Below are 72,089 nucleotides of genomic sequence, written 5' to 3'. Positions count from 1 at the left end.
CCAGATCTGGGAGGAAATACCCCAGGACACCATCCGTCGTCTCAGTAGGAGCATGTCCCGACGTTGTCAGGCATGCATACAAGCACGTGGGGGCCATACAAACTACTGAGAACCATTTTGAGTTGCTGCAATGAAATTTCAGCAAAATTGACAAGCCTGCTGCATCATTTTTTCACTTAGATTTCCGGGGTGTTTTTGAATTTAATCCTCTGTAGGTTGATCATTTTCATTTCCATCAAACGATGTGGCATCCTTTTGTTCATAACACATTACCCAGTCCATATTAGTATAGATATCCAGCATGATATTTTTCCCCATTGAGATCTGATGTGTTTTCAAAGTGTTCCTTTAATTTTTTGGAGCAGTGTATATATATTTTTTTTTATTCATGCAGCAGTGCATTCTGGGAGTTTTATATTATCCAGGAACTCAGTGTAAAGTTTTGAATGTTTGGTTCAGGAAATGTGCTACCAGGATGGTGTGTCCATTAAAACACAGGGATCCAGTACTCAGTCCATACTCATTTTATTGCAACAGATCATAGAGTTGTATGGTTTCTATAAACAAATAAACAACAAGCAGAATCTTAAATACAATAGAACTTCAACTAATAAATCAGACATCACAATCCAATCATAAACAATTCAAATTCAGAATAGTAAGAACACTGAAATATAAGAATCATAATCACATACAACATTTCAGAACTAGACAAACAAACTCAAGAATTAACATCATAAAACAAATCAAAGATCACAAACTTACATTTTCAGGAACACATCAACTCTACAAAAGCTCTCATGGTGAGAGAAAGAAAGGACAGTCTGCTTCCATTGAATGTTGCACACACCAAACTCTAGTAATCAATCATTAAGTGCACCTGAGGAGAATTAGCTCCTCCCATGACCGGCTACGTCATGTGATCCCTAGAATTCTCAACAGCCGCCCCCAAATGTGTAAACATTTGACCCTAGAGAATTCTGTACAATTATTAATTAAAGTCGTCTGCAAACTTAGTAAGGACCACCAGACAGCTGACTGGACGTATATAGCGTTTCCCTTCAATGAGAACCTCCACAACCCTTATCCTGCCGTCAGGACTTGGTAAGATTTTCGTAACAGTTCCTATAGGCCAGAATCCCCGTGGAAGCTGTGGGTCAACGACCATAACTACAGCACCACATGAAATTGAATTTCCCTCCTGTCTCCACTTCTGACGACTTTGAAGAGAAGGAAGATAATCTCTGATAAAACTTGACCAAAATCTATCAGACAGAACTTGACTATGCCTCCACTTCCTATGTGAAAGTATTTCAGAATCAGCATACATTACTTGAGGCAGGGAAGCATCTTGCCGCCCCATCAGCAATATATTAGGAGTTATGGGATCAGGATCCGATAGATTAGATGTCACATATCCAAGGGGTTTGGAGTTCAACATCTCTTCCACTTCGACCAGCACTGTATACAAGACTTCTGCTGAAAGCACCTGTGTACCCAATGTCACCCGTAAAGCCTCCTTAATGGATCTGACCTCTCTCTCCCAACATCCTCCAAAATGTGGAGAATATGGTGGGTTAAAGTTGAATTTAATCTGTTGCCGAAAAAGCAGCTCTTGAAGGGCAGGGCTGAGTTGATTGAATGCTTCTCTGAGCTCTCGTTCTCCTCCCCGGAAATTAGTTCCTTGGTCTGATATAAGTTCATAAGGCCGACCTCTGCGAGCTATGAAACGCCGGAGGGCCAATAGAAAGCAATCGGTATCCAAACCCGACAACAGCTCAAGATGAACACATCGGGTTGTCTGACATTTGAAAAGAAGACCCCATCGTTTCTCATGTCTACGGCCTACACTGACATTAAAGGGACCAAAGCAGTCCATTCCAGTCGACCAAAATGGGGGCTTGTAAAGGCGGAGTCTAGAGGGAGGAAGATCAGCCATCCTGGGAACTGACGGAGACCCCTTCCATCTTTTACATTCACGACATAATCGTTGGACTGATTTTACAGCTTGTCGTCCCCGTAGAACCCAAAACTTTCTACGAAGTTGGGCAAAAACTCTTTGTGGTCCTGGCTGACACAAAGTTGAATCAAGATCTGCAATCAGAAGTTTAGTTATAGGATTCTTAGGGTCCAGAACGATGGGATGAATAGCCTCTAACTCTAAGTCCTCGCTCTGCCGAAGGCGACCTCCCACTCTTATTAGACGGGTCACGGTGTCCCACTCCGGTGCCAATTCAACAAGTCTACTGTGTGCAGAAACACCTTGTTCTAATTGGAGTAACTTGCTTGTAACGAATACGACTTTGGGTTAATTTGAATTAGCTCAAGAATATAGGGAATTTTGGAAATATTAATAATTATGACTCATGGTCATAATTCATAAGTCGCATGTACATTTATTTTATCAATTATCGAGATTACCTTGTTCTGTAACTGGTCTGATCATCATTTATTCGTCCATCGAATAAATGTAAGATTATTACAGTTAAGAAGGGGTATTTACAAACTCCAAGAAAGTTTATGTTCTGGCCACGGACATCAAACTTTCTGAGTTTATTAATTAAAACTACTCAAGTAGTCTATATATCGAGCTTGTAGCTTATGATTGGATCTTTTAAGTTTCACTGACTTATAAGGTGGATTTTCAACACAGAGACAGTGAAAAGTATTTATGAATTTTAATAAATGCAAAACTAGAGATTATATGAGCTACGAATATAAACGTACGTAAAAATGCAAACAATAAAACAAACACACATATAACCAAACAATAACATAAGTGATCAGAATGAAATGAAATGAAAGAAAGAAAGAGAAGAGAAGAGAAGAGAAGAGAAGAGAAGAGAAGAGAAGATTAGTAATTATTACATACAGAAACCTAAGTTCACGAGACTCCTGGAAAGCAGCTTTCAGAGAGGGTTTTAAAGTTACTTGCACGTTCGTTCTCTGTTCGGGCGAGGCTGAGGCTCTTGCTTTTTAAAAACATCTGTTTACGCCCTGTTTTCGGTGACAACAGCCAATCAGATCTTCTGATCTGTAGCGGGAAGAAGTCTTCTTTGTGTAAAGAAAAACACGCCCCCTTGTACCATATGTCTTATGAGGGAAAGGATTCATACTTAGAAATATGATATTTCCTGGAACAAATGCATATTATTGTACTTTGCAGTCAAGATTCGTCTCCGTGAGATGGAGAGGATTACAGAGATATCAAAAAATAGAATATAGACATTGTAGCAATGCACAGATACATTATTATGCATTAGTATAGGCATTTTAGTTCTATTAATGTTGCAATAGGACATATATGCTTTCCTATGGTTTACACACTTCTTAACACAAAAAGGGATATATTTTAGTACATTTAAAAGCGACTTTATTGGTGAAAAGTCTTTTTCCTGTGGTGGGTTTCTGTTTGAAAGTCCACGAGTGTGTGTGTGTGTGTGTGTGCGTGGAATGTCATGAGGTTGTAAAGTCACAGGGAGTCCATGCTGAAATGGGGGTTTTAGAGGGGATTGTCCAGAACAGGGTTCCTTTTGTGACTAAAACGTCCCTCTGGGGAGCAACAGATTGCAATTTTGACTGTTCATAGTAGACTTAGCGGCACCATGCACAGACTGTTGTTTAAGGAGACAACGAAGGATGTGTTTGGAGACAAGGATTTACTAATTGGAACAGCATGTGACCGCATGTCAGGCATTGTCACTACATTCCCCCTTTGTGTTGGATGAAGACTTGGGGATGGACTTCATCGAACAACAAATAGGCACAATGGATGGCAGGTGGATCATGATGGTCAAATAGCAGGTGGTTGCTAGGCTGATGACTCAGCTCAAGTGAGGTTGAGGTGGTTGATGGTGTGGGACCCCCCCCTTTTTCAAGGTTCGTAGGAAATCGCCAGACACGGCTTTGTGAGCTTGGCTGTGGATGCTCACGTATCGTTGAGTCTGGTACAGGATGAAGGCCCAGACGAGTGTCAGGGTGTGGTCGGTGACCGTGGAGATGCACATCCCAGTGTTAGACTTTCTGAGTGTGAGTCCTGCCTTGGTGATCAGGAGTCGGGGGTGTTTTCTCTTAATGCGATGCCGGATGCCGGACCTGGTGATGTCCGATGGTGGCTGCTTTCTCGCGAACCACCGCAGCATCCTGTTAGAGGCAAAAGGGGAGAGAGAGAGAGAAAGGGAGGAAAGATTTCAGCGATGGATGTCCTTGGCTGACTTGGACAGTCTTGTTGCCTCGCTGAGGTTGGTATGCCACATGCTTTGATGTCCCATGCGTGGCTTTGGTGCTGCGGTGTTCAGCACATGGGGCGTCATTGTTGGCATAGGAAAGGTCTGTTCATCAGAGGCCCGCATGACCTTTTCTTTGTATACAGCGGAGGTGGCGTAAGCGGCTCTGAGGCGTGCAGTGTAGTTGGTAAAGTTTGTTTGTGCTGTGTAGTCACTGCAATCGTGATGGTGGTATGTATGTGGCGCAGACATTGGTCTGGTTACACAGCTGCAGGTCAGAGATGACCTTGAAGCAGTAGGTATCAGTGTTCGTTTTCTGTGTCGGTGTCAGACGTGGCTGCACTGTCTTCATCTGTTGTGTAAGAAGACTCGGGCTCACCAGGGTTCTGGAGAGAGTGGTTGCAGGTTCGACGGTCTGGGCTTGGAGTTCTGGACGGCGGATGATGCTGGTTCCAGAATCTTTCTGAGCGCTCGGTCCGACGCTTTGGATGAGCACCGTCACAGTCGTGCTGCCACCTGCTGTCTGGCTCTGAGCAGTGCTCAGAGACGGAGTAAATGGTGTGTGTTTCGACAGTCTTTTCATCCATAGCCCTTTGCTTGGTGTAAGCCTTGTGGGCTAAGTCTCTGAGTTCTCGAGTAGACATGGTTCGTGGGCAGACAAGCACACCGAGATGTTTACTCACGGTGCTATGTAGATTTCGCAGAAACAAAGTTCTAAAGGTTACATCTTCTTCCATATGTGGAGTGTTGGCTGCTCCGAAGAACGTATGTCGGAGTCGGCCATAGTAGGAGTGTGGGTGTTCAAGTCGGGCCTGTTTGACGTCAAAGGCCTTGATAAACCCTTGGTCTGATTCTGGATCAGAGAATTCACGGATCAAAGCTTGTCGCAGTTGCTTGTAATCTGCTTTGACAGCCACTGGTTGGCGATCCAGAAAACTACGCACTTCTCTATTTGCGGTGATTCGTAACAAGTACAACTTGTCCCAAGCTGTCATGTTAGCGACAGTTTGCAGGTGAAAATCAATGTCTTGAAGGTACGCATGAACACTGCAGTCTCCGGCAAACGTAGGAATGTTTCTGGCCAGCTTGTCAAGGCTTTTGGGAGGAGAGCTGTTGCTGGGGGCCCAATCCGTCTGGAGAGGATTCTGACCCTTTACAGCTCCGCCCCCTTCAGCTTTTGGATTTTGGCTGACAGGGTTGGGGTGGCTGGCCGGGAGAAACTCTGTGAGGTGTGTTTCTCTGTTCCAGCCACTCTGCAATCTGTAAGAATGTTTTAGTTCTGCATGAACAGTGTCAAGTTAATCTTGGAGCTCGTGTCTCTGCTGAGCAAGCTGATGGATTTTAGTCTCTGCTCTCTCAAGGAGAGCTTCAGCCTGTTGGAGCCTTTCGTTGAGTTCCTTCCGGGTGAGTTCCTCCGACTGCTGTATTTGGTCTGTGTGCCGATGAAGATCGTCTAGGGCATTTTGAAGCCTTTCAACTTCCTGTTGTAGCGTTGTGTCCGTCTCGTCCTCTTCCTCGGTCAGGAAGAGTAGCTGGTCTAGACGGCTCTGTGTGCGTGCTCGGTCCTCCAGGGCCTCTGTGGCCTGGAGCTGTAGTGCGGCTGCCTTCTGTTCCAGATCGAGGTTGGTCCTTTCGCTGGCCCGGGCCTTGGTGACGAGGTTGAGTGCGAGTTTTCCGAAGATTTTGGCCAGCTGCTCGTGGTCGTACTTCTGGGTTGGATCGCAGGTCTCAAACTGGTCCAGGTCTTGGGGGTCAGCGGCGTCCTGGGGTAGGATGGTTGCCGTCATTTCTCTCAGCCATGTTTCGAGAGCGTGCCAGCGGACTGCGGGACCGGGTGAGCTCGACATCTCTGATTACTGTGGTGAGAGAGGCACAGCACACACAAAAAGAGACAAAATGCAAGTTTGTTTAGGGTCAAATGAGCTATACTCATACAGGCTATGCCGTTTATGAGAATTTCGGGGCTAACTGATGCCGACAGTTAGCGGAGCCAATTTCGTGGGTATGGATAAAACCCACAATAGAGATTTTGACAGGCGGTAGCCTGGGGGTCGTCTAATGACGCCGGCTTTGATCGTTACTCTATAATTCAGCTTTCCTGGGGTCTCTCTTAGGTTCTGTCTCTAAGTGAAATGAGAGAAACAAATCACAACAGAATGGAGAAAGACAAAGTTAGAGGTAGGGAAGAAAAGGGAAACACAACACAAGGAAGTGAATTGGTCTGCAATGAAATGTCACAAACAATAACACGGGGAGTGTTATTAAAAATAATATATAAAAAAAAAATGAATCAAGAGGCCTAAGCCTATTAAGACTGCTAGAGTTATCGGGACAGGACCTCGAAAGAAGGTGTGTCTTAGAGAGAAAAAGGTGGGCCAAACACCTAAAATATACCAGGAGGAATATCTAGTATTCTGTGGTCCATAATAAGTGGATGGGTTCTATCAAATTTTAGTTACCTGGGGTGAATAGAGGTCATCCAGGTGGAAACCAGCGGGCGCGGTCAGACCCTCCGACGGTCCCAACACCGGACGGAGCGCAGTGTCAGTAACGTCGGACAGATGATCCCCGCCCACCGGAAACCAACCAGTGATGACGTCTCAATCACCACAGTGCACTGACTGAGTCCTGCCAATAGATACACAATAAGGGATTAAGAGGTTAGACTTAATGTAAATTAAGGCTTTCTGGTTTCATCAAATTGAGTAAATATGTATGCAGGAGTCAGAGGCAAAGGCTTTACTAAAATAGTGATACAACAAAAAGGAAATTATGATAACTGATGGTGATTTATCAGAATAACCTAAATAAATATAAATAAATATATACCTAAAAATAGTTAACACTGAAATTCAGAATGACTTCCTATAATCCTTACAATAACACTGAAGTTATTAGTGTTGATTATAAAAATAATCAAACGAAAAGGGTAGCAATGAGGCACTTCAATGCAGACTGGGACTGGGTGGACTATCAATGAACTGAGTGAATCAAGTCTAAGCTTTAATTCGAAAAAGTTTTTTTTCGAACTTCACTTAAAGTGTGACAGTCAAAAACAGAAAAAAAAAAAAATTGTCTAACTCCAAATAATATCAGCATAAGCTAAGCTTTGAATGCAGTTAAGTATTTGAGAGAGAAAATGAATGCAGAGAGAAAAAGGAATTGAAAGCAGGTATTATCTGAGAACGCCACCAGATGGCGTAATTGCGCTCGCGCAGGCTGACGTCAGTGGGAGGCGACGCTCACGCAGGATGACGTCGGTGGGGGCGCGTAATTTGAGAACTGCCACACACCTAAAGGCTGCCCTCTAGTGTCGGTCAGTGGCGTGATTCAGCAGATTTTTCTTCTGTGGGATCACGAGTATTTTGCGCTCTGTTGCATGCGGAAAATTACACGAGTTTCATAACATGTGACTACCAGGAATTACACATCTGTTAAATTACACATTATATATGAAACGGTTTTACAATAAAAACAGGAATTAGCATCTGTTTACTTATTACATTATACACAAAAATGGTTTACATAAAAACAGGTATTAAAACTTCTTGTTTTAATTAATAGAGCTGTGAACAGGAATTATCTTCTGTTTTATTACTACAGCTATGAACAGGTATTATCTTCTGTTCATTACAGGAACAGGAATTATTCTTCTGTTCACCTCCCATAAACATTAATCAAAATAGCACTTTATGATAATGCGTAGGTTTGCAAAATTGGTTCGCGAGGCCAATTTCTGACCAGGAGTTTTTATCGTTAACGTATTGTATATAATAAGGCCTATTACGACTGAAAACTATCAGATTTACGTCTTCGCACTAAAAAGACTTCTTCGTCTTTATTTAGTCGGTTTAAATCATATTACATGTACCAACTGCAAAGAGTTTTGCTTCGTCTTTACAGGCCACTGTAATATTATGAGCTGCAGTTTTAGCACTTAACAGTGATTAAAAATGCTTAGACATTTTTGAAACTGTTAATTTGAAGAGCTGAGCTGGCTTTGTGCCTAACGTCAGCTGAGTGAGTTCGCCTTAGCGACTTACCTCACAATTCAAAACGCGCGTATAGCCTACAATTATTAAACCAATGATACACATTCAACTGAAACTGAATTTGTTCCACCAGATAAAGTTTGAAACTGCCAAGCGTTCTTCCACCAAACATGTAACGAATACGACTTTGGGTTAATTTGAATTAGCTCAAGAATATAGGGAATTTTGGAAATATTAATAATTATGACTCATGGTCATAATTCATAAGTCGCATGTACATTTATTTTATCAATTATCGAGATTACCTTGTTCTGTAACTGGTCTGATCATCATTTATTCGTCCATCGAATAAATGTAAGATTATTACAGTTAAGAAGGGGTATTTACAAACTCCAAGAAAGTTTATGTTCTGGCCACGGACATCAAACTTTCTGAGTTTATTAATTAAAACTACTCAAGTAGTCTATATATCGAGCTTGTAGCTTATGATTGGATCTTTTAAGTTTCATTGACTTATAAGGTGGATTTTCAACACAGAGACAGTGAAAAGTATTTATGAATTTTAATAAATGCAAAACTAGAGATTATATGAGCTACGAATATAAACGTACGTAAAAATGCAAACAATAAAACAAACACACATATAACCAAACAATAACATAAGTGATCAAAATGAAATGAAAGAAAGAAAGAGAAGAGAAGAGAAGAGAAGATTAGTAATTATTACATACAGAAACCTAAGTTCACGAGACTCCTGGAAAGCAGCTTTCAGAGAGGGTTTTAAAGTTACTTGCACGTTCGTTCTCTGTTCGGGCGAGGCTGAGGCAGGAAGCGAGGGTGGTGTCCTGTTTTCCGCTGCGTCTTCCAGTGCCGCGGAAGTTTAAAAAGGCTCACTGAAATGTAACGTTACCGAGAAAGTTCGTCTCCCGGGATGGGAGAGGCCGGAAATCTTGGCTTCTAAGAGGGAAATCTATGACTCGAACATGCGTTCGTTCGATAGAGAAGGCCAGGGCCTTCTTCAGATGTTCCTGGGAGAAGCGCTGCGCCGGGGCGGCAGCAGGAGATGAGAGAGGAAGCGCCGGAGAAGAGCAGGGATCAGAGAGAAGAGCAGGGATCAGAGAGAAGAGAGAGAGGAAACAGGGTCTCTTGCTTTTTAAAGACATCTGTTTACGCCCTGTTTTCGGTGACAACAGCCAATCAGATCTTCTGATCTGTAGCGGGAAGAAGTCTTCTTTGTGTAAAGAAAAACACGCCCCCTTGTACCATATGTCTTATGAGGAAAAGGATTCATACTTAGAAATATGATATTTCCTGGAACAAATGCATATTATTGTACTTTGCAGTCAAGATTCGTCTCCGTGAGATGGAGAGGATTACAGAGATATCAAAAAATAGAATATAGACATTGTAGCAATGCACAGATACATTATTATGCATTAGTATAGGCATTTTAGTTCTATTAATGTTACAATAGGACATATATGCTTTCCTATGGTTTACACACTTTATTGGTGAAAAGTCTTTCTCCTGTGGTGGGTTTCTGTTTGAAAGTCCACGAGTGTGTGTGTGTGTGTGTGTGCGTGGAATGTCATGAGGTTGTAAAGTCACAGGGAGTCCATGCTGAAATGGGGGTTTTAGAGGGGATTGTCCAGAACAGGGTTCCTTTTGTGACTAAAACGTCCCTCTGGGGAGCAACAGATTGCAATTTTGACTGTTCATAGTAGACTTAGCGGCACCATGCACAGACTGTTGTTTAAGGAGACAACGAAGGATGTGTTTGGAGACAAGGATTTACTAATTGGAACAGCATGTGACCGCATGTCAGGCATTGTCGCTACATGCTTTCCTCAGGAAAATCCTCTTCCTGTGCCTGACGAAGTAACAACTCTGCTTGATTCTGACTGAGCTTATTCTCTGGCAGCTGATCAGGAGAAAAGTTCTCAATAGTATCTGCAATCAGCTCTGACCACGTTTTAAATTGGAGAGGGTCCACTTTGGGAAGACTTGGTAAAACTTGTGTCTGGCCACAAAACAAAGGTTTTCTCAATTCTAGTGATACTTCATTAGCAGAAGTGATTGGAAACTTTGGCCATTGATGAGATGGTAAAGCAAGGAAAGACGGTCCTCGAAACCATTGACTATTAGGAGATAGCTCTGTCAACTTCTTTCCTCTAGTAATTTCATCTGCTGGATTGTTTCCAGTGTCTACATATCTCCATTGTTCTGGTGTAGTGTAATCTAAGATCTCAGTTATCCGATTAGCGACAAATATCTTATACCGACAGGATTCAGAGCAGATCCATGTCAAAACTGTGGTTGAATCAGTCCAGAGTGTCACTTTATGGAGGGGCACGGAAAGTTCCTTTACTAAGAGATTCGCTAGTTGAGATCCGGCTAGAGCCGCACATAGTTCCAGGCGGGGAATAGAAGTGGTCTTCTTTGGGGCTACCCTAGATCGAGCCATAACAAATGAGGTGACAACTTCATTCCCATTTGAAAGATGAAGATAGGCTAAGGCTCCATAAGCCTGCTCAGATGCGTCACAAAATACATGCAATTCTCTCCTCTCATCACCTGATCCTACTGATCCATACCACCGAGGAACTTGGATCTTACTCAAGCCAGAAAGCTCCTCTTCCCAAGCCATCCAACTTCTCTTAATACCTTCAGGAAGGTCTGGATCATCCCATCCACGCCCAGGTTTGATCCACAACTGCTGGAGCATGATCTTAGCACGTGTAGTGAAGGGAATAATGAACCCCAACGGGTCATATTGCCGAGCAAGGATGCGATACAGAATTCGCAAAGTCAGGGTCTGATATTCCACGGGTCGATGCTTGAACCCCAAAGTATCCTGTAAACAGTGCCAGCTCATCCCGAGTGTGCACTCACATGGATCGTTACAATCATGGCTCAGCCATAAGTCAGTCTGCTGGTAACGTGCTTCTTCTGGTAAGTGGTCAATCACGGAGGCATAATTACTACTCCATTGTCTGATCTCAAAGCCTCCCTCACTTAGTGCAGAACGTAGTTTCATGATCATTTCCTTAGCATCGTCAACAGTAGGCAAACTTTGCAAGCAATTATCGACATAGAATGAATGAAGGACTGAATCTTGAACTTCTGGATAAGTAGATGATATTCTTTTTGCATGTCTTTGAAGAGCATAAATGGCACAACAGGGACTTGATGTAGTACCAAATGGCAAAACTTGCCATTCATACACTTCAACTGGGGCATCTCTGGTCATATTTCTCCAAAGAAAACGTAACAATGGCCTATCTGAAGATAGTAAGCGAACTTGATGGAACATGGCCCGGATGTCGCCACTGATTGCAACTTGATGTTCTCTGAAACGGAGAAGAACTCCGAGAAGGGAAGAACCCAGGGTAGGGCCAGATATCAAATAGGAATTCAGGCTTTCACCGTTAAATTGATAGGAACAATTAAATACTAAACGGTGTTTCCCATTATGTTCAACTAGATGATGGGGTACATACCAAGATTCATCAGTGAAAGTCATTGCCTTTGGGTCCAGTTTCTTTACATAGCCAGATTCCACTCGCTTTTGAATCTCCTCCTCATATATTGCTGCCCGCACTGGATTCTTTGCCATCTGGCGTTCTGTGCGACGCAATGCTGGCATGACTGATTGCTGCAGAGCATTCAATTTGGGTGCATTTTTAGCTCGAAGTAAAGGAGTAGCGTATCTTACAACACCATTCATTTCTAGGCATTCTGTTCTCTGCTCCAGACACTCAAGAGCATATTGGTCTTGCTTTGACCGACACTCTGCCTTTGATGTCTGAGAATAGGGAAGGACATCGACTTGCCACAATCTTTCTACATCCCTCTGTAACTGATCTTTGATGGAAGTAGCCAAGAAGTGGCACTGAGAGATAGGATCAGTTGTGGGTATCAAGGAAGTGGGACCCTGCAAAACCCATCCTAGACGAGTATGCAGTGCAACAGGACTTCCAGGGGGACCAAATATTACTCGTTCCATAGAACATAGCAAATGAGGATGATCTGCTCCCACTAACAACAAAGGTTTAACCTGATGGAACTCTTCAAGAGGAATATTTCTAAGATGCTGATAGCATCTTCGAAGAGTACGGACAGGGTAAGTCTGTTCAGGTAAGTCCAACATCTTAGATGTGAATGCTGCACTGATCTCATATTTCCTTTGGCTGAACGATGCTGGAGAGATGGAAAATGTAACGTTAGTGCTATTAATCTCCTCAGAACCCTGTCGGATAGTTCTCAACCTTAGCGACTCAGCCGCCCCAGTTAGGCCCAGCATCTCTGCAGCTGAAGAAAGGAGCATAGTTCTTTCTGAACCATCATCAAGAATGGCATAGGTCTCCACAGTCCTTCCTTCATAACTCAGAATAACCTTTACCACTTTCAACAGCACAGAATTTAGGCCACTTGGTCTACTCAAGTAGAATGTACCAGAGTCAGGTTTACGAATATTGACTTCATGCAAAACTCCCAAATGGCGCTCTTTGCAATATGGACAAGGCTTCTTCAAGTCACAATTAGCTGAACGATGTGTTCGACCACATCTCCAACAACGACCATTTTCCAAGATCCATTTTCTTTTAGCCTCCACATCAAACTGTTGGAAATGTATACACTGGCTCAAATGATGGGCTTGATAACCACAAAAGGCACAGAAAGGTCCTGGATCTGATTGGTTGCTATTATCATGCTGAGACATTCTACCTTTTGGGTTACAATGTTCCTCTTGATTTGCACCCTGCAAAAAGGTGGCCGTAGAATGCAGAGATTTAGGAGGTCTCTCTTCTCTCACTTGATACTTTGTTGCCCCCTTTGATTGTTCGGATACTTGGACTACTAGACTTTGACATTCTGCTTCCTCCTCCAGCCACTTTGCAAAATCCACCAAATTATATGGAATATTTGGATTGACAGTTCGAATATGTCTAGCAAAACTGGAGACATGATGGGCTGAAAGCTTACTTAGAAGCTGGTGAACATGAGAAGAACAAGCCAACTCCTTTGCCCCTTGATCTTGACCCCACGATTGAAGCATGCCTACGAGAGCCTGGACTCGTAGTGCAAACTGACTAAACCCAAGGGAATCCCCAGAGCGTAAGGCTGGAAGGTTCTGAATGGAAGCCAACTCCCGCAACACTAAGTGATGAGGTTGGCCATATTTCCGTTGGAGGGCATGTAATGCTGTAGTATAAGGCTGGGGGTCATGAGCATATGCCAGGGCCAAATGCCGTGCATCATCAAGCTTCAGATGATCCAAAAGGATATGAGATTTGTATTGTTCTGTTTCCTCTGAAGGTAATAGATTTTTTAGTGCCATATTCAGCATTGCAAATTCTTGAGGATCGTTTCTTTTGAAACATGGAAAGGAAGGCCTCTCAATTGCAGCTAGTCTTGAATTCCCAGTTACTGAGGAAGGCTGAACATAGGCTGCCATTACTGGTTGACTCACCATTGAATCTCCAGACTGGATCATACCCGGAGGTCCAAACGATGTCTGAGGTCTAAACACAGGAACACTACTAGTAGCAGTCACGTCTGGAGGGCCCCTGGATTGTCCTAATGGTCCAAACTGTGCTATAGGTATTGAAGGAACCCGACCACTTGACGATGGTATGGCCGTCGGAAAGACATGACCCGGATAAACAAAAGGACCATAAGGAGGACACAGTAGAGGAGGAGGAAATGGCACTGGATAACCTGGAAACATCCATGGGGAAAATCCATTCCCTTGACCAGGAACAGGCCCACCGCCTATCGCCACCTGTGGATCATTGGCTGGACAAACTGGATACAATGGCTGTTGAATTAAGGACCAAGGCGGAACATTACCAAACTGAGTTGGATTCATACTCATTCCAGGAGGATTCTCGGAGGACTGGGACTGAGAGTAAACGTGCTGTGTAGCAACAGGTTCAGTTAACAATTGGGCTTGAGAACAGGGCACTAATGATCCTCCCCCTTTTTGTGGCAATGGCGTAGGGAGCATAGATCTTGGTGGAGGAGGAAGAGGACTTTGTCTACTGAGTTGAGGAGGTGATGTAGGTGGATCAATATCATGTCGGCTTGCTTCATGTTGTCTTAGACATTCACCCAATTCATGATCAAGAGATGTTCCAGCATTGTCATCCTCTTGATCCCGTCTCACCTCAGGAGATGTTGTCTTAGAACTTTGTTTGGAACTGATTGTGAAGGAAGAGTTTCGACTCATCTGGATAGTTCTCATACTCTGGCTCAGTTCTGACACCATTTCTTTTATTTGCTGTACCTCGCTAGCGAGATTCCTCACTTCAGCCCGAGTTTCAGATATATCAGCTCCCTGTGATACTTCCTGAAACACATGATCAGAAACATTTTGTCCTTGTGTGCAAGCTGGTTTTCTTGACTGAGTCAGTAAGTAATCCTGATGCCATCTGGGGGGGTTTGATATCCGTTTAGGTCTTTTAGAATCATCTTGATCCATCCTAGCAGCCTCTCCGGCTCGAAGGACCATGTAAAGTTTTGAATGTTTGGTTCAGGAAATGTGCTACCAGGATGGTGTGTCCATTAAAACACAGGGATCCAGTACTCAGTCCATACTCATTTTATTGCAACAGATCATAGAGTTGTATGGTTTCTATAAACAAATAAACAACAAGCAGAATCTTAAATACAATAGAACTTCAACTAATAAATCAGACATCACAATCCAATCATAAACAATTCAAATTCAGAATAGTAAGAACACTGAAATATAAGAATCATAATCACATACAACATTTCAGAACTAGACAAACAAACTCAAGAATTAACATCATAAAACAAATCAAAGATCACAAACTTACATTTTCAGGAACACATCAACTCTACAAAAGCTCTCATGGTGAGAGAAAGAAAGGACAGTCTGCTTCCATTGAATGTTGCACACACCAAACTCTAGTAATCAATCATTAAGTGCACCTGAGGAGAATTAGCTCCTCCCATGACCGGTTACGTCATGTGATCCCTAGAATTCTCAACACCCAGCATGCACTGCGACATGAAACTTTTGATTGTCACCATTGTTGAGATTCATGTGCTGATTGTTGATGTCTGTGTGTGTCTGAGTCAAGCAGGAGTTCAAAATGTTTTAAAGCACTATATGATTTTGATATTCTTCAGAAGACCTGATTACAGAAATATTGATTTAATGTTGTAGATTCACAGATATATGCTAAATATGAAATACCCATGAATTCAAATAATATATGCAGAAAAGATCAGAGAATCAGACATGTCCAGGATGATTGTGACATCATCACAAAAGCCAAAAACACCTGATCATCTTCCTCTTGACTCTTTCTTGCCATAACAAATGTGTTTTATAAACTCACTGTTATAGCAGTCAGAGAGAGATGAATGGTAAGAAGTCAAGGGAAAAGTGACCAACTAAAGCAAATACTGATCTCCATCATGGTGACAACAAACTTTATTATTACCTAAATCTCTTTTAATTCTCAACAAGAACTTTTGTACATGTATGAAAGAAATAATGTTAAACTGGTTTGTAAACTGGTTTCACACTCAGTGTTGCTGGAAGTCAGTTGTAGTTTTTGTGTTTCTCTTTTTTCTGTTCTTGTTTCTCTGTCCTTCAGTGATTCTGCTTATCAGGTGTTCATCAGTTTCTCAATTCACTCACTTCTTTACATTCAAGGGGACTATATTAGTGAACTAATGTAGGGAATAGTGAATGAGGGTGTAGGGTGTGATTGGGAAAACAGCTTCTGAGTATCGATTTTGAGCAATGTTAATTCACGGTATATTCCTGTAGGCTAGTTTTGTTTCCAACGGTATATTACTGTTTTAATGGAAAATGGTATGATATTGTCAGAATATGGCCTTTTTTTTACAGCAAGGGTTAACAGTGTGTGTACAAGATCAGGTTCAGTTCCATGCTTATTTTATTTCCACCCGAAAGCTTGTTACTATATAAACATGAACATGTTAGTTTATAAGACAGTGTGTAATATGTTTTTAAAAAAGTATTTAATAAGCTACTCAATCAAAATAGAAAACACAAGTACAAGCCAAGAAAATACTTAGAATACTTAATTATACTTTTAAGTATATCTCGATCAATAAGTATAGGCCAAATATACTTAGACTTTTCTGTCAGTATAAGCCAGGAATACTTAAGTGCAATTTGAAGTATATTTCTGAGAAGTACATAAAAAGTAGACTGAAAGTATTAGTTTAAAAGAAGCATTAGTATTAGTTTTACTAATAGCATACTTGAATAAACTTCTTTTTCGTAAGGGAACCCATTTTAGATTAGCGAGATCCGCCCACAAAGTTACTTGCGTTTCGCGTTTGATACTTGCGTTTCAGATCGTTAAAATAGGGTCCCTAAAGTCACATTCGTACCGTCCATCCTCCGTTGTCTTCATCTTTCCCATCTGAGACCATATGACAGTAAACCCAGACAGGAACGTCTCCTACTGGATAGATGGAGTAAATCCCACTGAGCTTTTGTCCAGCTTTATAGAGGTCAGAACAGTCGGCCGGCTTGAAAACATCAACAACACAAACAGATGCCGTGAAAACAGAGAGCAGAGCCGCAACACACACCGTCAACTGGAGAGACACGACTGATCAAGATCCTCATTTATAATGATCAATTCACACTGAAATTATAATAAAAGTAAAACAGTCGCTGTAAATGCGGATGAACTTACCGCCATCGTCTCAATCTTTTCTCAGCTGATCACTGCAGAGATTAATCAATGTTTTATTTATAAATCTGGAAGAGATCAAAGCAAAAATATCATCAGATTATTGTTGTTTGTGGTCATTCTTCTGAATTTCACTGTTATAGAAATGTCTTAATATTCTGTGAGGTAAAAGCTGAAGAATGAAACAGTAACTCACCGTTTGTGTTGTGCCTTGTGTTGTTCAGTCACTCTTTATATCTGTTAGATTCTTACACCCCTCCTTTGTGTTACAGAAGAAATTATTATTGCAAAAGCCTTGATTCTTGGCAAAATAATAGCATGTGTTAATGAAAGCTGCCTGTTTCTTTTATCATTTAAAAGAAATGCTTTTGACACTGTCTGTCACTCATTACTCCTCTCTTAGAATCTGTGGGATTAAAAGGTTCAGTCTTGAATTGGTTTAAATCGTATTTAACTGAGAGATATTTTCTGTCAGGATTGGTAATGTTATCTCCTCTGCTGCTCCTCTTGTATCTGGAATCCCCCAGGGCTCTATATTGAAAAAACATGGTGTATACTTTAATTTCTATGCGGATGACACCCAGATCTATCTGCCTTTTAAAAAGAAATGACCCTTCTGCAATTCAATCTTTATTTGCATCTCTTGATGAGGGAAAGCTTTGGCTGGCTCGTAACTTTTTAACCCTAAATGACTCAAAGGGCCCTATTTAAACGATCTGAAACGCAAGTGTCAAGCACAAAGCGCAAGTAACTTTGTGGGCGGGTCTTGGGTGCTGTTGCTATTTTCCCAGCGGGATAAATGACTCTTGCGCCCGGCGCAAATCTAAAATGTGTTGGTCTGAAGTCGCTTCATTACTCATAGGTGTGGTTTGGGCGTAACGTGAAATAAACCAATCAGAGCGTCATCTCACATTCCCTTTAAGAGCAGGCGCGCTTGTTCCATGGCGGATTGCTATTATAACGGCGGATTTGCCAGGCGCGCGCCAGGAGCGGTTCACAGCCGAGGAGAGCAACGCTCTCGTCAGGGACGTAAAAGAGAGAAGATACATTGAAATGGAGAAACCCACCCAAATTAACTTCGGTTAAACAGGCGTATGATAATTTGGGTAAATGTGTAAGCTAGATGTATGCTTTTATAATAAATTGTCTATCTATCTATCTATCTATCTATCTATCTATCGTAATAATGTATGATTTGCAAAAATGAAAACTGCTGCTTCTGTGTAGATGAGAGAATCAAAGTGTATGCGCGTTGTGCACACGCTACATTGATTATGGCCAAGCATGCGCCCTTAAAATAGCATATGAATAGCATGCGCAACGCGCCACTGACTTTAAACTATTTTTTTCCTGGTTAGTGGCGCAATTGTTTTCTAAACCTGCAAAATAGCATGAAGGAACGTTTGCGCCGGAACACGCCTCCTTTTTTGCGCTGAACCGCCCAGGGAGTGCAAGTTCATTCCCTAGTTTAACAACGTGCTTCTGTGGAGGGAAAAGCGCGCTTTGCGCTGGTGCAAAATAGGAATGATACATGCGTCGGTGTACAAAGTCAATTGCGCTGGGTGCAAGATAGGGCCCAAAGACTGAATTTATAGTTTTTGGCCCATCTGACAATTTTAAGTTTAATAACTCTATTTTAGAAAGTCTGTTACCTTTTAATTCAGGGTCTGTGCAGAACTTTGGTGTCCTTCTTGACAGTCGGCTAGCTCTAGATAAACATATATTCTCTGTTGTTGCCTCTAGCTTCATCAAGCTCCGTCTCCTTTCTAAAATGAAACATTTTCTGCCTGGAAAGTCCCTTGAGATAGCAATACACGCTTTAATTACATGTCAATTGGACTTTTGCAATTCTTTGTACTGTGGCATCTCAAAGTCCCAAGTTACTCGGCTCCAATTGGTTCAAAATGCTGCAGCCAAATTTCTTAAGAATGGTTGTATGAATGATCACGCCACTCCTATCTTATGAGCTCTTCACTGGCTTCCGGTTCATAGTAGGATTGATTTTATAACTCTCCTATTTGTGTACAAATGTCTACACAACCTTTCACCAAGCTACCTTTCTGAACCGCTGCATCCTTATAGCCCTTCCAGAGTCTTACTGTCGGGTGACCAAAATGTACTCATGGTTCCTTGCACAAGGCTGAAACGTAGAGGAGATAGAGCCTTTTCGGTGGTGGGACCTAGGTTGTGGAACAGCACAACTCAGGGCTGCTCCCTCCCTATCACTTCTTAAATCTCTCTTGAAAAAACATTTGTTTTCTTTAGCTTTTAAATGATGTTGATGGTCTTATTTATTATGTGTTACTTAGTTTTCTTTTGTGTTTATCTGACTTGTACAGCACTTTGGTCAGTCCTCAGACTGTTTTTAAATGTGCTTTATAAATAAAAGTACTAGAACTAGAACTAGATTTATTAAATATCTTTTTGCCTTTATTTTGACAGGATAGTGGAGAAGCAGCAGAAAGTGCAGCATTAACGCAACTCTGACATGATGCCAATTTAATCTCAGTTCAATGATCGTGAAACATCTATAAATCGTTGAGTCACTCGTATCTCCAACTGACCTTTTATCAGTAAGAGCATCTGTCATTTCAGTCACTCTTGCACTGCACAATGTTGAAATACTAACTAGTGATAAGTTACATGGTAAGCAGGCTTGAAACACAAAGTCATACAGTTTCCAAAAACTGTGCAAAAAATGTCCATCCTTAACCGTTTCATAGTGGTCACCACAGTGGACAGCTATTCAAAAAGCATTTTCTTGCGTATGCATGGGTTTTGATTGCACATCAACCTCTACAGTGGACCCCGGTGCATCATCCTGTACACTGCCATGATTTATTGAAATACAAAGGTGCAGGGATGCGGTGAGCAGGGTAGAGGAGTCTAAAGAAGACACAGAGTAAAGGAAGACGCTGGAGACTAGTGATGTGTCGTTCGCGAACAAGATTCTTTGTAGTGAACGAGAAGAGCCGACTTCCGTCGGGGAGAGCCGAATCTTTATTTGGGGAAGGACTTTATTTGGATGAGCACACCATGCGGCCAATTACATGGGAGGACAGACTAGGACAGACTTTATCAATGCAGAAAAAGTTCTCCATGAACAACTGCGATTACTGATAAAGCACAAACTTAATAAAAGTCAAGGGTCAAGAGCCCAACTAAAGCAAACACTGATTTTCAATTTTCAATAAACATTTTCAATAAGACATCAACATCTAAACCTCTGTTAATTCTCAATAAGATTTTCTGTAGGCGTGTGACAGAAATAAAGTCAGTCTGGTTAGTAATAAGTGAAGCTGGTAATGCTGTTTGTGGAGTTGTTTAATCAGATCTTCAGAGAGTTAATGTCTTTTATCTTCAGTTCATCTAAGGCTGTGTCAGAATAAAGTTGTAGTTTGTGTAATTACTCTTTCGAAAGATGATTGAAAGAATGTTTCAGGAACATCACACTAACCTTTAAATAACTAACCTTTAAATATCAGTCTAGTAACATTAAGGAAACTGGACATTTTTATGTTCTTGGAATGTTAGAAATCAACGTTCCAAGAATGTTTCATTTAAAAGGAACCGTATGTAAGAAATGTATTTAAATTAATCATAAAATGGCCCTGATATGTCACTAGACATTAAGAAATCATGTTCATTTCAAATACTTGTATCACTGACAACAGTAGTCCGGCCAGGATATTGTCATTTAAAAGTGATAGTTGCAGCCCTCAACTGTTGTTGATGTTGTCATGTTGTGTTTTGGCCTGATGTGCCACCCTCCACCTATCTACCAATCACAAAGTCAGTAGTGTTTTGGCATCCAGGTTGCCAGCTCTGCTCTAGTTACCACAGCTGCAGCTACTAACGTGTCGGATAAAAAAATGTCTAACATTACGAAACCGAAAGACATAAACATAATTAACAGAAAAAAACTTACTGTGTAGGACTCGTCACTTGCCATTGGAAGTTCCTTGTAGCAGCCTACGTTTCTGCTGGATCCTGCACCATATCTGGCAACCTCGAGTCAGGGGGGAGGGGGAGGGGATACACCGCAGTGCAGTACCAGTTTTGGCCACAATCTTACATACGGTTCCTTTAAATCAAAATTAAGTTGAAAGAACGTTTCAGGAACATTATACCTTTTAAAACACGTTCCTCTAACGTCTAGAAAACTGGAAATTTTTCATGTTCCCAGAACCAACACTGAATATTTGGACAACGTTCTTATAACAAAAGTCTGTTAGCTGGGTAATCAGTGGTATGACTCTTTCCATCTAGTTTGAACTATTCACCTGTCTTGGCTCAAAGCTTCTTGCTTGAAAACTGTTTTAGTGGGCTAATAATCCATATCCAATTACTTACTTATGTGGTAAGTAGGTGTGGCGAGGGGGTGTGGTTCAGCCCGGTCTGTAGCGGGAGAGAGAGAAACGAGACGAGCGGGATGTAAGTATGTCAAGTGCAAATGACGAACACCTGTGTCTTATTGCAGTAACTGGCATGGAGAGACCACTTATAAGCCGCGCTGGAACGAGAGAGAGAGAGAGAGAGAGAGAGAGAGAGAGAGAGAGAGAGAGAGAGAGAGAGAGATGGACTGAGGACTCATACGAGAGACTAGAGGGAAAATTCGACGCAGAGAAAGAAAACCGGTGGATCCTAGCTCTCATTTTTGAACTGTTTTGTGCCGTTGCGGCTGCCACAGTGAATGCGCATTGTGCGCGACTTTTGTTTGTTTTGTTTTATTTTAATAAAGTACGAGTCCCAGTCACGCTGACCCTTGTCTTCTTCTTTCCTGACTCTTGAACCTCATCACACTGGTGCCGAAACCCAGGAAGGAAGAAGGGCATGCCGCCACCATGCAATCCCCACCAGGAAAGCCATTTGCGGACATCATTCAGTCGCTCGCGGGTCTTCACCAGGACCAACATCAAGCCCTGCTGGGCATAAAGAAGGAACAGGAGCGTCAGCAGGAAGACCGCAAACTGTTCCGGAGCTGGATAGACCGGGAGGTTCGGGCCGCCCAAACCCCACCTACTTCAGCCACGCCCTCAGCCCCGCCGGTGCCTCTCAACAAGATGGGTCCCCACGATGACCCCGAGGCATTCCTCGACCTCTTTGAGAGGTCAGCTGAGGCTTGGGGCGGCCCGCCCTCAGACTGGTCAATGCGGCTCATACCCTTGCTCTCCGGAGAGGCACAGGTGGCAGCATAACAACTACCAGTCCAGAACCTACTGGGCTATGAAGACCTGAAACGCGCCATCCTTCAGCAGGTCGGCCGGAGCCCTGAACAACATCACCAGAGGTTCAGATCGCTGGACCTCGGGGAATCCGGCCGACCCTTCGTCATGGCCCAACAGCTCCGGGACTCCTGCCGCAAATGGCTGATGGCCGGGGGAAGCGACGTTTAGGGGATTATCGACAAAGTGGTGCTGGAGCAGTTCGTGGCGCGGCTTCCAAAGAAGTGCCACTGCCCGACGTCGCTGAACCAGGCCATCCAACTGGTGGAGGGCCAGATGGTGGCGTGCCCAGGGATCGGTGAACCACTACCAGCTGCTTCTCTCTCTCTCTCTCTCTCTCTCTCTCTCTCTCTCTCTCTCACAGCCCCTGCCCTTGTCTCCTCTTCTTCTTCCTCTAAACCTACAGATGGAGGACTGGGGCCACTGCAGAGCCAACCGCTGCGACCAGAGACCAGAGCCTAACTGGGTCAAACTGGGTCAGGTGGGTGGGCTCGAATGCAGATAGCACCGCAGCATCTCCAACACAGCTCTCTCCACGGCAATTCCTTGACCCGCTTCCTGCCACTAGGGTGGCGGGGAGGCCTGGGTCGGCCTGCTGGCGTTGCGGGGACCCTGGGCATTTAGTCTATCGGTGTCCAGTGATGGAGGTGGGGACACTGATCAGGGTCCCGGACGCCCCACAGGCTTCCCCCGATCAAGCTGTAAAGTAAAACATAGTCTATTTTAGCTTTTTATAATAAAAACTTAATAAAATTGAATTGGTCAATGCTCTCTAAGGGGAGGGGAACTCAAATACTAACCATTGAAAATGCAAAAGAGTGGTCACATGACCCACAGGGGTCCATTTTGATCCCTCTTTCAGCACACGTGCACATGTCACATGGCTCCATATTTTCTCCACTGAAAAGGGCATTTTTCACTAATTTCTGTCCAGATAATCAGTTACAAAAAATCCGAGTCACCTTCATTGGTAAGTAAAGAAGTATTTTCAAAAACTTTACATTATATATCATCAAATATTTCATAGGAAATTACATAAAACTGCATGTTGCCTCGAGGCAACATTGTACCATAATGGAATCACATAAGGCCATACCAGGCATACTAGGTTTGAATACTTGAAAGTATATTTTATTTGTAAGGAAAGAAGTTTGAATTATCTAAATGTATTTGCATTTTTGCAAACTGAAAACTCAGCATGGTTCGACGGGACATTTGGCCACTATTGTGGGAAATCGGACAAATAGTGGGTTCATGGGACGAGGGCGTGGCTTGTGAGTGGTCAGCGGGGGCCGACTGGTTATTTGGCCACTATAGTGGGTAATCGGACAAATAGCGGGTTCGTGGGACGGGGGCATGGCTTGGGACCGGTCGGGGGGTCAACGGGACATTTGGCCACTATAGTGGGTAATCGGAAAAATAGTGGGTTTGTGGGACGGGGGCATGGCTAGGGACCGGTCAGGGTGGTTAACATGACATTTGGCCACTATAGTGGGCAATCGGACAAATAGTTGGTTCGTGGGACAGGGTCGTGGCTTGGCACTGGTCAGGGGGGTCGACGGGACATTTGGCCACTATAGTGGGCAATCGGACAAATAGTTGGTTTGTAGGATGGGGGCGTGGCTTGTAAGTGGTCAGCAGGGGTCGAGGGGATATTTGGCCACTATTGTGGGTAATCGGACAAATAGTGGGTCCGTGAGACGGGGGCGTGGCTTGTGATTGGTCAGCGGGGGTCGACGGGACATTTGGCCACTATAGTGGGCAATCGGACAAATAGTTGGTTCGTGGGACGGGGGCGTGGCTTGGGACCGGTCAGGGGGGTCAATGGGATATTTGGCCACTATAGTGGGTAATCGGACAAATAGTGGGTTTGTGGGACGGAGGCATGGCTAGGGACCGGTCAGGGTGGTTAATATGACATTTGGCCACTATAGTGGCAATCGGACAAATAGTGGGTTCATGGGACGGGGGCGTGGCTTGGGACCGGTCAGGGGGGTCAACATGACATTTGGCCACTATAGTGGGCAATCGGACAAATAGTTGGTTCGTGGGACGGGGGCGTGGCTTGGGACCGGTCAGGGGGGTCAACGGGACATTTGGCCACTATAGTGGGTAATCGGACAAATAGTTGGTTTGTGGGATGGGGGCGTGGCTTGTAAGTGGTCAGCGGGGGTCGAGGGGATATTTGGCCACTATTGTGGGTAATCGGACAAATAGTGGGTCCGTGAGACGGGGGCGTGGCTTGTGATTGGTCAGTGGGGGTCGACGGGACATTTGGCCACCATAGTGGGCAATCGGACAAATAGTGGGTTAGTGGGACAGGGGCGAGTGGCGCCAAACTGAGGATGAAGGTGGCGCAACTTCTGGGGGTCTCGGATAATCGGGGGGCTCCTGTCAGGCCCCTGTGGGGGGGGGGGGGTCAGGCCCCCTCTGACCCCACACTGGTCATTAGGTCGGCCAGGGAGGTCTTCCACATGTTTGATCTTGCTGTTGTTGAGGCCTGGCTCCTCTACCGGAGAGACAGCAGAGTTAGGATGAGGTTCATATTAGGATAAGGTTATGGTGATTGTTAATGTTTTAACCTTGAAACAACACCGATTGTAATGTTTTGATATGATAACTTGATGATATGATGGTTTGTAGTTATTGCGTTCCACGATGGTACAATGTTGCCTGAGGGCAACAGTCGGATAATAAATGTTACTTTTTATTAAATATGAAATGTGTAATTCATTAAAAACTTGATAAATATGTTTGTTCAAGTGTTTAGTTAAAGAAAGTAATGTTTTCAATAAATATATAAATTTTTTCTTCATGAAAATGTCAAATGTTTAAATTTGTCCGTTGTGGTACAATGTTGCCTTGAGGCAACAAACTTTTAATTAAAAAATAAATTAAAAAAATTATGATAATGTTTATTGATATTGTTATAGTGTCCATTTTTAAGCAGGAAAACCATACCAAACAATTTTTTCCTCACTGATATCATATTGCGTACCATAGAGGGGGGTACATATCGGGCTTTAGTGGATTCAGGATGTAACCAATTCATCATTCATCCATCCATTCATCAAAGCCTGATTCAACTGGGGGCATTGGATAATAGCCGCATGGTTAAGGTACGATGCGTACCTATCCTTAATATTCGTATAACTATCCTTTAATGTCGGTAGCTATTCAATTTCGGGGACAAAAGCATAATGTAGAGGTGGCAGTTAGTCCGTACCTCCGACATCCGCTAATTTTGGGGACAAATTGGCCAGGGTTTAGTATATTACTGGGCTATTTATGTGCGGATGTCTCTTGGACAAATAGGGGGCAGGAAAGGGGGGCGGTCGCTCAGGTGGGAGAAGCGGAGCCGGGACCTCTGGGAGCTGAGCCAGGGGATCGGAGCGCTCTTGAAAGGAGGATCCTTACAGAGCGCTAGGGCTGCACGATTAATCGAAAAAAAAATCACGATCTCGATTCAGACATAAATGCAATCTCATTTCTTAATGATGGCGATTCACTTCCGGGTATTTCCCTGCATTCAGATCATGCTGCATTCACGCGTTATTGGTCACACTCACACAATAACAAAATATAGGGTTGTGATGGCTGACCGACATCACGACACGGCAGTTAAGGTCACGTAATTTAATCTATTGATTCGTGTACACTAGTGGTTGGGAACGGAACCTATGGCCGAAACCCATACCTGACTCTTTGACAAAAATCATGTGGCTCGCAAGCTCTCTCACCCTTTACCAATTATTTAAGACACATCAACAAAGATCGGCTCTCTGCAGAAAAAGCAGCCAATTACAATTCCCTTGTTGTACAGCCTACCGAAGTTAATGAAAAGTGTATGATAATAATAATAATATTCAAGTTGTAGGCCACCGGCAAAAGTGCGTGTTCAGTGCTGTTCGCGAGCGTCATGAGTCACCACAGCAATCAACTAACCGCTTACATTTCTGTGGTAAATTGTAACAGCTCCTGCACTGGATTCAAGCAGCAGCTTGTTTAAGGTAATGGCGAAAACCATTTTAGAACAGCAGCGAAAATGTAAAAGTAGGTTATATAAACTTGAATATATTATTGAAACGGGTGCTTTGCTGTGCTTTTACTTTCACTTTTGCCGCAGAGACTCTTTTATGTCCTATAAATGTGTCGTATTTTTGATAATCCGCGCAGATTTCAGTTGATGATTCTGTTTAAAGTTATTAAAAACAAAACGTGAATGAATGAGAAAGAAAATAGCAGGATATGCATTATATTGAAATGAAAAATTGAAAGCGCGATAAGTCGTGAAACTGACAGGATGCTGTGCGCGCGCTCCGAGCGCAACACGGACAAGCATAGTAGTCTTTGTCTCTGGTTGCGCGCCTAAACGGCCAAATAAACAGAAATATTTCAAAATGCCAAGTCGAGTAGGCTATTCCCGTAAACACAGTAGATGTATGTACTATGTGCATTCTGTGCCAAATGGAGCAAAAATCACAGGTTCTATTTAGTTATTTTTATTTATTATTGTAGCCTATACAATGTTCTCTTAAAGCTTTATGTTGTTGAACATAATTATGTTCAACAACATAAAGCTTTAAAATTATTCACTTTAAGGGGTCTAAAATAAAGAAAAGAGACAATTTTTTGTTACTCCTGCACTTTATTATACTGAATGTCCTGTTTTTTTGTTTTTGTTTTTGTACTTGAGTGCAATAAATTTTGGTTGAAAAAATGAGAATCGTGCAAGAGAATCGTGATCTCAATTCCCATGGAGAAAAATCGTGATTCACATTTTAGCAAGAATCGTGCAGCCCTACAGAGCGCGATGACTTTCCCCTGGAACAGTCCCAGGACAAAATGCTCAAAAATGCTTTTGAACAGGTCCGTTCTATCAACGGACAGCTTCTCCAACCAGGTCGATCCAAAACAAAAAAAGATACAACTCAGTTGTTGATACCAAAAAGCCATCAGGAAATGCTTTTCCAGGCGGCTCACTGTAATCCTATGGCTGGGCATTTCGGACAAGCAGCAACACTTAATCGTCTAATGCAGTGGTTCTCAACTCCAGTCCTCAGGACCCGCTGCTCTGCACATTTTGTATGTCTCTCTTATTTGACACACTCAAATCAGTTCATGGAGTCTCTCCTGACGAGCTGATGATCTGATTCAGGTGTGTTAAATAAGGGAGACATACAAAATGTGCAGAGCAGCGGGTCCTGAGGACTGGAGTTGAGAACCACTGGTCTAATGACCCGATTTTTTTGGCCAGGCATTCACGATAACGTGCGCAGGTGGTGTGCGTCTTGTCGTGAATGTCAGTTGGTGAATCGTTACAGATTGATGCATAATATGTATCCATTACTGTAACTTCACAAAAGTCTCGAAAAACAGATTCAAAACACACACATGCTTGGAGGACTGGTCCAAGTGTGGTCTGATATCCATTAGCTGGTCTTAAAATACTCCTGACTGGGTTCCATTCATGTCGTTGAGCCTAGATGAGCGATGAGGCGATTCCCTGCAGAATGCAAACAACTTTTTTTTTAAAAACAAAAATTAATATTTTTACCTTTTATGATTAGGTTCCACTATTTTTGAACGTAAAATTTGATCAGTACTGCAAACTTGACTGTTTTGAATCTAAAATGTGATTTACGTGATGCGCACACATTTTTCTGCAGAGAACAGCCTCTGATTCAAGCAACGTGGTTCCAAACACAAAGATAAGGTGCAGATAAGATCCAGTTCACACAAAAATAATGTCCATTCATTACTGTAAGCTATAAGCTATGTGAGCACATGGAAAACAGAATCCATACAGGACTTGTTTATTAGTGACTGTAGTCTTTAGGTGTTAATAAGAGTATGATCTTGCTTCAATTCCTGCTTCAATTCCTGCGTCAAATAAGTAAATTGAGATGTTCTCTTTCCATACAATAAAAAATGTATAGCCTATATATACATATTATACATACACACACCTAGCTACAGTAACAGGGAATGTTTAATTTCAGGAATTTTTTGGAATGCTCAGAGAACATTAAAAAGTAAAATTTTCATCTTTGCAATTTGATCAAATGTAATGTTTCCTTAAAGTTTGCATAACCAAGAAACATTTCCAAAACAGGAAAATCCGCTGGATGCAGAAAAATGTGATGTTAAACTTTTTGATGTAAGACTTTTGCTGACAAATAAACGGGATATCTGTGTTAAGAAAAACATACACATTGTTTATTTATGATTTTATTTATAGGGAAAGTAAATAAGTTTATGAACAGTTGAACTGAATTCCTCATTTACTGTTTCTGAGGTCTATTGTGAAGATAAACAAATCCACATCAACACATAATGCTTTTCATTGCTGGAGTTTATTAAAGTTTATTGTTGATTTGTTTCAGTTGTAGATTTAAAAAAGTGACCCAAAACAAAGAAGAAAATAATTGACGAGATTACACAAACAAGAGCCATATATCCCAAGTTACCATATATATCAGGATTTAATAAGTTTCACAGTTAACAGAGGAAAGGAAATCCAAAACCTTAATTTGATTGTTTTGTTGTTTGTTTCTGAGAAACTCTGTAATGTTTCTTCAAAGGTCTAAGACACACGTCTGATCTTCATGCTGATGGTTTTCATACCGACAGCATAATTCTTCCAGGATGACCAAACATCTCCAATGGCATAAATAGTGGGATCTTCTCCCCATAAATACACACCATTGGGGTTTGCATGGTGACAGGCGTTGTACCAAAATGCCCCGAGAAACTGTTTGGCACAGTTAATATCTGAAGCATCTTGGTCTTTGTCAAAGGTGGAGAACTTCTGTCCATTATGGCTAGATAAAGAGTCGCCTGCAGAGAAGAAGAGCATCATTGAGGACATCAGGTGAACGTTTACTCAACTGAGTGTGATTTCTTGAATGTGAATGAAAGTGTCCTACCAGCTCCTCCATCCTTGAACCCTGAAACATGCAGTTTATACCCGTGAGTTTCACAATCCACAGAGAAGGACGAGTACAGAGCAAAACCCTTCCTTCCAGTGAAGTCCTCCAGATCCACTCTCAGCATGTACTTTCTGTAACGTGTCAGCTGGTAGATGTTCTCCAGCCCTGTTCACACACACACATGAAGAACATGTTCAACCAAACACATGATCATCCACACAAACAGACACACGCTGTGAGATCTTACCCAGCCAGTATTCGCTCTCCACATTCCCGAATCCTCTCTTGTACTGATTCCACGGCTGATAGAAATTCACACTGCCGTCCATTCTCCTCTGAAACACCTGTGATGGGTTTATATAGAATATATGATTCATAATGTATGTTCTGATGTGTGTTTGATGATCTAAAGTCACATTCGTACCGTCCATCCTCCTTTGTCTTCATCTTTCCCATCTGAGACCATGTGGCAGTAAACCCATACAGGAACATCTCCTGCTGGATAGATGGAGTAAATCCCACTGAGCTTTTGTCCTGCTTTATAAAGGTCAGAACAGTCGGCCGGCATGTCTCCATCCTGACTGCACCCGCTCACCAGAACAACAGAGAAAAGAACCGCCAAGAACACCATCAACTGCACGAGACAGAGAGAAAGAGATGAACATCACACTGAAATAAAGCTGAATCCCTTTCTAGGAACGTAGACTTATTGATGAACTTGCTACCATCTTCTCAGTCTCTCCTCAGTAGATCACAGCAGAGATTTGTTTTATCTAGACAAAAATAATAAAAACATTTTTATATTGTGTCCGTTTTCTTGTATAAAGCTGTATAAATGTCTGAATGTTCTGTTAAGTAAATGAAGAATAAAACAGTAACTCACCGTTTGTGTTGTTCAGTCTGACAAAAACTCTTTATATATCTGTCAGATTCTCAGACTCCTCCTCTGTTACAGAGGAAATTTACTTTATGAACACCCACATTTTGGTTGAAAATGAAAAAGGCATCTGTTATCCTTGATGGAAGTTAAACATGCAGTGACAGATACAATTGTATTTTATATATTCAGTGAATCTTACTGTATCTGTTTGATTTTATGTCTACAATTTGTAATTTTGATTAATTCATCATGATTATCATTTTGGGTGTAAATGTGGTCTCTCTCATAATCTATGTTAGATTTAATGAATGTTCACTGTTTTGTTTGACATGCTGTGCTTACAGTGATTCAGCTATATTCTGAAAACAGCTATATTCTTCTTATGATTATTACACCTGAATTGAAGTCTATGGCAGCATATAAAAGTGTTTGGTTAGAAGTTGTGACATTGACACATATATAGAGCAGAGTCTGAACATTGACCGTAGCAAATTTGGAAACTATTGTTGTGGCAAATTCATAGTTCTTTTTGGTTCAGGTCTCAAAGAAGTTTCTTAGAGTCGAGGTTCCAGGTCAGAAGAATTAACTTTATTGACAAGCAACAAAGTGAGAAGCCGGCTGGCCATCCAGATATCTGAAGTTACAGTATCCAGCACCCATTTTGTATAATGGATACCCTCAAATCTATCTCTTCCCCTCTGTCACACCTGGTGACTTTGACACAATTAGACATGTATTCTCTATTGGTCAAACATCCCAAAACCTTACATAATGGTGTTCTGTTTCATACTGTATTTTGACACCTTGCATTTCTTATGCACACTGGGTATTTTTCCATTCTCTCTTCCTTTTGTGACCTATTTTCTGCTGGGCATTACAGTATTCAGACTTTTACATGAGACAAGGGAAATTCTTCAACATAATCCCCCCTTTGGGACTAACTGTAGTCCCACTTTCACTTTTGTCCACCCCCCTTACTGGAATGGAGTAAAAGATCTCACCTTCCTGTTGGATCATCACTCTGAAGGGATAGATTACTTTAAACATTTGATTTCCAGTATAATCAACATATCTCAGTGTACAGACTTGAAGTTAGTGAACCAATTCATACACACATATATATATATATATATATATATATATATATATATATATATATATATATATACAAATATATATATATATATACAAATATATATATACACATACTGTATATATACACACATATATATATATATATATATATACACATATATTAAAGCCGCTTGTCCACCAGCGTCCGATCAATTTTTTTTCCGACGCAACGCCTGTGATGTTTTCGCTGCTTGGGTTTCAGCAGTACTTCAGGCTGTCGATAGCAACGCCCATACACAAATTCTCGCCGCCGAGTTTCCATTGGCTGCTGCCCCGCATTTTGACGCTCTCATTTGCATAAAGTATCCACCGAGATACTTTTTTGCAGCGCTGCTGTTGACCAAATCGACGCGACGCAGGCGTGGCGGCGGCCATCTCTGTTGAGGGCTCAGGTTCAGGCGTAGCGGCGGCCATCTCTGCTTAGGGCTCAGGTTCAGGCGTAGCGGCGGCCATCTCTGCTTAGGGCTCAGGTTCAGGTGTGGCGGCGGCCATCTCTGTTGAGGGCTCAGGTTCAGGCGTGGCGGCGGCCATCTCTGCTGAGGGCTCAGGTTCAGGCGTGGCGGCAGCCATCTCTGCTTAGGGCTCAGGTTCAGGCGTGGCAGCGGCCATCTGTGCTGAGGGCTCAGGTTCAGGCGTGGCTGGCGGCCATCTTGTCAGGAGACACTGGCTCGGCGGCGGCCATCTTGTCCGGAGACACTGGCTCGGCGGAAGACGTGGCGTGAACAGACTCAGACTTGGCAGGCATGACGTGAAGAGATTCAGGCTTAGTAGGCATGACATGAAGAGATTCAGGCTTGGCAGGCATGACATGAAGTGGCTCAGGCTTGGCAGGCATGACATGAAGTGGCTCAGGCTTGGCAGGCATGACGTGAAGTGGCTCAGGCTTGGCTGACGTGACGTGACGTGGCTCAGGCTTGGCAGGCATGGCATGAAGTGGCTCAGGCTTGGCAGGCATGACATGAAGTGGCTCAGGCTTGGCAGGCATGACGTGAAGTGGCTCAGGCTTGGCAGGCATGACGTGAAGTGGCTCAGGCTTGGCAGACATGACGTGAAGTGGCTCAGGCTTGGCAGACATGACGTGACGTGACGTGACGTGGCTCAGGCTTGGCAGGCATGACATGAAGTGGCTCAGGCTTGGCAGGCATGACATGAAGTTGCTCAGGCTTGGCAGGCATGACGTGAAGTGGCTCAGGCTTGGCAAACATGACGTGACGTGACGTGGTTTAGGCTTGGCAGGCATGACATGAAGTGGCTCAGGCTTGGCAGACATGACGTGAAGTGGCTCAGGCTTGGCAGACATGACGTGACGTGGCTCAGGCTTGGCAGGCATGACGTGACGTGGCTCAGGCTTGGCAGGCATGACGTGAAGTGGCTCAGGCTTGGCAGGCATGACGTGAAGTGGCTCAGGCTTGGCAGACATGACGTGAAGTGGCTCAGGCTTGGCAGGCATGACGTGAAGTGGCTCAGGCTTGGCAGGCATGACGTGACGTGGCTCAGGCTTGGCAGGCATGACGTGAAGTGGCTCAGGCTTGGCAGACATGACGTGAAGTGGCTCAGGCTTGGCAGGCATGACGTGAAGTGGCTCAGGCTTGGCAGGCATGACGTGAAGTGGCTCAGGCTTGGCAGGCATGACGTGACGTGGCTCAGGCTTGGCAGGCATGACGTGAAGTGGCTCAGGCTTGGCAGGCATGACGTGACGTGGCTCAGGCTTGGCAGGCATGACGTGAAGTGGCTCAGGCTTGGCAGATACTGTGGGTTTGTGGGGCTTCTCCTCAAAACCCACAGTAAATGAGGAACTGCTCAATAATAGTGCATAGTCCATGTATTGTGCTAGAGACCAATGAATTTTCCCCCCAGGCAGCTGGGAGCAAACAGGCTCATTCAACCCCACCCTAAAAATGTCCTTGAGAGCCACATCATTAAAGTCCAAAAGGTGAGAGAGTTCAGAAAACTCTGCAACATAATCCTCAATGGTGAGGTTGTCTTGACGAAGACAAAGGAGGGCAACTGCTGGGTTCATAGTAAAAGGTCATGTATTCTGTAATAAGGGGTCCACTGGAGGCAAGTGTAAAGGAGAACCCAAGTGCAGTTTATTGTAACTAAAATAAAACATGAAACAAAAACATGGCGTGGCATGGCATGAAAACAAAAACCAAAGCATGAACACGAACTTACATCACAGCAGATTACAGGAAACAATACTTGACAAAGACACATGGCAAACAAGAGGGCTTAAATACACACAAGACTAATGACTAGACAAGGGACACCTGTGAACAATGAAACAATGAACCAATGACAACATGACACATCAGACAAGGGAACACATGGCAGGATCACATGAGTAGTTAATATAGGGGGGCATGTGTCAAAATGATTTACGACTTTGACCTTTGACCTTTGTGACAGGTTGAACTTCCGGTGACCCTATGATTGATGGGTTGAACTTCCGGAATGAGGTCATGGGATTAACCTATTGACCCCTCCCACACATCGATCATGTTTTTTGACAGTTAGTTTTTGCCCCATGACCTATCTAGTCCTAAATCATAGTTTTGAAGGATAGTTTTAGACGGGTAGTTTGACAGATGTTTTTTTTGAGGGTTGTTTGAACTTTGTCCCAGTTATATGGGTTTGTGTGCGGTTATGTGTGTGCGTGTGTGGTTATGAGGCTTGTGCCTGCGCTCCCTCCCACCCTTGCATTCCTGAGCAGTATATAAATGGGGTCAGTTATTTCATATATGTGACATTCAGTTAATTCACAATTATATATAAAACATTCTATAATTTATATAATCTAAAACAATTAAAGGTTGAAAAAACATTCAGTTATTTCACATTCATATGTAAAACATCCTTTATATAATTTATATAATAATCATCATGCTAAAGTTCTTTTTAAAAGTATAATATAAATATCTTATTGATCCAATTATTTTAGATGAATAAAGGAATATAAAATAAAAAGCTTACTAAAACCAATTATTTTAGTTTTAGATGAATAAAAGAATATAAAATAAAAAGCTTACTAAAACCAATTAGTTTAGATTAATAAAATCATCTTACCTTATTTAGAGAGAACCTACAGCTTATGAAACGGGCTCGCAGCTCCATCTGTTGGTCTCTCTCTGAATCGACGATCAGAATGAGACATGGTCAATGTTTTGTTACGGTTAAAATGATTTTCAAATTATAATCCTAAAAGTTTAAAAGTTGTAATAATGTTTTTCAAATTATTAAAAGTGGTAAAACAAAAACACTCCTTTCCTGAATGTCTCAACCAGCGCACTCAGACTGGAGCGTGCGTTTAATGTATGTATGTGTGTGTGTGTGTGTGTGTGTGTGTGTGTCTGTGCAGGCAGAGAGTGGGCGCGCGCACGTCTATGCGCGCCCCCTATTCCTGTGAGCTCTGACATCTCCCTCCTTTTCACATCTGAAACACGGTGAAGTCTATATCAGACTAACTAAAGTTGAAAAACATAACTTTAAAAGCATAAGTGAAATGGTTATAAAAAATATACTGAAACCAATTGTTTCAGATAAACAAAATCCATTCTACATTTTTTAGAGAGCTGAAGGCGGTGTTTTCACATCACCTTTTTGTGACCTGCGGCGCTACAAAAATCACTCCCTGTGTGTGTGTGTGTGTGTGTGTGTGTGTGTGTGTGTATGCATGCCACCGTTCACTTTCGTCTGAATTTACTTCAAAATCATAATATCTTTAAAGATGTTGTTAATTAAAACCATCGTATTTCATGCAGGAGTACCATGTTTTTGACAGTTTTCTGACGGTTCTATCTATGAATTACGGTTGGACCGCGTCTAGCATCTCTTGTGCCCACGAATTTATGGTGACACGGGTGACCTTGCTTCGTTTCCACAAATTTCACAGGTCCATTCATAGAACAAGGATGACACCTAGTGGACACTCAACACCGATTTCTTTCATATAGTCACCTTTATAAATGCAATTTGATGTGTTCAAAGCATAACTTGTGCCAAAACTTTCTCCGAGAGCCTCCAAGACAATCACTTGCCCCAAAAACTTTCCGGACGGAGAAGACAATGGATAAAAGTGAGTTTTTTCTCATTGCATGCTATGCTGTTTTATTTTATCTGCTGTTAGTGATTTTTAAATACTATTAATTGATCAAAAGTATGTTATGCTATTTTTTACAGTCTATGATGTTATGATGTCTTTAAACCATATTACAATTCATTACTGTAATAAAACATACATTGGTATTTTATCTGCTGTTAGTGGCTATATTCATAAACTATGATATGCTGTTAGTGATTTTTAAATACTATTAAAGTCCGCGTGAACCGGAAGTTGCAAACGACTTTTCTCCAGTGTTGTGACGTATTTCCCAGTGAAAAGGAATATTGAACAGAGGGCAGGGTTTTACTCTAGCGCTCCTCCTCTCCATCTCTGCTCATAGCAGACTAACGGTTTGAGGGGAGTGGTTAAGCGTTTCCCAACCCAAGTCCTCAAACCTACGTCATCAGGGAAGGTCCTCCAATGCAGAGGGGAGGGGCATTTTCAGATTCTGATTAAAGATTACGAAGCCAAAAAATTTTTTTGTGTGGATTGACTTGCATGGATGAATTGTTCACCACAAAACGATCAATTTAGGCAAACAAAGTAAATATGGTCAATTTTGATTTCATGTGGACTTTAATTGATCAAAGTATGTTATGCTATTTTTACAGTCTATGATGTTATGGCGGCTTTAAACCATATTACTGTAATAAAACATGCATTGGTATTTTATCTGCTGTTAGTGAATATTCATAAACTATGATATGTTGTTTTATTTTATCCGCTGATAGAGATATTTTAACTACTATATGCATAAAGTATGCCATGCTGTTTTATTTTATCTGCTGATAGAGATATTTTAACCACTCTATTAATTTATCACAAATTATGATTATGCAGCGATGTTTTATTTGTCTTAATATCAGTGCTAGACTGTTTTGTATGAAAAAGACTTTTATTTTGAAAAGACGACGGCATCCTGTTGTTACATGTGACTTAGCGTTTAGCTTACCATGCTACAATTCAGTTTGCTATGTATAGGATTTCAGAAAAACAATTCTGGTCCATTAAATCGGCGTTTTGCCATCGCGTTACCCATCTGTCATGTATTAACACGCCATCGTGGGTTGTTAGAGCTCCCGATGAGCAATGCATGGGTTCTAGCTTAGCACCATTTGTCAGTTGCTAACTGCTCTTAGTGAAATGGCTTCCTCTGCTGGATTTTTGATGATATGACAGTGAAATGGCTCCCTCTGCTGAGTCTGGGTTGAAATGACACCCTGTTATAGTGAAAATTACGCCATCTGGTGGGGGTTTAATGTTATGACACCCTGTTATAGTGAAAATTACGCCATCTGGTGGGGGTTTAATGTTGTGACACCCTGTTATAGTGAAAATTACGCCATCTGGTGGGGGTTTAATGTTATGACACCCTGTTATAGTGAAAATACTGCCGCCTGTCGGCCTGTATGTATTATGATGCATGTTTCAATGTAGAAATAACATTTAAAATGTGATGTATATTTGTAATTTTAAAATTATTTGATTTAGGAATGTTATTATTTCCTATTTGTTATAAAACACAGATATTTTAAATGATTTTTTAATTATTTGTTATAAAACACTGATTTTTTTTTTATTATTATCACAGGTTCAAATACCGAGCAGCAAGCCTTTGATGCTATCAATATGTGTAAGTACGTATTAACTATTCTTTTTATAAATTAAAATTAACATATATTTTAATTAGTCTTTTTATAAATTGAAAGCATTTTAATTTTGTATTTTTTAATTCACAGTAGCTGCTCGGGCTATTGATCCGGACAGCTCAGCCAATGGTAAAGCAAGATCCATCTCACACGTTTTTTATGCTTATGAGAAATCTATTTTTTAAATTTCTTTTATGTTTATGATAAATCAAATTTTTATTTTTAGATTTTATACAATTTATCACCCAACCCGGCTTCGAGACGGTCATCGGTCTCACGCAAGATGACAATGAAAACCCAACCGTCAATGTAACAGACAGGGCCCACATCGTACCTGATTCCACTCCGGCACATGTCGAGAATCCAATAGGATCCAACGACGACAAACCACTTCCTGGAACCAGCGGTGAACCAGCAAGAAAGAAGACTAGAAAAACGAATCGTCCTACCTCACCGGCCAGTCCCGGACCAAGCGGCGAACCACCAAGAAAGACTTATCGTTTTACAGCGGTGGTCCGACCTGAACCGAGCGGCGAACTACCGAGAAAGACTTGTCGTTTCACCCCGGCGATCAGTCCTGAGAGCTCTCCAGAGAGGAAAACTCTTTGTCTGACACCACCAAGCAGCCCATCGACCAGTCCTGAGACTGCGTTGTTTTATGGTAAGAATATCTACATTTTTTGCATTTAAACTCCGGCGGAGTCACGCCATTAAGATTTTTTATTTTTTACACACAGCAGACTCGAGTAGAAGCCATAAGGATGATGTGACTACCTGGGGTACGTCTCAACTCGATGCTTGGGACCAGAGTTCTTGGACGAGCGAGCGTGGCGAGGTGTCAACCACCAATGCGGGTCAAACACCATATCCTTCACGCTCACCGTCGTCGGAAGAAGTAGAAGTGGAAGAAGTGCCGGCGCCTCAGCAGGTTGATGAATCATTCGATGATGCGCCTCCAACGCATAGGCTCATTAATTCGATAGAATCATTGGGTCAAGAGTTTCGCGACGCACAGGTTGACATAAACAACAAATACATCGAACTCCGTGACGTACAAGATGATATTAACAATAAATTGATTGCGTTGCACAGTGAGTCTCGTGACAGACAAATCGAAACCTATAGCAGATTAGACGCATTGCGCGGTGAGCTCCGTGCCTATCACCTCAAGACACGCAGCCGATTCGATGCGCAGGATCGCTTTATTCAGGATCTGGCCAATGAAATATTCCGTCGCGTCAATGCTATGAGATCAACGATTGAACAGCGGTTTGATAGAAATGATCGTATGGTGAGCCAATACCATCAGGAATTGGTGCTCATTTTGCATCACCTTATTCTCACCATCATAGATGAGACGACGGAGTCAAATTGAATATAGATGTATTCCCAGTAATTCTTATATTGCACGTTTTGTAATATTTCATCTATACTCTGTTTACATATAATCTGATATTTCATTTATGTTTTATACTTTTTATACTTTGTTTACATATAATCTGATATTTCCTTTATACTCTGATTTTGTAACAAGTCATATATGCTTTTTATATTCTGATTTGTAATAGTTAATTTATGATTTTTTTACTATATGAAATCTGTAATAGTTCAGCTTTTTATACTCTTATGATTTGTAATAGTCCATGTATGCTTGTTTTAACTCTATGATTTTGTAATAGTACGTGTTTTGGTCTGAAATCTAAAAATGGACGGGTCAGACAACGCAGACTTCTGCCAATCAGACCAATCCCCCACAGAACTGTCTCCGGACGAGATCGAAATGCTAAGTATACTGCCGGATTCTTTAGAACAGTATTTGTTTAATCTAGAATCTTCACAACCCCCTGCTATGTTGGATCTTTTTGAATTAGCCGTAAATCCACATATGAATTTGTTTGATCCTCTGCTAAGTCTAGACAACGACCCCGTTCTACAACATGGAGGTGTTTTAAACACCCACCCATGTACCGACGCGGATCCTGACAACTCAGAGCACCCTGACGGTAATGATACTTTGCAACCATCCTCATCAGGTAATGTCGACCCTACTACACAGACTCGATTAAGCCGTACAGACATTGATAGGTTGATTCGCGAGGGTTAACGGATATCATGTTTTACCACGACCTCGTTTCAATAGCGTGACGTTGAGAAGGACTACGAATCTGAGAGAGATTAACTCTACAGATTTGGCCTGTTATCATACCCGCCTACATGACATGCTAAATGGAATTGTGAATTTCGCTAGGGAATTTGACCCAAATTCGCCGGTGATCAATGTACAGCATGGTGAAGGGTAAGTTCTTTAACTTCAAGAAAGAACTGTACGCCTACGGCGTTAACGACGTTGTGTTATTGCGCAAAGGATGCATGAAGTACAGGGCGTCTTTCTTAGACTGCACCCAACTCGACCCTTTTGGGTTCACGACGATCGCCAGCTGTGCGATGGGGGTCTTCAAAACACATTATCTCGCCAGAAACACGCTCGCCCTGACGCATAACAAAGCGTACATCCATCAGAATAAGTCCTACTCAAGCGGATCGATCGAATGGCTCGAGTATATAAAAAAGACTCGAAACGTGGACCTTCATCATGCCTTAAACCACGGCGAAGTATCGATTGGTAGTTACTTAATAGACGGCTACTACGAGCAGGACGGTGTCAGGCACGGCTTAGAATACGCGGGGTGCATCTTCCACGGGCACTGCTGTCGCTTTGAACCCAATCAGGTGCACCCCCTGTCCAGAGTACCTTACGGGGTTCTCAGGAACCAGTTTGACGATAAGATTGAGATTCTCCGGAACGTGTACGGTTTGCAAATCGAGGTTCTTTGGGAATGCGAATGGAACCGGATGAAAAAGACCGATCCCTCCGTGATAGAATTTATGGCCAATTATTCCGCCCCAGAGAGATTAAATCCTCGTGATGCGCTTTACGGAGGCCGAACCAACGCCTATAAACTATACCACAAAGTGAACGGTGATGAGAAAATAAGATATCTGGATTTCAAGCTTGTATCCTTTCTGCCAGGCCAGGAAAAGCTATCCGATCAAACACCCCCAAATCATTTTCGCAGATTTCGAACCGATTGAAAACTATTACGGACTTATCAAAGCGACCGTGTACCCTCCCCGTAAATTACTGCATCCGGTTCTCCCTTACAGATGCCAGGGAAAACTCATGTTTCCGCTATGTAGAACCTGCGCTCAAGACCAAAACCAGACCACGAGCTGTACCCACACGGATGAGGAAAGATCGCTCTCGGGCTGTTGGGTCAGTATCGAGCTTTTAAAAGCCATCGAGAAGGGCTATGTGGTAGCCAAGATAGATGAGGTTTGGCATTTTCCACAACGGTCAGACACGTTGTTTGCCGAATACGTAAAAACGTTCTTGCGTTTGAAACAACAAGCGTCGGGGTACCCTTCGAATGTCGTCACGGATGCAGAGAAAGAGGATTACATTCGTGACTATTTTGAAAAAGAGGGCATTCAACTCGATCCGGAAAAAATCAAGTACAATGCCGCCCAGAGGGCAATCACTAAATTAATTCTGAATAGCTTGTGGGGACGCTTCTCTTTAAGACCGAACTTACCTCAAACGATTCTGGTGAGCGAGCCGGAAGATTTCACCAGAATTGTTTTTGGCAATACCGACACGTTGACGTATTTCTCATTCGTCTCAGACGACGTAGCTCTCGTCCAGCATAAACCCGACAAAGAGGATGTTTGCAAGGCGCGTGACGTGAATGTTTTTGTGGGCGCTTTCACTACCGCGCACGCCCGACTGGAATTGTACGAATTGATGGACAGACTAGGCGACCGTCTGCTATACTCTGACACAGACATATCACAATAACGGCCCCCAGTTTACAGACCCCCGTTAGTGGGATTTTAACCCCCGGTAATAATTACGACGTGGATGGGTTTATGGATCAAATCGAAAAAGTTTTACAGAACAACGACCGGTTACTCTCTGACCATGCGGTCGAATTTGAAGCCTCCCTTGCCATGAGCAGACAAGGCGGGGGTAGGCCTCGACGGAAACTCACGGACCTGGCTGTGGATGAGGTGATCAAAAGAAAAAAGACGAGTTTATTCTCCCCCATCAATATTTCAAATAATTTGTGCTTCTCCATCTGTATCGCCCGTTTTCTTAACCCTCAACACCCCGAGAGCGAGTTAGAAAAGCTGGCTACCGGCATTCAAAACAGCGTCGGCTTCTCAATCCAAGACCGAATCGGTCTCGGCGACATAGCCTCGTTTGAACGAGCGCTAGGCATTAAAATCGTCGTATTTCACAGATCTAATGCCTTGGTCTTAGAAACCTACAAAAATTCTGACGAGCCCCACCCAAAAACAGTCTTCCTGTATCTCCACAACGACCACTACTACATGATAACGAGTTTGACGGCATTCATCGGTTCAGATTACGTGTGTCCATTTTGCTACAAAAGTTACAGCGACCGCAGACACCATCGATGTAAGCATGCCTGCAACATCTGTTTTGATGCGGAATGTTTTAGGTTCCCTGAAAGAATCATACATTGCCCCGATTGTTTGCGGTACTGTAAATCGGCTTATTGTTTCGAAATGCATTAAAAAAAAACACCTCCCAGACAGGAATACCCTGCCTGTGATATGATCAAATACTGCAAACTATGTGGCAGACGTTACAACGTTAAACCGGGCAGCAAGAAAACCAAACACATATGCGCCCCAGACAAATGCGTCTATTGTCGCGAACATCTGGTGGGCGATGGTGAGCATCAATGCTTCATACAGCCTATAGAGCCTAAAGAACCGTGTCAGAAATACATCTTCTACGATTTTGAAACGCATTACGAAAATGGTCGACACGTGGCTAATTTTGTTTGCGCCATCACATTCAAAGGCATGAAATTTACTGCCCGCGGTACCGACTGCATAGCTAAGCTAATCAAGCGCTTCAGACAACCACGAAGGCTACTGCTTCATCGCTCATTACGCCTCCAGATTCAACGCCTTTCTAATCCTCGAGTATTTTTGCAAATCAGGGATCGCGATTGAGGTCATAATGCAAGGCTGCAAACTACTCTTGTTGTACGATGATGCATTTGACCAGCGATATATCGATAGCTACTCATTTTTCCCATTTGCTCTCGCCAAAATGCCCGCGGCGTTAGACTTAACGACGACTGAAAAAGGCTACTTCCCCCATCTTTTCACCAGGGTGGAAAATGAGAACTATATCGGACCATACCCCGACAAAAAGTTCTACAACTACGATAACATGTCGGATAAAGACCGAGAAAAGTTTGATGCCTGGTCGTTATAACTATGACTCATAACTATATTAGAGTAACTTGCCCAACTGTTATAATATCAGAGGTGAAACTGGAAGAACAGTGTGTTATTCAACCTAATTTTAATTTTCATGTAGGGGCAATCCTGAAGGTAGTAGAAGAACATGGCAGCAGCTGAAAATTACATATAAAAACATAATTCAATCAAGTAAGGCTTGAGCATATCATGGGTGCAGGCTACCTGACTTTACAAACATTTGACATGTTAAATAACTAAATAGCATCCAGTGTCTAGTTGTGCATCAGAGCCAGTCACTCCCGAAGATCCAAGGGCCTTCATAAATTGTAAGAGGTTTACATATGTGTTATTTTTTATATAGGCTATTTTTGATATTTCCATTTATTTTACTTTGGGTTGGGTTTTTTGTTGGTCCCAACAGATTCTGATGGTAATTTGGAGCCTCCTGTTGCAACAGAACCACAGGCAGTTGTAAGTCGCCTACTCAATACACCAGAAATTATGACAAATAGTGTTATAAAGTGCACTCGACCAAATGCTCATCTTCACAGGACGATGGGGATGAAGAGTTTCTGCTGCCACAGAGAGGCCTACAGAGGTAATGTTAATATTATGTGTCTACACATCAAACAATCTACACATTCAGATTTATTCACATTTTTATGTGGAGTAGCCAAAGTTTAAATCTAAGTATAAACGGGTATTCTTATGAGTATAAGTTACCTCTCTTTCAGAAACGGGCTTGACTTACTCTGCTTTCTCAGGTTTGACATACCTCCCATTCTGAAACAGAAAACTCAGAGTTTCCCTCTTTTCTGGGTTAACATCCCAGCGGGCACCTTGATGTCAATTTGACATCAACAAATAGTCAAGATTTTGACCACCATGTATGACATGCATGAATATGCATATTTTCATTATATTTTGTAATTATTTCCTTGTGGTTGTAAAGATGCCTAACAAAGGTATCAATCTGACATGTTTTTTCTGGTCCCTACATCTCAGGTCAATATCATTGACATTAAATCGATGTTGATTTGATGTCAGGAAACAAGACGTCAAATTGATGGGAAATTTATGTCAAAACAATGTCTATAATGTCTGAAAAAAGTGTATTTATTACTCATTGTAAATCAATGTGACTCATTTTCAACATCTAAAAGACCTAGCCTGAATGATCTTGAAAGTTGTAGACCTAGGTGTATTTTGCATGTGTGTTTTTATTTATTTAAATCCTAGCATATTTACATTTAGTTCACGTTTAAAATGACAGCAGACACTATAATTGCATATACTAAAAAAGATAAATTTAATCTGATATTGGAGATTGATACTGAATGATATCAAAATAGCATTAAAATGACTTCAACATCATGACATCCTGATGTCAAATAGATGCCCAGCAGGCACAGGATATAGACTATAACATCGGTCAGACGTTGGATTTTGGTTCAAAATGAAAGTCGGGTTGATGTCTAAATCCAATGTTTGTTTGTCGTCAAGCTCCAACGTTGGGCAGTCGTTGAATTTTGGTTGGAATAAACCAAACAAAAAGGTGAAATGCATGGCCGTACACTTATTACCAGCTTCACTTAAAACTAACCAGATTTACTTTATTTAATTTCCGGTTTAAAGAAATATTTTTTTGTATTTTCAATTCACCATGATGGTGGTTAGCGTTTGCTTTAGTTGGACTCTTGACTCTTTATCATAAAATTTTCTCTGGCTGCTATAATTGTGTGTGTATAAAGCACATTTGTTGTAGCTAAAAAAGCCTTGAGAAAATGAGATCAGGTGATGATGACTGCTTATTGATGATGATGACAACGATGACAGCATCATGCAATTGGCTGAATATCTGATCTTATTTAGTGTCTAATGCTTTGATTATATAGAACTTGTGGTTATAACATTGTTTTATTCATAATATAAGTCGTTTGATTCTACAGCATATCTACCAGTGTTGTTTGTTAAAAAATATACTTGATTTTTAAAAACTATTTAGTGCAAAAAAACCTTTCATCTATGGCAGTACTTAGACACACACAGACATCAAGAAACAGCATATGAATCTCAACAATGGTGACAATCAAACAAAATATCCAGATAATCAGATCAACTCAAGCTGCATAATTGATTAAAGCCGCAATACATGCTGGGAGATAATGTTTGATTATATAGAACTTGTGTTTTTAATGTTGTTTTATAATAGAATCCATGAAATTTTACAGCATGAGAGCAATGTTGTTTATCAAATAATATAGAGGTTTTTAAAAATATTTAATGCATTAAAATTTTTCCTCTACATTATTACTTAGCCATCAAGAATCAGTGTATGACTCTCAACAATGGTGACAATCAATGAAATGATGCAGTGCATGCTGGGTACCACCAATCAAAACTCACCCATATCTCCCAGCATGTATTGCGGCTTTAATCAATTATGCAGCTTGAGTTGATCTGATTATCTGGATATTTTGTTTGATTGTCACCATTGTTGAGATTCATATGCTGTTTCTTGATGTCTGTGTGTGTCTAAGTACTGCCATAGATGAAAGGTTTTTTTGCACTAAATAGTTTTTAAAAATCAAGTATATTTTTTAACAAACAACACTGGTAGATATGCTGTAGAATCAAACGACTTATATTATGAATAAAACAATGTTATAACCACAAGTTCTATATAATCAAAGCATTAGACACTAAATAAGATCAGATATTCAGCCAATTGCATGATGCTGTCATCGTTGTCATCATCATCAATAAGCAGTCATCATCACCTGATCTCATTTTCTCAAGGCTTTTTTAGCTACAACAAATGTGCTTTATACACACACAATTATAGCAGCCAGAGAAAATTTTATGATAAAGAGTCAAGAGTCCAACTAAAGCAAACGCTAACCACCATCATGGTGAATTGAAAATACAAAAAAATATTTCTTTAAACCGGAAATTAAATAAAGTAAATCTGGTTAGTTTTAAGTGAAGCTGGTAATAAGTGTACGGCCATGCATTTCACCTTTTTGTTTGGTTTATTTCAACCAAAATTCAACGACTGCCCAACGTTGGAGCTTGACGTCAAACAAACATTGGATTTAGACATCAACCCGACTTTCATTTTCAACCAAAATCCAACGACCGACGCTGTAGTCCATATCCTGTGCCTGCTGGGATCAACATCATGACATCAAATAAATGTTGAATTGACATCAAATGCCAACAAAGCATGACATCAAAATAACATCAAAATGACATCAGCAGAGATCAAAATCTTGACATCAAATTGACATCGACACGTTGACGTCAATATGACTTTCATTTTTGACCTATTTCGTGACGTAATTTTGACATCAATGTTTGATGTCATATTGATGTTAAATTGACATCAAATGCCCACTGGGATCACTGCAACCTTTTATGTGATGGGAATAGATCTAAATACTTAAAAAACTTCTCACGATCCGTTAATCTCGATAGCTGTAATAGTAAAAACGTTTAATAGCTGTAATAGTAAATGTTTTCGAGAGAGTTTCACATTTAATGCTAAATATTTCATATGCAAGCATGTCAGCCAATCACAGCAGAGGGCGTTTACACTGAAGTCTCACAGCAGCCAATCACAGCAGTGGGCGTTTACACTGAAGTCTCACAGCAGCCAATCACAGCAGTGGGCGTTTACACTGAAGTCTCACAGCAGCCAATCACAGCAGTGGGCGTTTACACTGAAGTCTCACACAGACACGCCCCTTCAAACAGAGCGTTCAGAGGCTAAAATCAGGCTAGGAAATATGCCTTTTATTTCTAAATTATAACAACTTTTGATCTAAAAAACATACTAACATTATAAGGGCACCCCAGGAAACATTCTAAAATAATAAAATAATCCATGCAATGGGACTTTTAAAGAGTTTCTGTTGAGTTTTGTGGGTCACCATTGTGCTGAAGAGTAGAGCCTGTGCTTCAGTTCTGGATGAGCAGAGAAACACTGCTGACATATTGCATCATGTTGCTTTATTTAAAGGCAGTGATTGTGAGCCCGTTGATGCATTGATGATTTATTTGTTAAGGTCTTCTTACTCATTAATGTGTGCTGTTGTTCACTAACACTTATCTGCAAGAGGATTGAGTTAAATCTATGTTTTAACTCATTTAAATTAATTACATTTTTTAGAAAAAAGTGAAATAAGATCACAATATAAATATGAAATGGCAATTGATCAATTTAAGATAGAATCAGTTAAATCAGTTTACAACATCATGACATCTTGACGTCAAATAAATGTTGAATTGACATCAAATACCAACAAACAAAGCATGACATCAAAATAACATCAAAATGACATCAGGAGAGGTCAAAATCTTGACATCAAATTGACATCGACACTTTGACGTCAATATGACTTTCATTTTTGACCTATTTTGTGACGTAATTTTGACATCAATGTTTGATGTCACATTGATGTTAAATTGACATCAAATGCCCACTGGGATACTCAGAGTCTTCACTTAACCTCCTTTCTGAAACAGGCCCCAGATTTTGGGGGAGAGTAGAGGATTCTCAGATATCTTGAAGAGACACCACCTCAAAAGGAGAACAGAATTCTCCTAAGTTTTCAATACCTTAAATCTGCACTCCATTGAAGCACCGATCGGCAGGGATTACAGCCTTGGGCATGTATGATTTTTCTTGGTAAATGTTTGTTGGCAAAAAAATAATAATAATAGGATTTTAGTGTGTTGGGCTGGATTTATAGAGGAATACTCTCATCTTATAGTCTGTTTATCTACTGTTTACCTCATTCAGAGCTTCTGGCGTTTGTTGAGGACATGAACACATCGACATTCAAGTGTTGATTCATTTTAATAGTAAATGCAAAGAGCTGACCAAAAAATAAATACAATTTTATTGGTTTACACAGTTGCATGGTTAAGAAAGGAAAGCAAAACCTTGTTATATAGCAGATGTTTGCTTCTGTAAAACACTAGTGTTTCATGCTGATGGATTTCATACTGACAGTGAAACTGTTCTTCCAGCTTGACCAAACAACACCAATGCTGAAATGGCTGTCGTCTTCTGAGATCCAGCAATATTACAACAATCAGTTAGAAGATTTTAACAAACATGAGCACGAAAAATTAATTCATGTCACAGTAAACCCAGACAGGAACGTCTCCTGCTGGATAGATGGAGTAAATCCCATGAGCTTTTCTCCAGCTTTATAGACATCAGAACACAAACAGATGCCGTGAAAACAGAGAGCAGAGCCACGACACACACCGTCATCTGGAGAGACACGACTGATCAAGATCCTCATTTATAATGATCAATTCACACTGAAATTAAACCAATGTGAAAAAAAACAAATTCATCATCTATGAGGTAAATGCTGAAGAATAAAAGAGTAACTCACCGTTTGTGTTGTGACGACTGAGGCCGAGATGTTCAGATCACTGAATCTTGTGTTCAATCACTGAGTCCTTTATTTAGAGCATGTACAGTTTCCACAACCCAACCTTTATCAGTATCAAACCATCTTTTAAACTCTATTTGAATCATTCTTGTATTGTGCAATGATGTTGAAATATAAACCGTTGATGCAAGAAAATCATCAGTTGGTCCTTTTGACTGTTTTGCAATATTCTTTAAATAATCTGTTTAACCATGAGACTGATGCTTTAATGTTTTCTTGATTGCCAGTTAAATTGAACTGTATTGTGGGAGAAAGGGTTGCAGGAGAAGACGGTGTACGTTTTCCTCACGGATCATTGTGCGGGAATTTTTACATCAAAATATAATCAATTTACATCATAGTCTGTGTAACGAGCAAACATATTTGTGCTTTCATGAGAAGAAATAGGCTAAAATAAGGACTTTAACATCCATGGAATATTTCCATCCCGTTAAAGATTTTTTTCTCACTAAGAAAAAATGGTTATTTAAAAAAAATGTAGCACTGAAAGAGTCTTTCTTTGGGGAACCATATCATATCATATCAAGCCGCGACACACACCGTCATCTGGAGAGACACGATTGATCAAGATCCTCATTTATAATGATCAGTTCACACTGAAATTATAATAAAAGTAAAACAATCGCTGTAAATGTGAATGAACTTACCGCCATCGTCTCAATCTTTTCTCAGCTGATCACTGCAGAGATTACTCAATGTTTTATTTATAAATCTGGAAGAAATCAAAGAAAAAAATCGTCAGATTATTGTTGTTTGTGGTCATTTTTCTGAATTGAGTTGTAGAAATGTCTTAATGTTCTGTGAGGTAAAAGCTGAAGAATGAAACAGTAACTCACCGTTTGTGTTGTGTCTTCCCAGCTTACAAAAATAAGTTGTCAGAACGTTTTGCTAACATTCCCATTAGGTTAGGAAAACGTTATTTTGGAATGTTTTTTAAACATTGAAAACGTCCTATTCTGCATGGGTTTGAACTGTTGTAGCCTACCTGAAGGAAATCACAAAAAACCTGCAAACTCCTGGCTCAGCCGGGACTCGAACTGGGGACCTTCTTGCTGCGAGGCGATAGTGCTACCCACTGAGGTTTCTTAACCTTTGAATTACAAAAATAACAGAAAAGAGTTTACTTCAAGATTCACATTTTACTGTGTAGTACACAACATTTTGTACGAGTCTCTGGGTAGTACACAGTCCAAACAATGGAATCATAAAGAGGAAAAATTACATTTTCTAAACCAAAAACACAACCCCACCACAAGGGAAAAAAAGAACACAAACTCAAACATACAACTAGACAAGTCAAATCTAACTAGACATGTGTAAATGTCCTTGTGATGTACTCATAATGTTCTCATAATAAGAGAGCGTTCCGATAACGTTCACTAACGCTCTTTAAAAGTTATGTATAAATGACAAAACGTTCTTAAAACATTTTTAAAAAACTGGATGTTTTGAATGTTTAGAAAACTTTTAAAAAAAGTAAGTTTTCATAACATTTCCAAAATGATAAAACGTTCTTAATACTTTAAAAAAAACGGATGTTTGGAACGTTAAGAAAACATTCAGAAATAACGTTTTCATAACATTTCTAAAATGAAGAATTGAATGTTCCTTTAACGTTCACATAAACAAAGAAAAAAACGTTCATAACTTAATGGGAATGTTAGAAAAACATTCTAAGAACATACTTTTGTATCTGAGAATGTTGTTCTAAGAACGTTCTCAATAGTATGTTCTCAATATATCAATAGTTCTAAGAACTCTCAACAGTATGAGAACATCAGTCAAGTACAAATAACATCACAAGCACATTCTAAAAACTTTGTTCTAAGAACGTTTTTCTCTCAACGTTACGAGAATGTATTGTAACTCTATAAACATTATAAGAACGTTCCAGAAGCATTATTTCAGGAAAGTTTTTACTAACATTTACATAACTTTTACATAACGTTAGTGAAAGTTATGGGAACGCTGGGTTGTGTTGTTCAGTCACTCTTTATATCTGTTAGATTCTTACGCCCCTCCTTTGTGTTACAGAAGAAATTTATATTGCAAAAGCAATGAAAGCTGCCTGTTTCTTTTGTCATTTATTAAACTGTTGTTTGCTTTTATTTTGAAAGGATAGTGGAGAAGCAGCAGAAAGTGCAGCATTAACGCAACTCTGACATGATGACAATTTAATCTGAGTTCAATGATCATGAAACATCTATAAATCGTTGAGTCACTCGCATCTTCAACTGAAGTTTTATCAGTAAGAGCAGCTGTCATTTCAGTCACTCTTGCACTGCACAATGTTGAAATACTAACTGGTGATAAGTTACATGGTTGGCAGAATACTCTAAAAATGATTTAGTTCTTTTGTAAATATCACAATAATAAATATCTGTGTGACACACCAAAATAAATGCCTAAAAATTCAACAGTTCGACTTGTCTAAAATTTACATCTATTGCATTTTTTTTATTGGAGATTTTTCAATGGAGAAATTATACTGATCAGTTTCAATAATTAACAAACTACATTGACACATAATGAGTTTGTTGCAGGAGTTTTTTGAAGTTTATTGTTGATTCATTTCTGCTGTAAATTTAAAGTGACCCAAAACTAAAAAGAAAATAGCTGATGAGATTACACAAAATATCAGCCAGATATATTCTAAATTACACAGTTAACGGATTAAAGGAAACCCTTTGACCTTAATTTATTTTCTTTCTCTCACTGTAATGTTTCTTCAAATGTCTAAGACACAGGTCTGATCTTCATGCTGATGGTTTTCATACCGACATTCCAATTCTTCTTCCAGGTGTACCAAACATCTCCAATGGCAAAAATGGTGGGATCTTCCCCCCATAAATACACACCGTTGGGGTTTGCATAGTGACAGGCTGCGTACCAAAATGCCCCGAGAAAGGATTTGGCACAGTTATTCGGCCAGGAGTCTTGGTCTTTGTCAAAGGTGGTGAACTTCTGTCCATTATGGTTGGCCAGAGAGTCGCCTGCAGAGAGGAGGAACATCATTGAGGACATTAACATTATATTTAGATGAAGAATATTTCAGTAAAATCCCAAAGACTTTTGAAAGTACATGAACAAGTGCACTCGAGTGTTAAAGTATAAAAGTGTCCTACCTGCTCCTCCATCAGTGAATCCTGAAACTTGCAGTTTATACCCGTCAGATTCAGGACCCACAGAGAAGGACGAGTACAGAGCAAAACCCTTCCTTCCAGTGAAGTCCTCCAGATCCACTCTCAGCATGTACTTTCTGTTACGTGTCAGCTGGTACATGTTCTCCAGCCCTGTTCACACACACACACACACACACACACACACACACGAAGAACATGTTCAGCCAAACACTGGACATGAATATCAACACTTCTATCAAAACCATTTCTTGACACCAAATACCAGTGTTTAAAGCTGTGAATTTTTACCCAGCCAGTATTCGCCCTCGGTTGCCCCGAATCCGCTCTTGTACTGATTCCACGGCCGATAGAAATTCACACTGCCGTCCATTCTCCTCTGAAACACCTGTGATGGGTTTATATAGAATACATGATTCATAATGTATGTTCTGATGTGTGTTTGATGATCTAAAGTCACATTCGTACCGTCCATCCTCCGTTGTCTTCATCTTTCCCATCTGAGACCATGTGACAGTAAACCCAGACAGGAACGTCTCCTGCTGGATAGATGGAGTAAATCCCACTGAGCTTTTGTCCTGCTTTATAAAGGTCAGAACAGTCGGCCGGCTTGAAAACATCAGCAACACAAATAGATGCCGTGAAAACCGAGAGCAGAGCCGCGACACACACCGTCATCTGCAGAGACACGACTGATTAAGATCCTCATTTATAATGATCAATTCACACTGAAATTATAATAAAAGTAAAACAGTCGCTGTAAATGCGGATGAACTTACCGCCATCGTCTCAATCTTTCTCAGCTGATCACTGCAGATTATAATCAATGTTTTATTTATAAATCTGGAAGAAATCAAAGCAAAAAAATCATCAGATTATTGGTGTTTGTGGTCATTTTTCTGGATTACACTGTTGTAGAAATGTCTTAATATTCTGTGAGGTAAAAGATGAAGAATGAAACAGTAACTCACCGTTTGTGTTGTGCCTTGTGTTGTTCAGTCACTCTTTATATCTGTTAGATTCTTACGCCCCTCCTTTGTGTTACAGAAGAAATTTATATTGCAAAAGCCTTGATTCTTGGCACATAGCGTGTGTTAATGAAAGCTGCCTGTTTCTTTTTATCATTTAAAAGAAATGCTTTTGACACTGTCTGTCACTCATTACTCCTCTCTAGATTAGAATCTGTGGGATTAAAAGGTTCAGTCTTGAATTGGTTTAAATCGTATTTAACTGAGAGAGATTTTTCTGTCAGGATTGGTAATGTTATCTCCTCTGCTGCTCCTCTTGTATCTGGAATCCCCCAGGGCTCTATATTGGCACCTTTGCTGTTCTCTCTCTACATGCTTCCTTTAGGATCGATTCTGAAAAGGCATGGTGTATCCTTTAATTTCTATGCGGATGACACCCAGATCTATCTGCCTTTAAAAAGAAATGACTCTTCTGCAATTCAGTCTTTATTTGCATGTCTTGATGAGGTAAAGCTTTGGCTGGCTATAACTTTTTAACCCTAAATGACTCAAAGACTGAGTTTATAGTCTTTGGCCCATCTGACAATTTTAAGTTTAATAACTCTATTTTAGAAAGTCTGTTACCTTTTAAAGCAACACTATGGAACTTTTCCTCTTTGGTCACCCTACAGGTTGGAAGCGGAATTGTCCATTAGGGGTGTAACATACATCAGCTCCGTCTCCTTTCAAAAATGAAACATTTTCTGTCTGGAGATAGCAATACACGCAAGTCCCTTGAGATAGCAATACACGCTTTAATTACATGTCAATTGGACTTTTGCAATTCTTTGTACTGTGGCATCTCAAAGTCCCAGGTTACTCGGCTAAAATTGGTTCAAAATCCTGCAGCCAAATTTCTTAAGAATGGTTGTATGAATGATCACGCCACTCCTATCTTATGAGCTCTTCACTGGCTTCCGGTTCATAGTAGGATTGATTTTAAAACTCTCCTATTTGTGTACAAATGTCTACACAACCTTGCACCAAGCTACCTATCTGAACTGCTGCATCCTTATAGCCCTTCCAGAGTCTTCCGGTCGGGTGACCAAAATGTACTCATGGTTCCTTGTACAAGACTGAAACGTAGAGGAGATAGAGCCTTTTCGGTGGTGGGACCTAGGTTGTGGAACAGCACAACTCAGGGCTGCTCCCTCCCTATCACTTCTTAAATCTCTTGAAAACCCATTTGTTTTATTTAGCTTTTAAATGATGTTGATGGTCTTATTTATTACAGGTTACTTAGTTTTCTGTTGTGTTTATCTGACTTGTACAGGACTTTAGTCAGTCCTCAGACTGTTTTTAAATGTGCTTTATAAATAAAAGAACTAGAACTAGAACTAGATTTAATAAATAGCTTTTTGCCTTTATTTTGACAGGATAGTGGAGAAGCAGCAGAAAGTGACGCATTAACGCAACTCTGACATGATGACAATTGAATCTGAGTTCAATGATCATGAAACATCTATAAATCGTTGAGTCACTTGCATCTTCAACTGACCTTTTATCAGTAAGAGCATCTGTCATTTCAGTCACTCTTGCACTGCACAATGTTGAAATACTAACTGGTGATAAGTTACATGGTTAGCAGAATACTCATAAACTATAAAAATAATTTAGTTCTTTTGTAAATATTACAATAATAAATATCTGTGCGACAAAAATGCCTAAAAATCCAACAGTTCGACTTGTCTAAAATTTACATCTATTGCATTTTTTATTGGAGATTTTTCTCTGCTCTCTGAAAACAGAGACATTTAAACATTGTCAATGAAAACATTTATACATAACTTTTAAAGAACGTTAGTGAACGTTATGGGAACGCTCTCTTAAGGTTATAAAAAAACTTGCAGGGAACGTTCTGGAAAGCTGTCTTTAAAATATACTGTAAAATAAAACCTAAAAATATCCTGCAGGGAACGTTCTGGGAAGGTTTTCTTTGGGTTATAAAATAAAACCTAAAAATAACCTGCAGGGAAAGATCTTGAAAGTCCTCTTTAGGTTATAAAAAAAGAACCTACAGAGAACGTTCCTAGAACGTTCTTATTTGGTTCCCAAAACAATAACCAAATGGGAACCATATGGGAACATTAGGGGGAAAGTTCTGTGTTTGTTGGGTTCTTTGTTAGCTGGGATTGAACCTAATGCATTACACTAATCAATCAGGACTTTGAATTTCTTTTAAAAGAAAATACAGTACAGAAATGTCCTCACCATTTACTCATCTTTTACCCTCATGTCATCCGAGATGTATACGAATTTCCTTCTTCAGATTAACACAAAAGTTTAGAAAAATAAATAATCTCTGTAAATGCATATAATGCAAGCTCATGTGTTCCTAAAAGTTGACAACAGCACATACAACAATAACTAGAGTAATCCATACGACCCCAATGGATGAATCAATGTCTTCTGAAGTGAAACAATAAGCGTTTGTAAGAAAAATACCAAATATTTTAAATTTTTAAACTGTAGACTATCGCTTCCGACCAACTGTCACCTGCGCGTTCATGAGAGGGTTGAGTAAGTTTACGCTTGACAATTTAAAGCACGACGTAAGCGCACCGAAAAACCGAATGTCGAATTATTTTTTTTTTTAATGTTTTCATTATTGCTCACAACAAAATACAAACAATAACAGATAATAATAATGAAAAACAAACCATGCAGAAGAACAGACACCAGTTCTCGCGCGAGTTTCACATCATACTCCCGCAAGAATGCAATGAACGCTTAAATTCAAGCCGGCCATTCAAGCCGACCCCATGAAGCCGACTCTCATGCACTCGCTGGTGATAGTTGGTCGGTAGCGAAAAGATGAGTAAATTATGAGAACATTTCTGGGTGTACTGTATTTTCTTTTAATACATAATACATAATAGAAAAAGACTCCTTCTTAAGATTAGGCTAATCAGTGGAACGATAGAAAAAGAAGAGGAGGACCAAGAGGGACAAAAAAGGACAAAACATGCTACTTTCTGTCAGGACTTTAGTATTTGAAATGAAAAGTTGATTTAAAAAAAATAATAAAGAATAAGAAGTGTAATATGTTGTAAATCTGTTTTGAAATAAGTTGTTTTTCAAATAAAGGTTTTCCAAGTGATGTCAGATTGTGTGTGTACATGTGTTTTTATTGTACTTACCCTGTAACTACATGAAACAAGAGGGTAAGAAGCACCACTTTAATTTACAGCCCGCAATGTCATACTTACCCTGTAACTACATGGAACAAGAGTAGCCTATATTTTCCCAGCATTTAAAAAAAAAAAAAGTTGCAATAGCTTTACTTGCCTTGAAACTTAATCAGTGCACCTTTGCAATAATAACAAATTAGCCTACTTTATAAATGCACTGATATGTACCCCGTAATTTTAAAAAAAGCCTTTATGTATTTTTATACACTATTATTACAAAAAGGTGCAGTGTATGTACTCGCTAAATTGCTCCCACAAGTAAGATTCTAAAATACTTAGTCTAAATAATTTGCCTAAATAATTTGTTATTTTCCTGGTTGTTACCCCTTTATTCACAAAACATATTATTCCCCTATACTTACACGTACGTATTTCGTTTTAATTACGCAGTATTTTCCTGGTTGTTACACCTTTATTCCCAAGACTTCACATATTGTTCCCCTATACTTACACGCAAGTACCTTATAGGTACACTGTAATTACCGAAAGTTATACTGTACTTTCATTTTAATTACGCAGTACTTTCCGGGCTGTAATCTAAAGCGTTACCCAGCATTTCATCTGATTCAGTACGGTGTACATTTTAGGACATCCTCAGACTTCAGACATATGAAGACAAGGCATCATGCCTCAGACTAAAAGGCTTCAGTCATTGGACAAAACGGCATCGCGCCTCAGACTGAAAAGCTTCAGGTCTCAGGAAAAACAATGTCAGGTGTCAGGTCTCGTACAATTAGGCATCAGACGAAACAGCCTCAGACAAAAAGGCATCAGACATAAAGGCATCGGACGAAACGGACTCAGACTAAAAGGCATCAGACATAAAGGCATCGGACGAAACGGACTCAGACTAAAAGGCATCAGACAAAACGGACTCAGACAAAAAGACATTAGACGAAACGGACTCAGACTAAAAGGCATCAGACGAAACGGACTCAGACAAAAAGGCATCAGACGAAACGGACTCAGACTAAAAGGCATCAGACGAAACGGACTCAGACTAAAAGGCATCAGACGAAACGGACTCAGACTAAAAGGCATCAGACGAAACGGACTCAGACAAAAAGGCATCAGACGAAACGGACTCAGACTAAAAGGCATCAGACGAAACGTACTCAGACTAAAAGGCATCAGACATAAAGGCATCGGACGAAACGGACTCAGATGGAGTTTGGAGGTTCGCATTGCTCCGCCCCATATGACGTCACATGTACGCGGTTCATAGCTCGAAAGAACGCTTTAACTCCACGTTAGTTTGCCAACATACAAACTAGCTAGTTGAAATATGGCATCTAAGTTTTTAAATGTGCAAATAAAACTTGCAAAATGCATGTTCTCTTCTGTAAACAACTTAATTAGTGTAACATTTCATTAAAGCATATATATATATATATATATATATATATATATATACAGTAGGCCTACAGGCCAAAATTTTTGAAACATAGCCTATTAAATTTTGTTTTGTTTTTTTACAAAAAAAGTTTTTAACCACAAATTTTATACAAATATGGGATACATGCTAGGACAGAGAGAATGTTTTTGAAAGAAGTTTCTTCTGCTCATCAAGCCTGCATTTGATCAAAAATACAGAAAAAAATAATAATATTGTGATATATTATTACAATTTAAAATAATTGGTTTTCAATTTATTATACTTTAAATTATCATTTATTTCTGTGATGCAAAGCTGAATTTTCAGGATCATTACTCCAGTCTATCACAAGATCCTTTAGAAATCATTCTAATATGATGATTCTTTATCAAAGTTGGAAACAGTTCTGCTGCTTAATATTTTTTCCTAACCTGTGATACTTTTTTAGGATACTTTGATGAATAAAAAATATTGAATATGAAATATTTTAAAAATATAAATCTTTTGTAACAACAATATACACTGGTCAGTAATTTGGGGTCAGTCATTTTTTCTTTTCTTTTTTTGAAATAAATCAATACTTTTATTCAGCAAGGATGTGTTAAATTGATAAAAAGTGATAGTAAAGAAGCAGGGGCGGATCACCCTAGTTGGCAGCAACGAATTAAATGTTATGGCCAATTTAACTGTGATTAAATTCAGTATGTCTGCCATATGTTGCCACCCCTCTCGCCACACCATAAATATTTTTCTAGATCCGCCCCTGTAAAGAAGATTTATATTATTAGAAAATATTTTTTTTTATTTTGAATAAATGCAGTTCTTTTTAACCTTTTATTCATCAAATATATTAGGCAGCAGAAATGTTTCCAACACTCATAATAAATCAGAATGATTTCTAAAGGATCATGTGATAGACTGGATGTCACATGTGACACTGAAGACTGGAGTAATGATCCTGAAAATTCAGCTTTGCATCACAGAAATAAATTATAATTTAAAGTATAATAAATTGAAAACCAATTATTTTAAATTGTAATAATATATCACAATATTACATTTTTTTTCCTGTATTTTTGATCTAATAAATGCAGGCTTGATGAGCAGAAGAAACTTCTTTCAAAAACATTAAAAATAGTAATGTTTCCAAACTTTTGGCCTGTACTGTATATATATATATATATATATATATATATATATATATATATATACACACACTAATTATGTTGATAAGTATATGTAAAGCTTCAAATAAATAAATAAATAAATAAATACACAGAGGAAACATTATGCATCAGTGGTATTGTCAAAAATATCATCATGATATTTCAAGAATCTGTCACTTTTCTTGTTTTTAATCAACCTTAGAGACTTCAGAAATGTAACAAGTAAAGCGTTCTTTCGAGCTATGAATCGCGTACATCAACACAGTCTCGTGTTGCGTACATGTGATGTCACATGTGGCGGGGCAATGCGAACCTCCAAACTCAATCTGAGTCCGTTTCGTCCGATGCCTTTATGTCTGATGCCTTTTAGTCTGAGTCCGTTTCGTCTGATGCCTTTTTGTCTGATGCCTTTTAGTCTGAGTCCGTTTCGTCTGATGCCTTTTTGTCTGATGCCTTTTAGTCTGAGTCCGTTTCGTCTGATGCCTTTTAGTCTGAGTCCGTTTCGTCCGATGCCTTTATGTCTGATGCCTTTTAGTCTGAGTCCGTTTCGTCCGATGTCTTTATGTCTGATGCCTTTTTGTCTGAGGCTGTTTCGTCTGATGCCTAATTGTACGAGACCTGACACCTGACATTGTTTTTCCTGAGACCTGAAGCTTTTCAGTCTGAGGCGCGATGCCGTTTTGTCCAATGACTGAAGCCTTTTAGTCTGAGGCATGATGCCTTGTCTTCATATGTCTGAGGTCTGAGGATGTCCTAAAATGTACACCGTAGTTAAATTCTCTCATTGTCGTTCTATCACTCACAACTCTGCGCATGCGCTCCATTCCATGCCATCTTTACACCAAACATCCAGCGTCTCCAGGCAACCATTAACCATTAATCCAGCTAACAAAAATAAGTTGTCAGAACGTTTTGCTAACATTCCCATTAGGTTAGGAAAACGTTATTTCTAAATGTTTTTTAAACATTGAAAACGTCCAGTTTTTTAAATTGAGAACGTTCTCTGCAGGTTATTTTTAGGTTTTATTTTACAGTATATTTTAAAGAGAGCGTTCCCATAACGTTCACTAACGTTCTTTAAAAGTTATGTATAAATGTTTAGACAAAACGTTCTGAAAACATTTCTAAAAAACTGGATGTTTTGAACGTTTAGAAAACATTAAAAAAAATTATGTTTTCATAACATTTCCAAAATGAGAAAACTGCATCTTTTGCAGCGATTTTTGTGTGAGCATGTCAGTGCACACCCCTGACCACTCGGTGAGTTTCACGTCTTTGTAAACGAAAGTTTAATGCGTTTTATGAAGGATTATTCCAGTGCACCTATACACCCATTCTAGAGGTTTTGGGGAAAGCGAAAGAAACCTAAAATTCTCGGGACAGGAGCATGTGTCCAAATTTTAATCTTAACCGTTCTATTTCATCAGAAACGATCTGTAAACAGGGCTTTAAGTGTAAAATACCGAACTTGTCCTTTAAGACTAATGTTAATGTGACCGAATGAGAGTATCAGCTCACTAATAAGACACCAAATTTAAGCCTCCTCAATAACAGGCTTTCAAATAAATGAAAAGGACAAGCAGAGACAATACCACAGTTTACAATTTTATTTATCAATTAAACACTAAAACAGCTGAGCTCAACATTCATGATAAAAAGACACTTTAATAAGTCAGCCCAATGGGCTTCGTTCTGGTCAATTTGCAGGGGGGCCATATGCTGGTCAAGCACACAAAACAAAAAAAAACAAGCAATAAGATTTCACAAAAATCATAAGATACAAATTGAACAAGGTGGTTTCTTTCCTTGCTAAAACATTTTGCTATTCAACTAAACCAAAAATAAATACAAATCACAAGCACTTCAAACCAAACCAACCAAACATCAAAATAATTTAAACCCACTCAACACCAATCAAATAAACCAAAATTAATCGGCTCTGTATTAGAGCAGCATTAATGTAGAGCAAGACGAATAAATACAACCAAAAGAAACCAAAGTTAACAGATCTGCATTCAAGCAGTATCAATATAAAAAAAGAAAAAAACTGATACATACAAACAATAAACAAATTAAATAAGTTGGGTAATAATCAAAACCCAATAACAAAAATTATAACAATAATAAGATAAAGAAATTAAGCACACCAAAAGGAACAACAATTTCAATTAAACATTACACACACTTACACGAAATACACAGACAATGCATTGATACAACCCACTGTACTTTCACCAGCGAAAACCAAGTGGCGCCAGAAACAAGGCCACGGATGTACAGCACGTTACAACGTGAGCGTTGTGTAGACGAGGATCTTCCATGCAATCTCGAGAGTTGAAATGGGAATAACGGCTGAAGACGTTCGATGAAACCAAGCGGGCGTGGTATAGGTAATAGCGAACTGCCGATGCTCGCTCATTTGTTCAATACAACCACGTGAGCGCGGCACAGGCACGAGCAACTGAAAACATTCCGTACAAACACTTGCACAAATGCAAATCCCGCGTCCCAAAACTGGACACGCTATTTAAACAGCAGCAAAGCAGCAGCTGGCAACTTCTGCAAAACAAATAAATATTTTTGTTTGGTCTTTTCTCCCTCCCCACTCCTCACATTTAAATCACACAAATAGGGTAAGGGAAAAATAAAGTTACCTTTCCTGTGCAGGACACTCACATGCTCACTAACAATGCCTGGACACACCCAACTAATCTAAAATTATACCAAACAAACAAATCAATCAAAGAAGTGAATTAAATGAAATCCCCACAAACACTCATATTCTAAATTTAGATTTCCCTCCCATCTTTGATCCTTCAATTTAACAGAACATACCTTTCTTGAGGAGTTAAGGAGATGCAAGACCTACACCAGCAAGCCACATCAGCATATGGTCATGAAGAAACCAAATCTCACCTGTGTTTATATAGCTACATAATTACCTGACGTACCCACCCACTTTAGGCAATCTGGGCACCATTCTTAAAGGGGCCATGCAACTATCCTTAAAGGGGCAATCCCACTACATTAATATTGTTTGCGCTGCTTTAAATGGACCAGGCTACCAGCATAGCAGTTTACTATAACTTAATAGCCCATCGAACATACATTAGGCTACGTCAGTATTTCAACACATTTCTTACGAGCAGCTCGTTAAAGAGCTCGATCGTTAGCGGTTCAAAACCGCAATATCCGCTGCCGTCAGTTGTACTAGGACCATGAAGCAGTGACAAAATAAATATAAAAAAACAGCAGCTAGCGCTCTTGGGCCGCACCTGCAATAAAAACACTAATAGTAAATACATTGATTATTTCCCCCCTCCCAAAATAAGACACCGATTATAACACTTCTTACCTCGTAGGGGAATTTAAGCTATAGTAACCTTTATATTCCCTGCGCTCGCCACTTCACACCCACGCATTCCTGATGGCAAACATAGGCTATATTTAGACCATGATCTGCGATTGAGATGGGAACATACGGAAAACAACTCACCAGAGAGGCAAAGCAACTAGAAATGGGTAGCCGGTTACTTCACACCGCACAGAGAAGAATAACAATCAACCAAACTTCGACAGGGTTTTTATCACGCCACTAGACACAGACGCACCCTCATGATTGCACCGCACAGGTGTACTCAATATCAACTGCGGCTCAACGCCGGTGGGCGTATCTAGTCATTTGCAATATACAACCATTACAAGTTCCCCAATTCCAATGAGCAAAACTGAACGTTAGATTATCAACCTGTCACACTAACATTTACATAACTTTTACATAACGTTAGCGAAAGTTATGGGAACGTTCCCTGTTAGCTGGGTTGTGTTGTTCAGTCACTCTTTATATCTGTTAGATTCTTACGCCCCTCCTTTGTGTTACAGAAGAAATTTATATTGCAAAAGCCTTGATTCTTGGCACATAGCGTGTGTTAATGAAAGCTGCCTGTTTCTTTTGTCATTTATTAAACTGTTGTTTGCTTTTATTTTGACAGGATAGTGGAGAAGCAGCAGAAAGTGCCGCATTAACGCAACTCTGACATGATGACAATTTAATCTGAGTTCAATGATCATGAAACATCTATAAATCGTTGAGTCACTCCCCACATAGCAACATTGTGTCGGCCCAGATCCGGCCCACATCTGGCACACGTGGAAAGATGATCTGGCCCACATGCAGCGTGGAATTACGGCACTTGGGTGGGCCACTCCTGTTTGCCAGATCTGGGCCACAAGCAGGCCATAGCAATGCCACATCTCAGCCAAGAGCAAAGAAATAAACCAGAACTGGACCTTATCTGAGCCACAAAATCTGTGTATATTAAATATGAAGTCATCTCAGCCTGTTAACAAAAAGAATCACTGAAAGAAAGAAGAGAACAGAAAATACTTTCTTTCAGTGATTCTTTTTGTTAACAGGCTGAGATGACTTCATATTTAATATACACAGATTTTGTGGCTCAGATAAGGTCCAGTTCTGGTTTATTTCTTTGCTCTTGGCTGAGATGTGGCATTGCTATGGCCTGCTTGTGGCCCAGATCTAGAGACGAGCAGAAACACAAGAACTACAACTGACTTCAGACACAGCCTTAGATGAAATCAACTGAAGAGAAAAGAAGACATTAAATCTGTGAAGATCTCAGCAGAGGAGGATTAAACAACTCCACAAACAGCATTACCAGCTTCACTTATTACTAACCAGACTGACTTTATTTCTGGCAGACGTCTACAAAAGTTTTTATTGAGAATTAACAGAGGTTTAACTCTAATGTGTTTCATTTGAAGTCACCATAATAGTGAATAGTGTTTCCATTAGTTGGGCTATTAACTCTTATTATATCTTTTGTCTTTTTTGGCCGCAGTGACAGTGTGTTTGTCAAACACATTTGCAGCAGCAAAGAAAGCTAAAGTGAAACGAGATCAGGTGATGATGGTTTTATAATCATCATGAAATAGACTGTTTCACTGAGGTAATTTGAATCTAACAATTGTGTTGTACCACTAATGTATTCTCATCACAAACCCTGTGTTACTGCAGCGTGAGGTCCAGCAATATTATAACAATCAGTTAGAAGATTTTAACAAACATGAGCATGAAAAATTACTGTTGGATGACAAACACAGACATCAATAATCAACGTATGAATCTCAACAATGGTGACAATCAAAAGTACCTTGCTGCAATGCATGCTGGGTACCATCATTGTACAAAACTCCCAGCATGCATTGCAACATGAATAAATCATGCAGCTGAATTGTCCTATTATTTTAATTCTAAATATGTGCTTTAATTTTTTGCTGTTGTTTTTTTTTTGTGACATTTAGTAGATTTTCAGTGATGTTCTGAATTAATCTGTTTATCTAAAAAATATATATATTGCCACCCTTGTTGAGATTCATATGCTGATTTTTGATATCTATGTGTGTCACCATGGATTCATTTTTCATGTTCGTTAAAATCTTCTAGCTGATTGTTATAATATTGCTGGACCTCACGCTGCAGTAACACAGGGTTTTTGATGAGAATATATTAGTGGAACAACACAGTTGTTAGATTCAATTTACCTCAGTGAATCAGTCTATTTCATGATGATTATAAAACCATCAACAGGAAACCATCATCACCTGATCTCGTTTCACTTAAGCTTTCTTTGCTGCTGCAAATGTGTTCGACAAACACACTGTCACTGCGGCCAAAAAAGACAAACGATATAACAAGACTTAAGAGCCCAACTAATGGAAACACTATTCACTATTATGGTGACTTCAAATGAACCAGAGTTAAACCTCTGTTAATTCTCAATAAAAACTTCTGTAGACGTCTGCCAGAAATAAAGTCAGTCTGGTTAGTAATAAGTGAAGCTGGTAATGCTGTTTGTGGAGTTGTTTAATCCTCCTCTGCTGAGATCTTCACAGATTTAATGTCTTCTTTTCTCTTCAGTTGATTTCATCTGAGGCTGTGTCTGAAGTCAGTTAGTTCTTGTGTTTCTGCTCGTCTCTTTTTTCTGTTCTCTTCTTTCTTTCAGTGATTCTTTTTGTTAACAGGCTGAGATGACTTCATATTTAATATACACAGATTTTGTGGCTCAGATAAGGTCCAGTTCTGGTTTATTTCTTTGCTCTTGGCTGAGATGTGGCATTGCTATGGCCTGCTTGTGGCCCAGATCTGGCAAACAGGAGTGGCCCACCCAAGTGCCGTAATTCCACGCTGCATGTGGGCCAGATCATCTTTCCACGTGTGCCAGATGTGGGTCGGATCTGGGCCGACACAATGTTGCTATGTGGGTCGCATCTTCAACTGAGCTTTTATCAGTAAGAGCATCTGTCATTTCAGTCACTCTTGCACTGCACAATGTTGAAATACTAACTGGTGATAAGTTACATGGTTAGCAGAATACTCATAAACTATAAAAATAAGTAAGTTCTTTTGTAAATATCACAATAATAAATATCTGTGCGACACACCAAAATAAATGCCTAAAAATCCAACAGTTCGACTTTACTAAAATTTACATCTATTGCATTGTTTTATTGGAGATTTTTCAATGGAGAAATTATACTGATCAGTTTCAATAATTAACAAACTACATTGACACATAATGAGTTTGTTGCAGGAGTTTTTTGAAGTTTATTGTTGATTCATTTCAGATGTAAATTTAAAGTGACCCAAAACTAAAAAGAAAATAGCTGATGAGATTACACAAAATATCAGCCAGATATATTCTAAATTACACAGTTAACGGATTAAAGGAAACCCTTTGACCTTAATTTATTTTCTTTCTCTCACTGTAATGTTTCTTCAAATGTCTAAGACACAGGTCTGATCTTCATGCTGATGGATTTCATACCGACAGCATAATTACTCTTCCAGTGGTACCAAACATGTCCAATGGCAAAAATGGTGGGATCTTCCCCCCATAAATACACACCGTTGGGGTTTGCATAGTGACAGGCTGCGTACCAAAATGCCCCAAGATACAGTTTGGCACAGTTCTTCTCATGGGTGTCTTGGTCTTTGTCAAAGGTGGTGAACTTCTGTCCATTATGGTAGGTCAGAGAGTCGCCTGCAGAGAAGAAGAGCATCATTGAGGACATTAATACGGTGGCCGAGAGAGCTCAACGCGCTGCAACTGAAGAAAACACATGCAAATAGAAAAACACCTGCAAATTAAGAAAACATCTTCATCAGTTTCACAACACATGTGTGCTCCAAATACTCACAACACAACCAAATACAGAAACGCGATGCAAATAGGACAGAACACAACGGAAATGTTTCCGGGGAACCCAATAAGTGACGGACCCGGCTGGGACGTGCTTACAGCTGTCTACTTTTATTATTATTTAATTTTAATAATAATTTTAATTTTTGCAAAACATACAGAGATGACACGTTTATGACATACAACTTTGTATACAATATACAAAATGTATTTACAATATGTTCAATGTCATAAGAATACTAAAAAGAACAATGAGCTGAAGACTAAAATAAATAAATAAATAAAAAAAGAGAGAAAAAGAACATGAGGGAAAGACATTAATCTATACATCAGTTACATTGTACACATTTTGTCATGTTATGTTAAAATAAGTTTCATAAGAAATGTTAGAATGCAGCTAGGGTCCAAATATGAGACGGCAAGTTTTAAAGTTGAGACACTCACACACAGATATAACGCATATTTTAAAAACTTTGTTGTATAAAATGTATATTTATTTGCAACAGTTATGTTAACAGCAATAATACTATATTTCTGGTAAGAACAGCTATTCAGCTGATGGACACGCGCTGCGTTGTCATGGGAACATCCCAGGTGAAAATAATGAGGAAATTACGTTGTCTTTCGTTGCTCCCGTCATCAACATAATGGCACACAAGTGCCCCGCTCCCTCCAAAGTGCCTAATTCAAGGGCTCTGCTGTCTGCCCTTTTAAGAGGTAAAGGCTCTTTATACTAGTATCTATTTATACTATCTATACTATTTACTGGTAAAGGCATAGGTAAAGCTCACGAGCAATAAGCACGTCCCAGCCGTCCGTCCGTCACTTATTGGGTTCCCCGGAAACATTTCCGTTGTGTTTGTCTTATTTGCAGCGCGTTTCTGTATTTGGTTGTGTTCTGAACTTTTGCAGAGCGTTTCTGTATTTGGTTGTGTTGTGAGTATTTGGAGCACACATGTGTTGTGAAACTGATGAAGATGTTTTCTTAATTTGCGGGTGTTTTTTCTATTTGCATGTGTTTTCTTCAGTTGCAGCGCGTTGAGCTCTCTCGGCCACCGTACATTAACATTATATTTAGATGAAGAATACTTCAGTAAAATCCCAAAGACTTTTGAAAGTACATGAACAAGTGCACTCGAGTGTTTAAGTATGAAAGTGTCCTACCTGCTCCTCCATCCTTGAACCCTGAAACTTGCAGTTTATACCCGTCAGATTCAGGACCCACAGAGAAGGACGAGTACAGAGCAAAACCCTTCCTTCCAGTGAAGTCCTCCAGATCCACTCTCAGCATGTACTTTCTGTTACGTGTCAGCTGGTACATGTTCTCCAACCCTGTTCACACACACACACACACACACACATATCTCTCTTTGGCTCTCAACGAAGGCGGTCGCATTTTCTTCCCTTCCTCTCCCTTATCTCCCCTGCTTTGCTCCTCTCGTCTCGTCTAGTCTACTGTCTTGTACTTTGAGAGACTCTCTCCGCACTGCTCTCCAAACTAAGAAATTATGGATTTGATCAACTGGTCTCTCAACGCAATTGACACCATCTTCTCGACGAGAAGCTTGGGTTCGGGGGAACCTGACTGCCCTGCCGGAACGTTCGCTGCTGGCTACACGATGGACGCGTGGGAGAGGTGGCGGGTCGTGTGTCTGGCGGCTCTTTCCGTGGAGGACATTGAAGATATCTACCTTTTCGGAACCATGATAACAGGTTTTCTGCTGTTTGGATTAGGCATTGCCCTGGTTTATCGAGGAATTAAGAAGACGGTGACAGCTGTCCAAAACCCCACAAGGCTGCCCGTCATGATTGAAGCAGTGGGCAGAGCTGTCAGCACTCAGACTGTGACTTTGGTGACTATGAACCAAAATATTGATAACATCTTGGAGAAGCTTACAGCTTTGCAAAGGCAAATGGATCGTTTCGGAGACCCAAATGGACCAGGAGCTGTGTAAATTGGAATGCGGCTACTCGTCCCAAGACCAAACAACCCCAATCTTATCTGCTTTCGGCCCCCCTCTACCAGCACTGGCCTTGGCCGAGGCTGCTGCTGCAACAACAACTCCCTCTGGAGAGAGCACTGCAGCGAGACGCTCTTGCCTTCCTTCCCCCACTCCCCACTGACACCTGCTGATTGTTGACTCTGTCTGGGACCTGATCAAGGTTGACTCCATGGCAACTGCTGTGTATCGCTATGACATCCTGCGGACTGAAGCACCTAGATTAGGATGTCAGGCGTAGCGACTCTCGAGGCCTACACATACACGGACTCTTACATATACACAGATATGCAATCACCCTCCCCCACCCCCCATCCCTCGCCTTCGACGCTTTGTACCCCCAGTCTGACAGGCGGGTCTGACCAGCGCCGAAAATGGCTGCAGGACCGGATGGCTGCTTGCCTGTGCTGGGTTACCTCCACCCCCCACTCCCCTCCCCTGTTGCAAGTCTTGTGTGTTCATGTTGTGTACTGATTATGTGCTAATGTTGCTGAGGTGTTTTTTTACTGTTCCCAAACTGTACTCCTTACAGGAGCATAGTCTGGGGGTTGCCTTTTTTTCCTCCTCACCTCTCCTCATGTTATGCTGTATTTTTTTCCTCAATGCTCTGTCTTCCTGTCCTGTCTTCCCCCTTGTCATATTGTATGTATGTTTGTATGGACAGGTTGATGGCGGAATTTCGCTGGTACCTGTGACTAGTGACCAATAAAGCTACTACTACTACTACTACTACTACACACACACACACATGAAGAACATGTTCAACCAAACACTGGACATGAATATCAACACTTCTATCAAAACCATTTCTTGACACCAAATACCAATGTTTAAAGCTGTGAGATCTTACCCACACTGTTAACCCTTGCTGTAAAAAAAGGCGTAATTCAGACAGTATCATACCATTTTCCATTAAAACAGTAATATACCGTAGAAAACAAAAATAGCCTACAGGAATATACTGTAAATGAACAGTGCTCAAAATCGACACTCAGAGGCTGTTTTCCCAATCACACCCTATACCCTCATTCACTATTCCCTACATTAGTTCACTAATATAGTCCCCTTGACAGAGTGAATGAAAAGAAGTGAGTGAACTGAGACACTGATGAACACCTGATAAGCAGAATCACTGAAGGACAGAGAAAAAAGAACAGAAAAAAGAGAAACACAAGAACTACAACTGACTTCCAGCAACACTGAGTGTGAAACCAGTTTACAAACCAGTTTAACATTATTTCTTTCATACATGTACAAAAGTTCTTGTTGAGAATTAACAGAGATTTAGTTAATAATAAAGTTTGTTGTCACCATGATGGAGATCAGTATTTGCTTTAGTTGGTCTCTTGTCCCTGGACTTCTTACCATTCATCTCTCTCTGGCTGCTGTAACAGTGAGTTTATAAAACACATTTGTTATGGCAAGAAAAAGTCAAGAGGAAGATGATCAGGTGTTTTTTTTTTTTGTGATGGTGTCACAATCATCTTGGACTATCTGATTTTCAGATTTTTTCTGTATATATTCATTGAAATTATGGGTATGACATATTTAGCATAAGTCTGTGTATCTAAAAAATGAAATCAATATTTCTGTAATCAGGTCTTCTGAAAAATTACAATCATATAGTGCATTCAATTTTATTTTACTCCTGCTTGGCTCAGACACACACAGACATCAACAATCAGCATATGAATCTCAACAATGGTGAAAAGTTTCATGTCGCAATGCATGCTGGGTTCCAGGATAATATAAAACTCCCAGCATGCACTGCTGCATGAATAATAAAAAAATATATATATATATTGCCACCATTGTTGAGATTAATGTGCTAAATTGTGATATCTCTGTGTTTCTAAAACATAGTGTAGCTCTGTTTTTTTTGGGTTATGCATGATGTGTTAAAAAAAAATGAGTCATAGTAATTTATTGCTGTAGTTTCACAGTGGTGCTAATGTAACACTTTTGATCGAGGATAAAACTCGGAATGAATAAGAATTAATTCCTTAGTGAATGAACAGGCAACATGATGATTTTGTCATCATAAGCATTACAACCGCAATCATTCATAAACTGTGTGTGTGCACAAGTGTGACTTGCAAAAACACAGCTCAAGCAGCAAAAGAAAAATGAATGTTTTAGCATCAACATCCCAACTAAAGCAAGCACTGATCTCTATAATGGTAACTTCAAACAAACATTTTCAATAACAACTTCTGTATGACAGAAATAAAGTCATACTGGTTAATAATAAGTGTAATAATGTGTAATGGCTGGAAGTCAGTCGTAGTTCTTGTGTTTCTCTTTCCTTCAGTGATTCTGCTTGTTAACAGCAGGTGTTCATCACTAATGCTCAACAATCACTTACATATTCCCTTAATTATCTCACTGCAGCACTGTCTCAATGTTACTTTTACTCTTTGTAGTGTGGATTTCCCTGTGGGTTTGAAAGGGTTAACAGTGTAAGATAAAAAGGCACACCCAAAAAATGTATTTAAACAGTAATAAACTGTAAGTCATAAAACAGGTATATACTGGCAACACTGTTGCCAGTGGTTTACTGTAAAATTTATTTTTTGGGTCACCATTGTGCAGAAGAGTAGAGCCTGTGCTTCAGTCCAGGAGAAGATCTACAAACATTGATGATATGCTGCATGTTGCTTTATTTAACAGGCGATGATTGTGTAGTTGCTGATCCAGTGGAAATCTCTTTATGTTCAATAGTTTTTTAGTGGTCTCAAATGAAAGAAGTTCACAGTAATACTTTGCTCACATTATTAATGCATTATAAATTTTAGTTAATATACATAGTTTGAATGTTATATATAGTTTAGTTTAAATGACAGTTGGTCAATTTAAGGCAGTCGGTTTCTGCAAGTGAAATTAGTAAACTTGAATTAGAATTTAGTGCATTTTTACAGAAACAAACTAGATTACAGTAAAGAACTGTACAATTAACAGTATTTTACTGGCAACAGTGTTGCCAGTATTTTACTGTAAAAAAACCCGGTAAGGTCTAACAGTGCAGCCAGTATTCGCCCTCGGTTGCCCCGAATCCGCTCTTGTACTGATTCCACGGCCGATAGAAATTCACACTGCCGTCCATTCTCCTCTGAAACACCTGTGATGGGTTTATATAGAATATATGATTCATAATGTATGATCTGATGTGTGTTTGATGATCTAAAGTCACATTCGTACCGTCCATCCTCCGTTGTCTTCATATTTCCCATCTGAGACCATGTGACAGTAAACCCAGACAGGAACGTCTCCTGCTGGATAGATGGAGTAAATCCCACTGAGCTTTTGTCCTGCTTTATAAAGGTCAGAACAGTCGACCGGCTTGAAAACATCAGCAACACAAACAGATGCCGCGAAAACAGAGAGCAGAGCCGCGACACACACCGTCATCTGGAGAGACACGACTGATCAAGATCCTCATTTATAATGATCAATTCACACTGAAATTATAATAAAAGTAAAACAGTCGCTGTAAATGCGGATGAACTTACCGCCATCGTCTCAATCTTTTCTCAGCTGATCACTGCAGATTATAATCAATGTTTTATTTATAAATCTGGAAGAAATCAAAGCAAAAAAATCATCAGATTATTGGTGTTTGTGGGCATTTTTCTGAATTACACTGTTGTAGAAATGTCTTAATATTCCATGAGGTAAAAGATGAAGAATGAAACAGTAACTCACCGTTTGTGTTGTGCCTTGTGTTGTTCAGTCACTCTTTATATCTGTTAGATTCTTACACCCCTCCTTTGTGTTACAGAAGAAATTTATATTGCAAAACCCTTGATTCTTGGCATATAGCGTTTTTGCTTTTATCTAGCTATAAATCGTTGAGTCACTTGCATCTTCAATTGAACTTTTATCAGTAAGAGCATCTGTCATTTCAGTCACTCTTGCACTGCGCAATGTTGAAATACTAACTGGTGATAAGTTACATAGTAAGCAGGCTTGAAACACAAAGTCATACAGTTTCCAAAAACTGTGCAAAAAATGTCCTTAACCGTTTCATAGTGGCCACTACAGTGGACAGCTATTCAAAAAGCATTTTCTTGCATATGCATGGGTTTTGATGGCACATCAACCTCTACAGTGGACCCCAGTGCATCATCCTGTACACTGCCACCAAGTGGAAAGCCGTTGTGTGTCGATTTTTTCCCCCTCCAAACCAAGATGGCCGACAGCCAGATCCCAATTTGCTCAGGAATATCCACCCATTCCTTCTATCCTAGGAGACTCTTGCAAGTAAAAAAAAATGTTGTGGCATCAAGCAATATCTAATGAGTCATATCACAGTTACATTTTCCAAGTATTTTTAGATTGGGAGAAAATTCTGATTAATCATCTGTCCACTATAGTGGACCTCATGCATCACTACCCAGCCAGCACAGCCATGTGGGGCCCAAATGGGTTTGACCTGGGCTATCTAACTGGGACACAGCCAGTTTTGCACCCAGTTTCCATGTAGGCCCCACATGGATTTGCCCAGATGAAATGAACACTGCTTAGTGTGCACACTACAGGCTGTTTAATGTAACACTTAATCAGTGTTGGAGGTAATGAGATAAGTGATTGAATAATGATTTTGTATTAGTGAAGAACACCTGCTGTTAACAAGCATAATCACTGAAGGAAAGAGAAACACAAGAACTACTTCCAGCCACAGCCTTGGATGAAATCAACTGAAGATAAAATACATTACATCTCTCAAGATCTCATTAAACAACTCCACAAACAGCATTACCAGCTTCACTTATTACTAACCAGACTGACTTTATTTCTGTCAGACATCTACAGAAGTTCGTATTAAGAATTAAGAAGAGGTTTAGATGTTGATTACTTATTTGAAAATAATAGTTTGATTTGATGTTACCATTGTGGCGATCAGTGTGTGCTTTAGTCAGGCTCTTGACTTTTCAACATTTGTTTTTCTCAGGCAGCTGTGTCTGTTTGTTATGATGAGAACAGCAAGAGAAAGTATAATCAGATGCTGTAAGCTGAATATAATCATCATATATTGGCTTAACTCATTGATATTATGTGGGAGGTTTATACTGGTAGTATGTTATTAATTTTGTTTTATTGTTGTGATTCTACAGCAAGAAAATAATAGAATTTAATCAGAACATCAAACGATTTTTAACACACCATTTACATATTTTGGGCTCCTGTTAGTTTTACTTGCACACAGGCATCAAGAATCAGCATATGAATCTCAACAATGGTGACATGCTTCATAGTGCAATGCATTCTGAGTGCATCATACGAAACTTATCCATGGCTCCCAGAATGCATTGCACCATTGAAGCATGTCACCATTGTTGAGATTCATATGCTGATTCTTGATGCCTG

The 72,089-nt window shown here is 40.2% G+C and overlaps 4 protein-coding genes across 10 annotated transcripts; 1 reads left to right on the top strand and 3 right to left on the bottom strand.

Moving 5' to 3' along the window:
- Positions 1–28,491: 28,491 nt before the first annotated feature.
- On the bottom strand, positions 28,492–47,436 carry LOC311077507 (microfibril-associated glycoprotein 4-like; the record flags this gene model as incomplete). 2 transcript variants are annotated; one of them, XM_084106047.1, is made up of 5 exons in its annotated part: positions 28,492–28,994; positions 29,084–29,251; positions 29,334–29,430; positions 29,511–29,663; positions 47,386–47,436. In XM_084106047.1, 5 exons carry the CDS (start codon positions 47,434–47,436, stop codon positions 28,741–28,743), a joined length of 723 nt encoding a protein of 240 aa, XP_083962173.1. In that variant the 3' UTR covers positions 28,492–28,740. The 2 variants fall into 2 exon arrangements, with proteins under 2 accessions (XP_083962173.1, XP_083962172.1); XM_084106046.1 differs by lacking the exon at positions 47,386–47,436 and adding an exon at positions 29,812–29,886 and having other exon boundaries at positions 29,511–29,720.
- LOC311077493 (uncharacterized protein) lies at positions 36,817–47,517 on the top strand. 3 transcript variants are annotated; one of them, XM_084106027.1, is made up of 7 exons: positions 36,817–36,839; positions 36,942–36,980; positions 37,078–37,512; positions 37,589–37,779; positions 42,574–42,623; positions 42,704–42,750; positions 46,680–47,517. In XM_084106027.1, the coding sequence occupies exons 1-7, from the start codon at positions 36,821–36,823 to the stop codon at positions 46,721–46,723; spliced, it is 825 nt and encodes a 274-aa protein (XP_083962153.1). In that variant the 5' UTR covers positions 36,817–36,820; the 3' UTR covers positions 46,724–47,517. The 3 variants fall into 3 exon arrangements, with proteins under 3 accessions (XP_083962153.1, XP_083962152.1, XP_083962154.1); XM_084106026.1 differs by lacking the exon at positions 46,680–47,517 and having other exon boundaries at positions 42,704–43,401; XM_084106028.1 differs by lacking the exons at positions 42,574–42,623; positions 42,704–42,750; positions 46,680–47,517 and adding an exon at positions 38,531–38,594.
- LOC311077501 (microfibril-associated glycoprotein 4-like) lies at positions 47,034–51,693 on the bottom strand. Of its 4 annotated transcripts, XR_014604900.1 has the most exons (7): positions 51,543–51,693; positions 51,232–51,441; positions 51,055–51,151; positions 50,749–50,916; positions 50,514–50,616; positions 48,271–48,713; positions 47,034–48,169 (listed from the first exon to the last, which is right to left on the bottom strand). XR_014604900.1 is itself a non-coding variant. In XM_084106038.1 (6 exons), the coding sequence occupies exons 1-6, from the start codon at positions 51,546–51,548 to the stop codon at positions 48,692–48,694; spliced, it is 606 nt and encodes a 201-aa protein (XP_083962164.1). In that variant the 5' UTR covers positions 51,549–51,693; the 3' UTR covers positions 47,034–48,691. The 4 variants fall into 4 exon arrangements, 3 of the variants coding, with proteins under 3 accessions (XP_083962164.1, XP_083962163.1, XP_083962162.1); XM_084106038.1 differs by having other exon boundaries at positions 47,034–48,713; XM_084106037.1 differs by lacking the exons at positions 47,034–48,169; positions 48,271–48,713 and adding an exon at positions 50,153–50,278 and having other exon boundaries at positions 50,321–50,616; positions 51,543–51,692.
- A 12,410-nt stretch (positions 51,694–64,103) lies between these two features.
- Positions 64,104–70,636, bottom strand: LOC311076734 (microfibril-associated glycoprotein 4-like). The gene is made up of 6 exons (XM_084105145.1): positions 70,425–70,636; positions 70,232–70,296; positions 69,921–70,130; positions 69,741–69,840; positions 65,887–66,054; positions 64,104–64,563 (listed from the first exon to the last, which is right to left on the bottom strand). The coding sequence occupies exons 2-6, from the start codon at positions 70,235–70,237 to the stop codon at positions 64,307–64,309; spliced, it is 741 nt and encodes a 246-aa protein (XP_083961271.1). The 5' UTR covers positions 70,238–70,296; positions 70,425–70,636; the 3' UTR covers positions 64,104–64,306.
- Between the last annotated feature and the right edge of the window lie 1,453 nt (positions 70,637–72,089).

This window comes from Abramis brama, assembly GCF_963993115.1.
Source record: "Abramis brama genome assembly, chromosome: 2".
Classification (NCBI taxonomy): domain Eukaryota; kingdom Metazoa; phylum Chordata; class Actinopteri; order Cypriniformes; family Leuciscidae; genus Abramis; species Abramis brama.
Note: the sequence above shows the minus strand (reverse complement) of the source record. Positions and strands in the feature narration are given on the sequence as shown.

Coding starts and splice junctions, on each gene's coding strand:
- LOC311077493 (XM_084106026.1), top strand. Junction 36,981..37,077: donor TCCGGACAGCTCAGCCAATG/GTAAAGCAAGAT, acceptor TTTTATTTTTAG/ATTTTATACAATTTATCACC. Junction 37,513..37,588: donor TGAGACTGCGTTGTTTTATG/GTAAGAATATCT, acceptor TTTTACACACAG/CAGACTCGAGTAGAAGCCAT.
- LOC311077501 (XM_084106036.1), bottom strand. Junction 51,152..51,231: donor AAGACAACGGAGGATGGACG/GTACGAATGTGA, acceptor AACCCATCACAG/GTGTTTCAGAGGAGAATGGA. Junction 50,617..50,748: donor ATTCACTGATGGAGGAGCAG/GTAGGACACTTT, acceptor TCCTCTCTGCAG/GCGACTCTCTGGCCAACCAT.
- LOC311076734 (XM_084105145.1), bottom strand. Junction 69,841..69,920: donor AAGACAACGGAGGATGGACG/GTACGAATGTGA, acceptor AACCCATCACAG/GTGTTTCAGAGGAGAATGGA. Junction 64,564..65,886: donor GTTCAAGGATGGAGGAGCAG/GTAGGACACTTT, acceptor TCTTCTCTGCAG/GCGACTCTCTGACCTACCAT.